Raw genomic sequence first — 72,089 nt, forward strand, 5'->3', positions numbered from 1 at the left:
GTATAAATGATTCAGAAACAAAGGTTTTATCTCTTGCAGGCAAATGTTTAGATTCCTTTTGGTGTACTCCAACATTATATGTCACCAATTATGTCAGATCACAAACAGGTGAGTGTTAAAGTGTATTGCAGTTACTTAATAAGGCTGGATGTATTATAAATCAATTGATTACCGGAAAAAGATGTCATCTTCTCGTGTTGCATTTACAGACCATGATATTAAATATTAGTTTTATGCTAAGATTAACGCAACATTGTTTCTGTCTTAACACAAAAAGTGTTATTAACCAATAGCCACTTATATTAGTGATAGATAAAACAAAGGTGTTAGACATTTGTCCACATGACATCAATCATAAACTGTTGCCACAGAGATATGTCTCGCCTTTTTTTGTAATTTGATAGTATACTGCAAATATTGAATCCAAAACATTCAAAGTCAATGCAACGAACCCTGGCTTATGGTGCAGGACCAAATACATGAAGCAACCCATTGGAAATGAGAAATGCTAATGCTTATAAAACTGCATACAAAATACTATTGACTTATCACAAGTGGTTCCCTTTACAATAACATAAACACAAACTTTAATTTGTAAACAATGTAAAAGTTTCAAAGTTAAAGAACCATGATGAGGCGGTGGGGCCATATAATCACCATGGAAAAGAGATGCTAATACAACTGCCTACCTAATATCATTGACTTAACATAAGCGGTTTCTCCTAAATTGATCTAATCATAAACTTGAGATATAAACTAAGCAAAACATTCAAATTCAATAGACCATGACTGAGGGGACGTAGCCAAATAATTTTTCATGGAAATAAGATGTACCAATGCTAATGCATCTACATACCAAATATCATTGCCCTACCACTAGTAGTTTCACTTAATCTGACTTAATCACAAGCTAATACATGTAAAGTAAGCAAACGTTTCAGAGATTATAGACCATGACTGAGGGAGCGGGATTAAATTTTCCATTGCTATGAGATATACCAATGCTGATACAACTGCATACCAAATATCATTGACCTACTACTACTGGTTTGCCATAAACTGAGCTAATCACTAACTTATACATTTTTAAAGCCCCCGCCGACACCGCCGTTGGAAACAGCATACATAAGTCGTGCTTCTTGACTCCGTCAAGGCGAGACAATAAAAACCTCAAACATGAGTAGTTGTACTTCAATTCAGATTCGGAAACGGGAGGCACCTGATCTTTTCAGTTTTTGCTAAAATTGGGAAAACGAATGTCATTTTCTGTAATAGGCACTCATATTTTTGCACAGAACAGATTATTTTTTTATATTGAACGCACTTCTGTCTTTGCAAAAGACAATAAAAAGACCATTGTCGAAAACGCTTCAACAGAATGCTGGACGTCTTCAGATAATATCGGAAAATGTATTCTAATTGTAAAACATGACTTTACATTGCGCTTTCATTTATTTATTGTAAATACTTACATCTCTGTAATTGTGTAACTAGTTTATGAGAATTTAATTTCATTCATTCATCCTCAATTTTTTTCAACTCTCTGATTCACAACATGTTTATACTGACTCAACTGAGACGTTTAGATTATTTACAGCAATTAAAGCGCAATCATATATTGTTATGTTTCTTTTATGCGTAGTGATTTTGTCTCATGAACTAATGCATCATATCCTTTATTTTGATTTACCTTTGCTATTTATAAATAAATTCACGAAGTCAGTTCGACAAGAAATGGAAATAAAGTATCCGCAAAAGAAGTTTGCTTACAGTAAATAATAAATTGTTAGTGGACTATTCTATTAAATGGAGAACTTTTCAATAAATGATTTCTTCGTAAAACAAAGAACTTTTAGTTGGTTTCACTGATGTTACTTATATACATAAGTTTCTGACATATTTGACGAATTCAGAATTAAACTATATATAGCATAGCTTTCAGTTCATTCAATATCATAAAGAAATGCATACTTCCTCTCGTTTGCAACTAGTAGCGAGTTACTTTTTCGTTCGATATGCAATGCACGTGGACTCGACAGGCCATCAATAGCCGTCAGAATAGTTCTATAACGTTTTCCATCGTTACTGATAAGGACAACGCTGTGCGATTTCACACAAGCCACATACAGGTTACCGTTACTGTCTATTGATATACCTTGTGGATATTTTAGATCTTGAATATCTTTTAACTTCCATTCTAAATTACCACGAATGTCGCAGCATGTTAGAGAGTTCTCGTCTTTATTTGTAAAATAAAGTCTGTCCCCATTCACTGCAATATACGAAAAAATTGGTAAACAATGACTAACAAGTGTCTTTTTGGAATCATTCTTTAATTGTATTTCTTGTATCCCTTTACCTTCTTCACAGAAAACAAGGGTATCGTTTCGTACTGCTATTCCATAAGGACAGGAGCTTACTCGAATAGATCTTTTCATCTTTCTACTGTTTAGGTCAATGATGTTTATCATGTTTATAGACATTTTACTGTAACCACTTGTCACAGCAATGATATTTTCTGCTTCAATATACGCAATATCACATGCGGATGTATCCATTGTGACTTCAAAAATGTACGTACCGTTGCTATTAAATGCAGTAACTTTTTTATGGTCCTGATAGCTAAACATCATCTTTCCATTTGGAATTATTGCACAACCTCTTATAATTCCACTAGCCATATTCATTTCTCTCTTGTTTCTGAGTTCTATAGTATCAATGCATTTGGATATTGCAATGGGTACGGTCATCTGAGCTTGTTGGCTTTTATTTCCTGTAATGACAACACTGCTGGGATTTGATTCAAAACCAACAGAACCAAGATATTTCCCAATATTCTGTATTTCTTTATCAGCCACTGAATAAAGGGTTTTTATCTCCATCTCCTCGCTTTTGAGAACAGACAGAATAAATTCTTCTTTGTCAGACACCTCTTTTCCAATGTGCTTCAATGCTAAAAATGCCTGAATGTCTGATGCATGTTGTTGTATGTTAGTAAAATTAACTTTTAAATCAGTAATCTGCCGTTCGTTCTTCTCAATTGTAGACAACAACTGGTTTATTTTTTTACTTTCATTTTCTTCAGTATTATATAGTTCCTCAATCAAATTGTCTTGTATTTCATCTAAATAGTCATTTAACATTTTACGGGTTTGCTTGATATCAAGTGCAATCTTATCTCTTTGTTCCTGAAGGCATTTTAAATTTTTTCTACGGTCATTTCGGAGTGTTTGTATGTTTTCCAACATTTCCGACAGCTGTGTTTGTATCTCAAGAAATGCATTTGATGATTTAATATTATGAACCATGTCGTCTATTGCTGTTAAATCTTTACACTCATTATGTGTCTCTATAACACATCTTCTACAGCATGGGCAATCATGTTTTTTACAGAAAGTTTGATATTGCTCTTTGTGTTTTTGGCATGTTTGTGTGATTTTTAGTACATTCAACGGTAGTTTCTGGTACTCAGTGACAGGGATAACGTTGTGGTTTCGAGATGATTTTACGGCACCATGATGTTCTTTACACTCGTCACAAAGTCCCTCGTCACATTCTGAACACCACACTACTGATGATTTTTGTATGTTCCGGAAGTCACAGACGCCACACACAGTCCAATTACTCGCCATACTACAAAATATGCATATCTTTAAATTTGCATATGCTTTAAATCTATGAGAACATGTGACCATGAGTGCACCAGGAACCAAGAAAACGTAAATAGGATATTCTTTTTCATTTGATTATCAATGCATTTCCAACTATTAACAAACACCCAACAGTAGAAAATATATTACAAGAATCGCTCACTAAATAACAAACTGTTTATAATATTCTAGCTCTGTTATGACTTTATATATGATAATGATATGTGGTATGATTGCCACTAAGACAACTACCAAAATAACGTGGATTTGAGTAATTATAAGTCACCTTACGGCATTCAACATTGCACAAAAAACCATACCGTATAGTCAGCTATAAAACGCACATTACAAAATGTAAAAGAAAAATTAAACATAAACCAAAGGCCTGACAATGAACGATAAACAAATATAACAAACAGCATCCAACTTCAACCACTGAATTACAGGCTCCTGATTTGTAACAGGTACATACATGTGGCTGAGTTAAACATGTTTGTGAGCGCTCAACCCTTCTCTAATGGGGACAATGGTGTAAAAGTACACTATAAAGAAAGACCGTAAACAAATCAGTTAAAAATGAGTTGAAGCACGAAAACTTACTAACGTAAAGACAAATGACATACAGAACCGATCATAGAGTACTCGTGGTTAATTCCAATAACAACTAATACTGTATCTTGGCATTGCACAAGGTCATGTTTTTTCTCTGACTGTTAATCTTATCTTTACACTAAATTCATTGGATGTTGGATGTGTACTGATCTATATTTTAGTCTTAGATGCGTGTACTGATCTATATTTTAGTCTCAGATGCGTGTACTGATCTATATTTTAGTCTTAGATGCATATTTTTTTATTAGTTGATATTGGCTTAGAATTAGCTGTCAGTAACTGCGTGTACTCTCAGATCTGTACTTAGTGTCTTTTTTGTTGTGGTTATGTATAAATACCATGCTCCGTCAGGTCTGTGTTTTTGTTAGATGGTTTTCTGCTTTATACCGATCTGATGAGTTTAGCCCTTTTCAACTGTTTTTATTTGATAGATTTATTAGGTTGTACTCTTTCACCACTTTCCAAAGATAGGAGGAGGGTTTGGCGCCAATAAACCCTTTGCCTTTCCCAAGTCAGGAGCCTTTAATTCAGTAGTTGTTGTTTGTTGTTGTTTATCATATTTGTTTTTCGTTCATTGTTTTGTACATACATCAGGTCGTTAGTTTTCTCGTTTGAATTGTTTCACATTTGTGTTTTCGGGGCCTTTTATACATGACTATGCGGTATGGGTTTTGCTCATTGTTGAAGGCCACCCGGTGACTTACAGTTGTTAACTTCTATGTCATTTTTGTCTTTGGTGGAGAGTTGTCTCACTGACAATCATAGTACATCTCCTTATTGTTATGATAAATGAATCATTTTCACAATTCTCACAAACTAAAGTATCATCAGTACACATTCAACGAATTTATTGAAGACGTCATAAACAGTTTGGGAAAAAAGTCCGTGTCCTATGCCAATGTAGAGGTACATAACAATGACAGGACCATAATTTTTCAGAAATGAAAAAAATGCATATTTAGTAATGTTGAAATTGATCAAAAACCATACTTAAAAGATCTTAGAACGGTGTTTAAATGCTAATCTTTAAGAATAAGTTTATTCAAATGATCTCTAATTTTGCATGGATCGTATTTAAATTAACGTGCTTTATAAACAATATTATCGTAAATAGTAGAGCGTGATATCATGATTTTTCTTCATAATTGCTTTTGCCTTTAAACTGTTTTGATTCGAGCGTCATTTATGAGTAACGTGAAGACGACACGCATGTCTGGCGTAAAATATTGTTCGTGTGGTACTCTAATGAGTTTTAACAACCACTGGGTCAATCCACTGCTGGTGGACGTTTAGTCCCCGTGGGTAAAACCAGTAGTCACCATTTCTATATTGACATAAAATATAATTGATCGGAATTGTTTTACAAATTTACTGCCAACAAAACTTTAAATTCCTTTTAAATATTAGGCATTTTTTAACCCAGGCGTATATTACCTATGCCGTATTTGGCCAAACGTTTGGAATTTTCGGTCGTCAATGCTCTTCAACTTCATACTTGATTTTGCCTTAAAACTTCAAGCGTCACTTAATTGTGTGTCTAAGAGGAAACGCGCACCTGGTGTACAAAATTAGTACCCTGCTTTCTTTAATGAGTTTTTATAAGAATTCTACTTAAAAACTTAAAAACCAAATCTTTGTATCTATGAAAGAACTTAGTAAACCCTTTAAGTGACCTATTATTACATGTCTAAAGCTGAACATATGGAACTTTGTGGGACATGTCAAACAAATATGTCTTAAAAATCTGTTTTAACCCTTTCATGAAATATTTGTTACTGGTACCTTAACATGCATAATTAAGTAGAATTATATAAAAAATATTAAAACAAAACTTTGGAAATTTCATGCGTCGGAAGTGCTTATCTGGATTTACCTTAATTTGGAACGATCAAAGCCGAATATTTGAAAACCGATGATGTATAAGAACCGAAACAGTTGGAGAGCTATATGACCAATAGGAAAACTAACAAAAATCCATAAATTCATTCCAGATCACAACGCACTGATTAGACAAGCAGTTCAGACCAGCAGGAACGGCCCAGTATATATAACAACGTTTGAAACTGAGTGGACTGCGGTCCACATGTTTATCTGGAATATTGCCAAAATCTTGCGCTATTATCTGTTGACAGGTAGCTAGGAACACTTAAGTTGAATGTTCTTGTCCTTCCATATTCATTATTCTCTCATATGTATTAAAATAAAATAGTTGCGATTAAATGAATTATTCTATGTTCACTTTTGAATATACAAATACACCGTATGTGTAACCGACGATGCGGCTATTAATGTTTGTCTTAAAAATACATATCAACCAAAGGCAATTATTGTAGGGACTTTCATAATGAAATATATATCTAATCATAGAAAATCAATAGATAGTGTATAAACTAGTAGTCATAACAACTTCTGTACACACACACACATGTTAACATGGTTAAGACTGATGTTGTGTATGTAAGGTTCACTACATGTCAAACAATCAATACAAAAGGGTTTTATTTTAGGAGTAACAAAATGACATTCAAAGTTTTACAGTTGAATGAATTAAACAGATTTTCTTGTAGGATATAATACCTTTATAATCGGCAATCAGTCGTCCATAGTCCTTCAAAAGATAACCGTCGTTATAAGAACAAAAGAAGGAATGTAAACACGGTCACATGATAACTACTTCCTGAACATGATAAGTTATAAAAGCGCGGGTATTTCAAAGAACTAGTTTAATATCAAAGCATATTTAAGATCATATAGTTGTTACATCAGAAAGATGCAAAATAAGACAACAAAAGATAATTATATTCCTCTAATTATATTTCTACCAAAGTTATAATCTTCCCGATTGGTTGATTATCTTTAAGTTATTTAATCAACGTATGGTTCGTTTCATCCAATGCCGAATGACGTAAGGGAGCTACAATTTGATTTTTATGAAGGGGGGGTGGGGGGGGGGGGGGGGGCTAGGATGAAATTTGAAAACAATAGGCAGGACAGGAGTTTTGAGTAAAAAAAAAGGCAGGTTGAGACACTTTGCTAAAAAATAAGGCAGGATGACAATTTATGTAAAAAAAAGTCAGGATAAACTAAAAAAAAAGAAGGCAGGACCAAATAGAGTGAAAAATAAAAATGCAGGACAGGGATTAAAAACAAAAGAAAATGCAGGACAACATTATCATCCTAGCACCCCCCCCCCCCCCCTACCCCCCCTCCCCCATCCCCCCCCATCCCCCCCCCCCCCCATAAAAATCAAATGGCAGCTCCCGAACAAACAAAGAACATATTAATTTTAAAAATCATTGAAAAAGAAAGGTAAGGACTTATCCAGGTATATGAAAGATATATTGAAATTTGCGATTCTTTCAAATACACTATACATTGTGAATAGTTGTTAAAGGTACAAATCTTGTATAAATCAAATAGGAAATGGAAAAGGGTATTAAAATTCATGGCTTATTGTGTATTGAGAATGCTGTATATAGTGTATGGTATGGTTGTATGGTTATTGGTGTAATAATGTACGGATTAAGTGTGAAGTTTACACAATTCAAGGGCTAAAATAGTTATCAAAGGTACAAGGCTTATAATTTAATACGCCAGACGCGCGTTTCTTCTACATAAGACTCATCAGTGACGCTCAGATCAAAATAATTATAAAGCCAAACAAGTACAAAATTGAAGAGCATTGAGGACCCAAAATTCCAAAAGGTTGTGCCAAATACGGCTAAGTTAATCTATGCCTGGGATAAGAAAATCCTTAGTATTTCGAAAAATTCATACTTTTGTAAACAGGAAATTTATAAAAATGACCATATAATTGTTATTCATGTCAACACCGAAGTGATGAAGAGGTACTAATTTAGTATATTCGGGAATCCTGATAGGACTGATTATCATGTACAAATAATGATACCACTTCAATGTCCCAAATGTTCTATTTCATAAAAATAACTGACAACTTTCTTATACAAGAGAGGCGAAAGACACCAAAGGGAAATTGAAAATCATAAGTCGAAAAAAAAATGACAACGCTATGGCAAAAAAAAAAGACCAAAAGACAAACTGCAGTATACAAAACGCATCATAGAAAACTTAAGACAGAGCAACAAGAACCCCTCCAAAAACCGTAGGGGTGATCGCAGGTGCTCATGAAAGGTAAGCAGATCCTACTCCACAAGTGGCATGCGTCGTGTTGATCATGTAAGTACAAACCCTGTGATAAGTCTTATTCGGTAGGTCACATTCAACCTTCTTCTCTTAACTGTCTTTTTCTTTATGATATACAAGTTTAATAAAAAAAGCAAGGTATGACAAGGATCTGATTCTATCCTTTTTTTCATTTGTCTCAAATAGATATAATATATGTTAATTTCATTGCAAACCAAGTAAGTATAATTTTAGACAAAAATCGAACTAAATTGTGCATGACGTCACTGTCATGCCGTGAAGAATACAAGAATTTCAATAGTTTATAAAAATGGCTGACCGCTTTCAACATTGTTAATGGAGGCAAGTATTTTATTTGTACCGTTCAACTATTTTTAAAGAATATCCCAAATGCAGGTTATGTTAACATGAAGGTACTTTATCGTTTCAGTTACCTACGCCATAATGCATGCAGTGTTCCTACAGCAAGTTAACATAATCTGTCTTTAGACAATCCTCATCAAATTTTATTCTCATCATTCCATGCAATTTGAACCAATACCGGGATTTATTATTGAGAAAACATTCCAATCATTAAAAACATTTATTTTAGATTTTGTTTTAAAAGATCACATGCTTGCTCTCAACCATTTTACACTAAATCCATTGGATTTTGGATGTGTACTGATTGATATTTTTGTTTTAGATCCATAATCTCTTTATTAGAAAAAAGTAAAATTATAACAAAATACCGAACTCCAAGGTAAATTCAAATCGAAAAGTCCCTTATCAAATGGCCAATCAAAAGCTCAAATACTTCAAACGAATGGAAAACAACTGTCATATTCTTGACTTGGTACAGGTATTTACCTTCTGTAGAAAATGGTGGATTAAACCTGGTTTTATAGCTAGCTAAACCTCTCACTTGAATGACAGTCGCATAAAATTTCAATTATATTGACAACAATGTGAACAAAACAAACAGACATAATAAGTAAAAAAAGTCAAAAATAGGGGAACAGCAGTCAACATTGTTTTATAATATAAATCACTATAAAAACAAACAAATATGACAACAAAGAAAAACAAAATGGCATAAAGACAAAGCACATAAGCAAATATAAAAGACAAGAATTCAAAAAATTACCACAGCATAACAAAACATTGGCGGGATGCATAAGTACCCAGCCACGCCAAATGGATATTACCAAAAATGGACTAAACAGTAAAGGTTAATAATTTACAAAGACAAATAAAAGAACACTATAACACGTAATAAAGATGATAAACAACGTCAGAACCTAGAATCTATACTTCAAGACCATCATGTATTATTTGTGAAGTTGATAGGGAATATTTATCAACAAGGTCTTGATATCTTCCGATGAACCTTTTTTTAGAAAATGGACGAGACGTTCTTTGATTTAACCCTGGTTCTTCAACTTTCTGCTGGGGCCTCGGTGGCCGAGTGGTTTAAGTAGTAACTACTGTAATCACTAGCCAGTCAACACTGAGGTTGTGAGTTCGAACCCCGCTCGTGCGAGTGCACTCGACTCCAATCTTAATTGACTAGGATTGACAGTTTTCCTATCGAAGGTCGGTGGTTTTCTCCGGGCACTCCGGCTTCCTCCACCAATAAAAACTGGCCGCCATGAAATAGCCCAAAAGCGGTGCTTAAAAGTGGCGTTAAAACACCAAAAATCAAATCAAATCAACTTTCTGCTCAGTCACTGGTGACATTTTATAAAGTCTGGTTAGCAACTGCAAACTCTTGAATACCGAATGAGTTGGGAAATGTATATCCCATATACAGGTGAAGTTGGTATATTGCTACTAAGGTGGGGAAAATTGATAATTTCAAAATTAAAATCGTCTCGTTTGTCATTGATTCTGGTACTAAGATGACCGCTTATGTCAAATTCGAGGTATAAGTCTAAAACTGAAGCGGAGGAAGCCGTGTCTGTTGTTTCTTTAATTTCTAGTTCTGGAAGATATATTCGTGGAACACAATAAGAAAAGTTTGGATTGGTAATGGAAAGAACATCATCAATATATCTGAATGTGAAATTTAACAATCTGGCTTCTTTGATCTTCTTGTTTTACACATCGGTACAACGGATACACAGGGTTTGTACCTTTATATATACATGATAGACAATCGTATAGTATAAGTTGGTAGCCACGAGGTTAAGATCAATGAGTTATAGAGTCAAGTTAGAAGTAGAGACTTTTCGGTTTAGGTTCGAATCCCTGTTTTCTCTTTGTTGTCCCTATTTTTTTTTTTTTTTTCGTTTTTCTAATTTTGAGTGTTTTTGTGAATATTTTTGTAATAATAGCGGGATTATTATTGGCTATTTCACGTATTTGAAAAAAAATCATTACATTCAATTTTTCCATTTTTGTTTTATAAATATAGTATGGAATGATTTTATCTGTTTTACTACATATATTTACAAATGTTTATTCGCAAACCGCTATACGAGTAAATCGTGATGTGCCTAGAATTATGGTTTTTGTCAGAAAATTCGGTAATATACTTATTATACTTAGGATATACTTAGAAATAAGTTCGAATATGTCTTATTTTGTCAATTACGGATAAAAGTTAGATGCATGATAATTCAAAGACAGACGTGTTATGCTATATTTGTATTTTAACTAATTCAAGGTGAACTTTGATTCATTAATGCATCGTTCAGCACGATAGCATGGTTATTTAAACTCACTTACAATACCTTCTGATTAAGAAAAGGCTTTAATTTTGAAAGGAAACCAACACAATAGTTTAAGTAAGAGATACAATGGATAAGCGTTGATTCATGAAAAACAATTAATTCCCTCTCTGGCCATGGGCTCATGGTTTATTTTTCAAGAATCAACGCTTATCCATTGTATCTGTAATACAGAATGTGTTTACTTACAGCAGGTATTATATAATAGGTAACAGAAAATATGGTTAATTTTTTTTCGATCAGTCTTATTACTTGTTTTCTAAATCTTGATTTTCATTTCAAAGTTTATAGAAACATGTTTTTTTTATATCAGATTTGAACATTTGTGCATTCGCCTTTTTTTATTATATAAGCAATTTCACATTTTAAAAAGTTATGCTGTCTTAACAGGGTCTATTGTGTTCGAAATATAAAATTGAAAATTCTACATGTGCTTCCCAATGAGTCAAACTGCGCTGTTGTAAGCGATGATAATTCAACAATGAAGAAAACCTCTTCCTTATAATTATAGCTATACAATATCCGAAATGACTGTTTTTTTATTTATTTTATAGTATCTGTCTTAAAAATTATTTTTCAACAGATCTTTTACCATGTCGGAAGACCAATTTGCATTTGGTAACAGCTTGACTTATCTGTCGGATTTACAGAAGTATATCCTACTTTTCCTTTCGTGTATATGTATTGCGAAAGGCTGTGTTTCAGAAAAAGAAAACAGTACATTTTGTGAATAATATGAATACGAAAATAAAGGGTCGACGTTCCTTTTTAGATTGTGAATGATAGAAAATCCTGTAATGAAATATATTTGAAAGCTGTCATACATTTTATCAGTAAAACGCAGTTTCACCTAACAACGGAATGGATATCAGTGTCTCTTAATAAGAATAATGATTTTTTTTTTCTGAAACCAAATTACTTTCCAGGAATTGTTTTTTGCGAAGAATATTCAGAAAGTCACTGAATACGTATCTAGAATCCTAAAAGTTTTCTTGTAAAAGTAGTTAATCCTTTAAATGTGATATTAATCATTGAATGACTCTGGGATCATACATTTCAGACTGTAAGAAGATTCAATAATTGAATAGAAAAGAGAAATTGTATTACAGCTGTCGTTACTGGAATTTGTAATGGTTACGAAGTATGCGATTAACATTAGTTGTCATCAAGTAGTAAATTAGAAGCCAAAGGGATATTCAAACTTCGAAACAAAAGTTGAAAACGAACAGACAATGTCATGGGAAAAAACAAAATCGACCAAAAGACAAACTACAGTATACAAAACACAGCATATAAGGACTAAGCAACACAAAATCCACCAAAAACCGAGGGATGATATCAGGTACTCCTGAAGGGGAAGCAGGTCCTGCCCCAAATCAGTTGCAAAGGGATTGACTCATCAGATCGGTACAAAGCACAAACACAACTAAGAAAAACACATAAGACACAAAGTACCGATCTTGGAGTTCTCGCAGACACTGAAAGCTAGTTAAAATCAAATAACAATTAAAAAAGATATCAATAGGTACACATTCAAAGGATTTAGTGTCAAGATGTCATAAACAGTAGAGAAAACATGACCTTGTGGAATGCCATAATGAAATTATCGACACGCTGTGTATCTTTCTGATTTAAAAAAAAAATATTACAAGTAAGTTCATAGTTTAAAGTTCACAACACTTCATTCAAAAATCATCATATAGAAATGCAAAATTTCTTTCATCAGCAACTTGTTATTTTTTTTCTTTTTCTTTCGTACTGCAATATTAATGCACGTGGACCACTAGGGCCATCACTAGTGGACAATATTGTCCTGTAACGTTTTCCATCAGTGTTAATAACGACAACGCTATGTGTATCCCTACTGGCAATATACACGTTTCTATTGCTGTCTACAGATATACCCTGTAGATATTGCAGATTTTATGTACTAGTATACTAAAATTCCAATTCAGGGTTATCTTGAATGTTGTCGTATGTCACAGAATGTTTGCTGTTATTTGTAAAATGAATGTTGTCATCATGTACTGCAATACACGAATAATATGGCACTTTGAAACTTACAATTAACGTTTGTAATTGATCTTTTAAATGCATTTCCTTTATCCATATACTAGTACCTAATTTACAGAGGACAAGGGCATCTCTTCTTTATGCAATTCCTGATGGGTTCGAACTCACTTTTATATATCTCTTAACTTCTCTACTGGTCGGGTTAATGATGTAAATTCAATATGCAGCATGGACACTGGCTACTGCAATGAAACTTTCTTCTTCAATATATACCATATCACATGCTGTTGTACACCGATTGATTTCAAAATCGTGCGTACCGCCGCTTTTTAATCTCTCCATTTTAAAGAATTGCACAACCCTTAATCAGTTCATCTTGTGAATTTATTTAGATGTTGTTGCTTAGCTTTCTATTTTCAACACATTTGGGATTTGTTAATAGCGTGTTTTGTGTCGATAATTATAACATCGCATGCTGTTGCAAAAGTAGCCACCTACCCAAACGTTTTAATCCCCTCCAGATTTTGGACCTCTTTTTTAACCTATATAAAAAGGTTTTTTGTTTTCACATTTTCATTTTCATTTTAACAAGAGAATGGGTACATTCTTTCTACTAAAACCTCTTTTCAATGTGCTACAATGCTTAAAATGCTTGATGTTCTGATGCACGTTGCCTTATTTTAGTGATATTAACTTGTAAATTGTTATACCTTGTTCATTTTCCTCAACCAGAGAAAATAACTGATTTATTTCATTGCAATCTCTTTCTTCAGTAACATACAGTTTTGTAAAAAATGTTCTTGCAGTTTGTCTAAATGGTGGTTGATTCTTTAACGAATTCGCTTGGTATCATGTGTAATCTTGTCTCTTTGTTCCTGATTGCACTTAAGTTTTTTTTAACGGTGAGTACGGACTCTTTGTACATTACCATCATTCCGACAATTTTTGTTTTTTTATTTCAAAAAATTCGTTGTTGATATTTTAAACAATGCCATATATTGCTGTTAAATCTTTACAGCCATGATGTGTCTCTATGAAACATCTTCCATAGCACGGACTGCTTCTTACATAATGTTTGCTACAGTCTCTTGTGTTCCTGACATGTTTGCTTGATTTCTAATACTTTTGAAGGTAGCTATGGTACTCTTTAGATGAATTTACGGCACCATGTTGTTTATTACACTCAGTACAAAATCCTTCGTCACAAATCTGAACATAACACCACTAACGTATTTTTTTTATTTTCCGGAAGTCAGAAACTGTCCATTTACTAATCATACTACAAAACATCAATGCTTTAAAATGTTAAATATTAAATATGCCTTAAAATATATGAGAAAGTGTGCATCGTATTCCATGAAAATGGGAATATGATATAATGATTTGTTTAGCCTTTCAATGGTCTTTTGTTTTTTTCTAATGATATGTGTGGGGTTTTTTTTGTTAATTCTAAAAAATTTAGTAGAGGCTGGTACGGTTGATGCAAATTTCAAATATTAAGCGATTTTTCATTTTTCATCTTGTTTAACTTGTTAAATGCGATGTTCGACCCACAAAGCGGCACATCTAAGACGTAGCAAGGTAAACAACGTAATGGTTTTTACTATTAATTTATGGTTGCAGGTCACCAATAGAACAACTTTAACCAACGGGAAATGTTATTGGTTTTATGATTTTTTTTCAAATCTTCGTTAAGGTAGAAAATATTACTGATTGAAGAGACACTTTGGATTTCTTTTCTTTTCAAATAGCTTTTCATGTACGCCGTTTTGCTTTTCCTTCATTAAATTATCAAATGTGGTTTGAATTTCATTGTCAGACATTATCCAAATACCTACAGACGTAAACAAAAACATTTCATAAACTAAAATTGATAAGAGTATTACTTAGGTATATGTTATCTCAAATACTTTAACTAGTTCTGGTAGTTATTATATTTTCGTTTTTCCTTCCACTTTTCAAAATTAAATCTTCAACATTATAACACAAAATTGTCTGTTTACGTTGTATTTAGTCATGTATTTATCATTTAATCAATTCATTTATTTATTTATTTTCTGGGACCTGTACCTGCCTTATAAAAGTATTACACAAAGCGTCAAGAGACGTAAGGTAAGTGTAAGTGGTTTTAGATCTTTAAAACGTTTAACATGAAAATTGTCTACTTATGATACAGGGTCTAGAAAAAAGGTGGACAAATTCATACTTAGTGGTAAATATATAATGTCGTGCTAATTTTTTTTTTTTTATTTTTTTTTGTGTGGCAATTTACATGTTTAGCATAGCTCCAATAGTTTCACAAAAAACATCCAACAACTGATAAACTTAAATTTAAGGGACAGTAACTCTATTCAGGATCTTTACATTTCCTAACAATTTTGAAGTAGATAAAAATTGCCAGGCTGATCATTTAACGTAGCTCCTATAGTAAAGATAGCAAAAAGCTACCCACAAAATCAAAAAAACAACATTTCAGTGGCAAACAGTCCCAAAAGACACGGTGCCTATGTTGGTTGATCATCCTAAACATCTTTATAGTAGACATCCTATATATTCAGTTGACAAACTTTCGCTTCAATCCATATATCATTTGAGTCATATACAATCCATCACCAACTGATTTTCTCTATAAGCTATGTAAAACAGTCAGACTTTATAAAAATATTCTTATAAAATTGAGAATGGAAATGGTCAAAAAGATACACTTTGTACTTATGAGGCCAGTTTTTCAAAAAAATGCTTTTATTGCCTAAACATGAATAACATCATATAGCTTATACATTGAAAAGATGACGGCTCAATTAAGGCAACCTAATCATTTTCGTTATTCGGGATGTTAATTGTACATATGTGCCGGCTCTTAATAACATTTTCTTACTTAAATGCCTAACTGTAAGATTAAAAAAAAACATTTTTCTAGAGGTTATTATAGTGACAACTGGGACGATTAACTAACTAACTGAACAATCTTCCGCAGGATTCGGTGGCCCAGTTTACAAGAAAAACTGGTGCACTTTTAGACACGTGGCTACTGTTGAAAAACAAACTTTTGTTGTTTCAGCTGTTCACGTTTTGACAAACTCTTGAACAATTTATCAAAGCAAATTGTAAAGCAAAATTAATGATTCTATAAATTAAGTAAGTCATTGTTGCTTTCCGTAAACATAACTTTTATCTAATAATAAGTAAAGCAAATTGTAGCGCAATACACTTGAGTAGAATCCTGTGGTGTTGAAAAGAATGAAAGAAAAATAAAGATTAAACACAGTTTAAACAACCCAAAAATACTAATATTTAATGTGTATGATTTTATCAACAAACAGGTTACTTTAAACCAATCCCAGCATGCTAAGAAAGAATTATATTAAAAGTCTACGGTTTCAATTACACATTCATTTACTTTTACATGGCACACATTTAGAAATAACAAGTTGTAACTAAACGTAAATGCCAATCAGCTATCAACCAAAAGACAAAGATGTAGACAACTAATGATCACCGTCATAAAGAGCAAGCATACCTATGTAACAGAAAAAAACTATCGCCTTGACATTATATTAATCCGATAATATTTTAGTACAATATTGTCGTGTTCTTTGTTTTAATATACATACTATCGGGAATGAAATTAGACGAGTAAGAATGGTGATGGGATGCATTTGGATATTTGATCATATTTATGCATTTTTGTGTATTTTTATTTCCAATTTGGCTTATTTTATAACTAGACATATGACGGTTACTAAACATCGATATACTGGCTTGATATTAGTGCATTTTTATCAATATTTGATTTTTATTAATTGATAACTAGTTGTAGCCCTAACAATTATCGCTTGGCGGTAAAAGAGGAATAATCATATTTTAGAATTATGGTAACCATTGGCGGATCGTCATGCTTTATCAGCACTAATTGGATTATCAATGTATTTAAGTACGGACATGCAGTTGTGGCAAGGACTATCTATGAAATGGGAAAAGTAATGTTTAATGCCAATGAGAATGTATTAATGAAAATCACCTAGTTAAGCTCTGTCTCTAATATTCATCTTTTAAGTTGGCATGCACTTTCCAGAGAAAAAACAAAAAATTCTCAATTGTGTTACACACAAGGGAACTTGCTGAATTATAGCTTAAATGTTTAAGGAAAATGTTGTGAAAACTTAGGAGTTTTCTTTAGTTTTTTTTCCATTTTTGTCTTCCCGTGCGACGGTTTTATTTTTTACAACCGATGTTTTTTCTATGTCTATCAATGAATATCAAGAGTAGCCCCCCGAACACCAATAATTTGACTACTTCAGTAGTCTCCCATTAGGAACAGTTTATGTGGTGGTTCAAAATTTTATAAGATTGATTTTCATCAGATAACAGTAAAACAACCGAAAATCAAGTTAATTTCATCCTTGTTCCAGAATGGCAAACCTGTTGATACTTATACATTGGCTGAAATATAAAACAATATTAAAAGTAGGTGATGAGGCTACTAGTTAGACCAATTGAATGCTAGACATGAGGAATAATTGAGTACAATTGCAAGTTTATAAAAGAATTCTATCATATAGCAAAAAAACTATTTTAGCGAATACATATATAATAGCAATCAAATAAGATACCAATCTGGACCCGAATATACTCTTTTTATATTTTTTGACAAGTTGACAGTATCGTCATCTTTTTTTAAAATCCATTTATCACAGTTATGGTTCATATCGGCCTTAACTTCATACCTGAGTCGTATTTCTTATCATTTTCAAGATTTTTTTATATTTGTATAATCTTGTTGTAAATGTTGAACAGTTTTGCTTGACTTCACTTGTATGTTTTGTATATGTATGCAGACGAATTTGGCACAGTTAATTCGTTCTATTTGTGGGAGAACATCCAACTCTTTAGATACACGATGCACTTGTAGTTATTTTGTAAGTGTGTCCGTTTGGTTGTGTGCGGTGTATGTATAAGCAGGAACGACATTTCTGAAGGAAGATATAATCAGAAATGAAATGAAAGTCATTCATATTCATTTGGAAATTGAACCCGCTATAAGTCAGTTCAATCAGAAGATTGTGTATTTTCTCAAAACTAGTCAGTTTATGTGAAAGTTATATCTTAATTAGAGAACGTTCAGTTTAGTCTCTAATATAATTTAACAGACATCTTGATATGTAATTATACAGAACAACTTATACAGACTTATATTTTTCTTTATATTTTTGACACACCAGAAACAACAAAATCAAGAATTTCCAATTCAATAATTATATTTAATGAATTGCTGACAATGGAGTGAATACGATTAATATTTACTAAAGTCTCAACTGCATGCCTAATTCCTTTCAATCTCGCTTACGGGAATGAATTTAAGAAAACACATTTACTCATCAAACAAAGAACTAGCAACATCGTGGCAAAGAAGCCAGAACAATTGTCATCAAAGCATTTAACAGTAAGCCACAGTACTAGTATGTGCAATACAAATGACATGAATAGCAAGGTCTGAACTTAAGTACTCTAAAAGTTCAAAAAGTAACTTCTCTAATACTGGTAACTTTCCAATTAATTTCTTACAAAAACTAAATAAATAAATAATAAGAGACAATGACAACAACAGAATGATAATCGCGGTCATGTGTGGTAAATATATTTCTCAACTTGTTCTTTTAAATTTTTGTGAGAAAAAATCTGTTAATTATTTAGTCTAAGAGCGGGTAAAATATTACCCAGGCAGGGAAACACGGTTATGGCTGGGCAATACTCCAAGATTAATGCAGTTTTATAGTGCAAATGCTGTTTATATACTTTTAATACAAAAAAAAAACATTCAATAATTTTCAGAGGATAAAAGTTTAATTTTTGCGCTATTTTCACATTTCTTGATCGGTGTGAGAAAAATATTTCTCCTTACTAGTGAAAAATCTGTTCTCGGCAAATTATTGGTCGAAATTTAATTATGACGTCAAATTTTCTCGACAGTTAAATTTTAATCATTTAAAAAGCTCGGCAAGCCTCGCGCTTTAAATATTAAAATTTACCTGTCTCGAGTGGAGAAATATCGTAACACACTTGTTGCAGTGGTGAAATCTATATTTATTCCTTTTTCAATGTTTCTCCAATTATTCTATATCGACAGGATAGAATTATGTTATGCTTATTTTTGGATATCTCGTTTTTGTGAACCAATCCAAAATTTGAAAATATTTTATTATTATAGGGTCTTTGGTGAATTGTAAAAGTTAATCGCTATACAATTGAATTGTTTAATAAACACCCTAAGGGAACATATTACCCACACTTGTAAAGATGAAAAACCTTTTTATTGTAACTTTAATAAATCTGTTGTATAATCTTAATGATTACTTATAATTAGTGTTGTACATGTAAATATGATGAAATTGTGTAAATACTTTTAGAAAAATAAAATAAACAAAAAACAATGAACAAAAATTGTTGAATAGTCATTTTCCTTACATATAATTAATTGTTTACACTTAATATTAGATATCTACATATAAAAAAAACCAACAAACTTGAACTAATGCTAACAGTTTGACCAATTTAGTCAAATGGCAATATAATTAAAGTTTAGCTAGAAGCTTAATGAGCATGAGTTGTCATGAAATATAAGTTCCTTCATAGTAGAAGTTCCAAATTGAAGAAATACTATGTAATATTAACGGAATAAAAGATTTAGTATATTTGTTCCAACAGGAACATATACCGTATATCGTGTTTTTTTCGCGTGTGTTTAATCTCCGCTTTCGGCTGTTAAAGAAACGAGACGCAAAAATTTGACCCCGCGTAAGTTTCACTGAAAATTCGTAGATTTATCGTTGTTTTAAGGTATCATACAGTATCATTATACTGTTAATTATCGAATCTTTTGTGTTGTTCGACAGATCACAAGATTGGGCATACTTAATTAAGATCTCTGTTTTCATAATAATAAAATTGGCTAAACATACATGTCACACCTTTTGACAACACAGCAATCATTGACATGTTAAAAAATTTTTTATTAGCTACGATCTATTGATTGTTGTCATAACTCGAATACTTTGCACTAAATGTAAAAATAAAATAACAACAATTCAAAATTACACGAATAATTGTATATCTGTAATAATCAAAACCTTCAATTTTCAGCATGCCCTATGTACATAACTTACGTTCCTTGAAATTTCCCTGTATTATGTGTATTTTCGTTTGTAATACTCATATTTATCTGTACTCCATTACCTGTTAGTTCATCAAGTTAATACGATACAGTTATTTTTTTCGCGAGTATTTTCCCATTCAGGGAATATTATACGCAGTGAAAATTTAACCTGCCCATTTAATCATCAAATCGCGAAAAAAAGCCGATATACGGTATTGTGGCATTGTTTATACCAAATTTCCTGAGGAACTTTTGTTAGGCGAAACAAATATACGTTGACATAGTTTCTTAGAGTTGATAGACCAATACCTCCATAAATGAATTATAATGTGTAAATCTTTTATATATTGCATTTGTTACCAATCAATGAAAGATTTTGGCCAGTATTTCATATCATTTAGTTTTGCCCTGGTTTTCTATAATACTTCGTTGTGGGCTGGGCAATTCTTATAAAACCCGGGTTTTTCGCAGGCCTGTTTTGTCTGGAACTCTATTTTGATTTCTTGTTTTGAATTAAACTATATACATGTACGTGTTTAAAATTATACGTAGGTTAGTATTTTAATCTACTAGTACGTATAGCTTTTGAACAGGTGCTATTTTGATTAAGCAAAGACATTATTTGATGAATATTTTACTATATTCATCGATTCCGGCTAGATCATAAAAATCTAAAACGACGTTTATGTATTGGTTCCTTCGCTTTAGGAAACTTCATAAAGAAATGCACAACTCCTTTCGTTTGCAACTAAAAGCTTCCTAGTGTTTTGTTCAAAATGCAATGCAAGTGGTTTCTTCAGGCCGTCACTTGCGGACAATAGTTTCCTACATTTTTGCCCGTCAGGACTAATAACGACAATACTGTTAGAATTCATACCAGCCACATACAAGTTCCCATTGCTGTCTACAGATATTCCCTGTGGACATTCCACATTTCTTGTCTCTTTAAACTCCCATTCTAGATTTCCACGACGATCGTAGCATGAAACAGAATGGTTTTCTTTATTTGTATAATAAAATCTTTCATTATGTACTGCAATATAAGATAACGGTGGCATATCGAGGCTTACAACAACCTTTTCAGATCCCTCATTTAGTTGCATTTCCGTTATCCCCCTTTCTGCCTCACAGTAGACAAGAACATCTTTTCTTAAAGCTATGCCATATAAATATGAACCAACTTTTATAGATCTAGTCAGCTGCTTACTATTCAGGTCTACGGTGAAAATGAACTGTTCCATAGTACCACTGGTAACGGCAATGGTATTTTCTGCCTCAATGAACGTCATGTCATATGTGGTTGTATTAAGCTTTATTTCAAAATCGTGCGTACCGTTGCTATCTAACGCGACTATTTTGTAATCATCATAAAAACAAAACATCATCTTTCCATTTGGAAGAATTAGGCAACCTCTAATTCGACCACCATGCAAATGTATTTGCTTTTTTTTTACTTAATACGATATCATCAATACATTTAGATATTTTAATAGGCGCTATCTTCTGAGCTTGTAGTTTCTTGATTCCGACAATGGCAACTTCACTAGGATTTGATTCAACACAGACAGATCCAAAACTACGAATCCCGTCGATATTTTGAACTTCTTTATTGAACACCATGCGAATGTTTCTTGTCTTCATATCTTTGCTTTTCAAAACAGACTGAATGGATTCTTTTGTAACTGAAACTTCTTTTTCAATGTACTTCACTACCAAAAATGCTTCTTTTTCTGATGCATGTTGCTTTATATAACTTAGATGATTTTGTAAGTAAGTCATCCCTGTTTTGTTCTTCTCTATCATGGACAATAACTGCTTAACATTATGACTTTCATATTCTTCAGTAACACATAGTTCATTCATCAGATCCTCTTGCAGTTTGTCTAAATGGTCGTTGATCATCGTACGGGTTTGCTCAATATCAAATGCAATATTTGTTCTCTGTTCTTGCAGACATCTCAAATTTTTCTGGCGGTCATTACAAATTATTTTAGTATTTTCCAATGTTTCTGCAAGCATTTGTTCTACTTCAAGAAAAGCATTCGATGACTTTATATTTTTAACAATGTCGCCTATTGCTGTTAAATCTTTACAAGAAAAGTGCGTCTCTGTGACACACTTTCTGCAGCAAGGAGAATCGTGCATTTTGCAAAACTTTTCATATTGTTCGTTGTGAATTGAACATGTTTGTGCTGATTCTAAAAGATTTAATGGTAGCTTTTGAAATTCTGTTATAGGAATAAAGTTATGTGTTTTTGTAAATTCTGAATTGCAATGTTGTTCTCTACACCTGCAACAAAGCCCCTTGTCACATTCTGGACACCACACAATTGATTGTTTGTTGGTGTTACGATAATCACAAACACCACACACAGTCCAATTACACGCCATACTGCAATATTCAAAGTGAAATGTTATTTATATTAATGATGTGTATGTAAAAAAAGGTACATTATGTATGTATTACGCAGTGGTATTTGTTATTTATATACACTAATAATTTGTTGGAAGTAATAACTTGAACAAAATTTATCTGATTTTCTATCATTCACAATTTGTTGAATATGTGGGTTCTTTCTTTACTGCTGCTCAATGTAATCAAAATGGAAGCAGCGGAGACTGTATTGATAGCGGCCTTTATCTAAATATATAGAGTAAATTGCCTTCTGACATACTTATTTAATACATCTCATTATTGTGATATTTTAGCGGATAGAGGTGTTTAATTACTGTGAAAGTACTTTAATTCGTGGGTATTAATTTTCGTGGTTTTAGTAAAAGTTACATGTTCGTGGGTTCTTAATTTCGTGGATTTTTGTTGTCTGAAGAATAAAAAACGAGTAAAGAATTTGAAGCCATTAAAACACGCAGATTCTTTATATTAATCATTATGTCGTTTTATAATGATTTGTGGAAATTGCAAAATAAGGTGTTCATTTTCACTTACTGGTTCGTCTTCATAACTGACAACATTCAACAAATTTGAATTGAAATAAATGCTTTCGGAAATAAACTATGCTTACAAGTTGTCTCGATTGAAGGAAATTGCAAAGTAAACATTTGAATTGTTGCACACGTGTTTTCAGAAGTGATGACACCAATAAACCCGATATCGAATGATCAACAGATTAAAGATCATCAAAGGTGTTAATTGTGTCATAAACATGTCACTTAAAGAAAACGGTTACATAAACAAATACTATAGAAATACGTTTAATTGTAGAATTAATTCTTATGAAAAACAAGCTCAATATGAAATTATTTTTGTCCGTCTGAGAACTATGAGGAGATAAAATCAACACTTCATTAAAGTCTATCATCACCGAAGAATGAAAAGTTGGAAAGTGGTACAGTTTAGTTTGTTTGTTAATTAGGTAAAATCCTGACTGCAGTTGTATATACAGCTAACAGTGCGTTTGCTGACAGCTATTCGATGTATTCTCTAGATTAAATGCCCGTATCCATTTAATCAAACCTTCATCGGGATCTTTCCACGTCTTGATTTGGATAGCAGTTGTTTTCTTTCGTTGGACACTTAAATTCGTGGATAAAGCCATCCACGAAAACCATGAAGATTAGTACTCCACGAATAAAAGTACTTTCACAGTACTTGTTTAATTAGTAATAAAGTATGTAAACATGTATACAATAAAAAAGATTATAGTTTAATTTCACTTCCTTTAACAAAACAATTAAATGCAGTTATGTAAGGGTGAATGATTTCTAAATGTATTGGTAATAGGCATTATTCGTTGGTTGAACAGATAATAATATGTAAAGTGAAACAGTATATTTGGAAGTAACGCGATTATGTTACGTGTATTTGTGATGACATGACCTTTATCATCGAAATCGTACAATGACTTTCTTTAAAAATCCCTAAAAACGTAAACTGGCGATGACATTCTGTTAAGATACTTCATCTTCGCTGAACAGATTAAAACACTAAAGGTTCCAAGGAATTTGCATTGTTGACTTGTTAACTGTCATACTGTTTACTATTGTTCCGTTAAGGTTATAAAAAAGGAATGGGAAATGGGCCGCCGAAATTGTGTTGAAAAAGCAGAAATTCCCTTAAAAACACACAGATAAAATGTTTGAACAGGTTTTTCTATTACCCAACCTGGTTTATTTCGTCAGGGTAAAGAAAACTGTAACAAATGATATTCTGCATAAAAAGTTCTGTTCTCTCATTTTAAGCCCATTGTTTTCCGGGATTGAAAAAAAATCGTTTATGAACAAGACAAAAACATATTGAACACACATCCTTGTTCCAGGGTGATATTAGGATGCCGGATAAAGGCAACAGTAGTATATCGATAGAGATAAAAACAAATCCGGGTTAGAAACTAAAACTGAGGGAAACGCATCAAATATAAGAGAACAACGACACAACAAAAACACAACATTAAAATGTAACACACACAGAAACGAACTATAATATAACAATGGCCATTTTCCTGACTTGGTACAGGACATTTTAAGAAAAAATGGTGGGTTGAACCTGGTTTTGTGGCATGCCAAACCTCCCGCTTTTATGGCAATGTCAAACACAACACCAAAACGACAACATCTTATGACAGGACCACAATACAAATAAATGGGAGAACATATAGGACAAAGAAACACACGAATAATAGCTAGCAGAAGGTACTAGGCTTAAAATTCAATACATTCTTTCAAGTACATTGCAGAAAATAAACATGTTAATTATATAACCACATACGTGATATATAGGAAATTCAATTTTGAATATAATGATTCTTTTTAAAATTTATAATGCATACTTATAGAGTACATGTAGTAATATTTTATATTTGAGAAGTAAATGGACTTTTCCGACATGTTCAATTATTTTATACCATTTGTCATGCACTCAATTGCTAGTCAGGGAGCAAATTTATTATTATTATGTAAGTATGTTGTGATGTGTAGATTTCATATATAACTACCACTCGGTCGATACCTCTGCTGGCGGGCTGTAAATCTCCTAGAGTGTCACCCGTCCAGTAGATGGTACTTCGGTACTGGCATGATAATACGGATATTGTTCTATTGAAAATTGATGAGTAAAAATATCGAATTCATTGTAGATTCAGGAATTTATGTCCCTATTGCATAGCTCAGATTCCTGTATGGGAGAGTTTTTAATTGTGGTTCGTTTTGGTTGTATCGACTATTCAACGTTTGTATTAAGTTTTGAACTCTCAATTATTTTGGCCTCGAATATCGCTGTACAGACATTTAATTTTCGAAATCCGCATCTATTGTAATACAATAAGTACCATTTATGTAAGACATGAATAAATTAGAATTGGATGTCGATCAGGACATTTGAAAAATATTTTCCTTTTCCATTTATTCCCATAGCAATTCACATTAAGTTATAAAAATTGAGAGTAACAAACTACCATGTGAGTGCTACTACAGCTCCAGCACACAGATTCATTCATGTTTGGATTATAATCAAATACTAGTGTAGGGTAACCTACATAATATACAGGTCTCCTCAGATGACTACGAATATGTTCCACTTATCGTAGCCTCATTCCCACACTATTTTCCTCGATTATTACATCACGCGATTTGACTTATCACCGAATGTGTACTCGCTGTTAGTAATACGTACGACGGTTACCACTAGTGGCACAGGAACGCCTATCCAAAGCACCTGATTTAATCCCTGGTATTTAGTTTAAACAATATCTATTCAGATAAATCATCACATAACGATATAATACAATTGAAATAAATATTTAGGATTCAGAAACAAGGCTTTTACAAATCGTCTCCTATTGCACAGTTAATACACTTATTGAACAATACTTAAAATTAAGTACTGGTATGCTCTGTAATAAATATATAAATATGAAAAAAGGTGAAAAATACAATAGAGAAAAAAAACATGAATTTTTGTAATATATACAGTGTAAAATTCTTGGATTTTATTGAATGATAAAGCAGTAACATCAAGGGTTAAACGTTTGCGTTTGGTAATGTATTTCTGCACCAAAATTAAATAAATGACTATTTTGCTCATCTGAGAGTAGTATTTATCCAAAAAGCAAAATGTTTGTGTCAACTTGGACAGGAAGAACTGAATCAGTAGCTAATATATATATAAGAAGATGTGGTATGAGTGCCAATGAGACAACTCTCCATCCAAATCACAATTTATAAAAGTAAACCATTATAGGTCAAAGTACGGTCTTCAACACGGAGCCTTGTCTCACACCGCACAGCAAGCTATAAAGGGCCCCAAAAATACTAGTGTAAAACCATTCAAACGGGAAAACCCACGGTTTAATTTATATAAAAAACGAGAAACGAGAAGCACTTATGAACCACATCAACAAACGACAACTACTGAACATCAGATTCCTGACTTAGGACAGGTGCAAACAATTGCAGCGGGTTTAAACGTTTTAATGGTACCAAACCTTCACCCTTATCTGAAACAATAGTGTAACATCACAACATAAAAAGACACAGTTCATGTCTTAAATCGGTGTATTTGGGACAAGATAACAGGAAGTGAGAATTTGTTTCTACATCACCACAACGACAATTTGAGGGAGTCTACTAAACAACGAAGGAATAGGTGAGAATTCAATGAACTTGAATCAATTCTTAAGCGAGCATGAAAAATTTGACCAAGATGATATCCTACATAGTAATACATTTGGACCTTACTGTTTTGGGTACGAATTTTTTTTTTTTTTTGAAGAATGGTAGAGATTCTCATTTTCTTATGTTTAAGTTAAGTGTGTTCTACAGTCTGGTTGTTGCTGGGATAAAATATTCAAAATATTAACGGATCCGTGTGCTGAGTTGTGTAATATTAGTTCTTTGTCTTGTATAATCTGAAACGGGCATTACGTCTCTTAAATACTCTGGAGTTTTATTCATCAAAATTTTGTGAAAAAAATTAATCTATGATTGATTCGTCTATCAGATAATTTTTCCATCGAGTTTCCAGAAATAAATTATAAATACTGGTAAGTTTAGTACCCTCGTGACGATACGCGCCGCATCAAGCTGGATATTTTTAAGTTTAGTAATCAAATTCTGATTCTGAGTTCCAAACGACTTCTGCATATTCGAGAATTGGGCGAACAAATGATATGTAAATTTTTTCAAGTGTAAACCTATCAAGAACATTTTTCATTTTCCTCATAATATTTATTATTTTGTAAGATTTAGAAATTATACTCAATATGGTCATTCCAGTATCCATTGTTGGGAAAAAAGACACCTAGATGTTTGTGTTTACTTACTATTTGTAGCTCTTGGTATTCATATTTAATGGGGGATGAAAGGGTCTATATATATATTTTTGAAATTATAATACTTTCAGTCATTTGGGCACTAAATTTCACAAGCCATTTCTTTGACCAATTATCAATTTTATTCAAATCATTATTTAAAATTGTAGCTGCTTCTGTTCGATTGTCAACCATAATATATAATGAAGTGTCATCTGCAAATAGTTTATTTGAGCTTGAATATCTTCAACAATATAAAAAAAAAAGGATAGAGCCCAGAATGGACCCTTGTGGGACGCCTACATTTACAGGTAGCCATTCAGGACTTGAACCGTTAATTACCATCCGCTGGACTCTATTTCTTAGATAATTTTCAAACAACTTTAATAAATAACCCGATATGCCCGTTTGTTAAAGTTTGAATAGCAGTCCCTTATGCCAGAGTCGATCAAGAGCTTTAGAGACCTACCATTTGATTTTTATTGGGGGGTCTAGGATGAAAAATTTTGTCCTGCCTATTTATTTTTTTCCCTCTATTCAGTCCTGCCTTTTTGTTTTTCACTCTATTCGGTCCTGCCTTTTTTTTTTTTTTAGTTTATCCTGACTTTTTTTTACATAAATTGTCATCCTGCCTTTTTATTTTTGCAAATAATCTCATCCTGCCTTTTTTTTTTACTCAAAACTCCTGTCAAGCCTATTTTTTTTCAATTTTCATTCTAGCCCCCCTCCCCATAAAAATCAAATGGTAGCTCCCTTACTTATGTCACAGAATACTACTCCTTATTTCTTTGCCGCTATCTAAAACTTTTCCAAAATCATTTGAAATATTAATTTATTGATTAACCGCAGAATCCCCCCGTGTATAGCCTGACTGATTTTTGGTTAAAATTTAATTACTCTGACTATAAATTATTGTAAACGTGTTTATATACACAGCATTTCATACACATTGATACTACACTCAACAAAGAGAAAGGTCTAAAGTTTTTCACGTCATTCGGTTTATCATTTTTATAAACTGGGGTAAAATTTGCTTGTTTTTATTGATCTGTAAAATTAGACGTTCTTCAGGATAATTTAAATAGCGTACATAATGGATCCCCAGTATTCGTTTGTATTTGTACTCTGTAGTGTTTTGTGGACAGCTGTTTGTCTTTTCGTCGTCTTTTCTTTTGGACACGGTGTTGTGTGTTTTTATTAGACGTGTTTTCATTACCCGTTGAACTTTTCTCCCTCTTTTTATATCGATGTAAATGATGTGACAATATACCCTTTAATGCGAAAAAAACCTTTTTTGTAATCCAATTTGAAAATAATATAGTTCAAAAATCAAGCATAATCTGTACGTGTGATTTCGTCAAACGCAGGTTTACTACAGTGACGTTTCTAGTGGATCTGAAGTTGTTTAATCAACATGATTTACCAGTAATCATTCAGCATTTACTTCGAAAGCTGAACGAAAAGCAGAAATCTTAAAGGGTCATTAGCTACGAGATATAAAAAAAATATTTGATATGTTTTGTTCAATCACTAATAAAAGTGAAATAATAATTCGCTATTAGCAGCCAGTTTGGCTTAATTTTGTCAAAATAAGCTAAGAAACATCGCTAATGAATTATTCACTTGCAAATGAATAATTTGACCTCATTGAGTCCGTATTCATGTGACCTTCCATTTAACCCCTAAGCTAGAGATGGGTTACGCATGTAGCTATTATGAGGAAAAGAATGTCAACATTGAAAGTGAAACAAGGATGATTCATTTGGTTATTATCTGATTCGATCCTCAAAAAAACATCCTTTTTGACCTACAATATGAAATCAAACTGACTTAGAAAAATCCAATTGCACGTGGTCGCGATCCATTTATATTTATTTTTATGTTTTATGTTTAAATCGGGTTATATGACCGTCGGCAGTCTTCGGAGGTCTTCTCGATGGTTAATTAGATGACTTCTAGACAAAAATAAACACGAAATGCTGATACATATTATCGAGTACATGTAAGGTTAATTGTAAAGTTTAGACTTTTCCTAATTTGGATATACGTTTTAGTATGTTTTGAATCAAATATGAGAATTTGAGTCAAATCGGTGAAAATGAATTTGACAGCTAATATCCCTTTAAGGTTTATTCTAATGTGGTTTATGAGTATAAACAAAAAATGATAACAAAATGTCATACTTTGTCAAAATGTAGTATATACATGTATTGTGATAAGTTAAAAAATAAATTAAAAGTGCTAGGTAACCGAGCTTGTTTTGAAAAAAGTGACACATATTTTATGGATTATTTAGAGAAAGCATGATGATGTGAATAGAAGAATGGCTAAATGATAGAACTTGGAAAAAAAATATGAGAAGATTGCTTTTATAAAATGTTTTCAGAAAATTAAAAGAAAAAAATGGGTTCAACGTAAGTTTTACCTGCTATAACATAAAATAGAAAAATTTCCTGTAGTTTCATTTAGAATTATACTATTTCTGAGGTATTTGTAAAACAAAACCTATTTATTATAACTTAAAATCACATATGTTCAATTAAATGAAAATTCCTGTTATTTAATTGCCATTCTGCATTGAAATTAGTGTGCCCTAATTAAAAATCTAGACCTATTGTGTTCTGCTATTTTACAATCAAGAATGCGGAAGACACCCATAACTCCTTAATATAATTACTAACTCATAACATGCATAATTTAAGACTCTACCTCTAAATAGCCCCAAAAATATTATTCAGTGAACCAGATTGCGATCTCAGGTACTTTGGAAGGGTAAGCAAATCTAGCACCCCATATATTGATCATGATAAAAACAAAGTATAGATGTTAAGTCTAATTCTGTGATGTCACAATCGGAACATATCCGTGGTTATCTGTGACATGAATATTCCATAACGGCTAACCAACTCTTGATGGCGTCCGTTAAACATTCGAACGTATAACTTTAACTTTATCACGTGGAACCCTATCAATGAAATAGTGATGTAAAATGCAAGCTCTGGAATATCATATAAACTAGGAGATATATGTTCCATATCAAGGCGCAGTTGAACTGTTTCTATAATCAGAAATAAATACATATATCAAAATAATATTTACCTTAGCAAAAACGATTTTATTTGCTCCCTAACTTCATGTGTGTATGAATTTCAAATCACACAATAGATTGAGGATGATAAACTGGTTGATTGTAAAAAGCTATGTAAACGCAGTAAAGTAATACAATGCAATGAATCAAACGGATTATTCATTTATATACCTAAAGAATCATTAACAATCACCCATTTCTTTTAAAAGCTATCCGTCGTCACAACAAAAAAGTTATAATATTATATTCATTATATTCATGTAACTTCTCAAGAACAATTAGATGGTCAAAATGGCGTGCGTATTTGAAAAGATCATTTACTGTCTACTCATGTATATTTGACATTGACAAGAAAAATGATCATAGTGATTGTGAAAATTAGACAACAAAAGATAATCAAATAATGATATATAATTAAGTAATAATTTGCAAATAAACGGGTTTGAAGTTTTGGTGTTTAATACAAAATTATTTAAATGAGTAGTAGTCGTGTCATTAAGCCCAAATTTTTATAATTTCCAAAACATATTTTTGCACAGATAATGATCAGACACAGGTAAAGAAAGCCAAGTTAAAAGACGATAAGATTGAAAAATCTATCTGAAATTAGAAAAAAAAATTGTAGTTAAGAAAGCCAGTCATTGCACAAAGGGAAGCTATTATCCATCATTGTCCATTTTCATCATCTTGGACGGCACACGATTTAAGTGGTATTTAATTGTTTACCTCGTATCGTCTTATACTTACTCGTTCATAAAAAAACTTGAAGTATTCAAATCTTTGGTAAATTAACTTCAATATTCCTCATATTTATTGCTAAAAAATGTTGTTTAAGTATTCTAAAACGACACATGCAGTGAATTTTTCTTTAAATATGTATTATAAAGTATGGAGGTGTATACTATATGACGAGCAACCATATTATAGTTCTCATTCAATCATTACAGACAAAAATCGTTCGGACATGCAATTTTGTGTAAGCTTATTCGTAACGAAGCGCTTATCAAAGAGAGATAACTCCATACAAATAACTTAGGAATCCTACTCATACTAAACATGTAAGACTTGTTACAAATTATATTTTTTAATTATAAGTAATAAATAGAAAGGCAAGAAAGAGCAACTTGGTAAAATTAATTGAAAAAAAACCTATATAATTAGGGATGGACATTTAGGAAGTCTATATTCAAAATTTCCAAAAAGAGGTTCGGAAATCAAGAGATCTCACATTTACATATCCTTCTGAACTAGAGGTGAACGAAACTAAAGGTACAGCTTCCTCTGCATCATTTCTAAACATTTACCTCGAATTTGACAACAGCGGTCATCTCAATGCCAGAATCTATGACAAACGAAACGAAATTATAAATTTTCCTCACTTTAGCAGCAATATTCCAGCTTCATCCGCGTATGGAGTATACATTTCTCCACTTAAACGATATTCAAAAGCTTGCAGCTGCTACTGAGACTTTGTAAAACGTCATCGGTGTCTGAGCAATAAAATTAATGAGCCATGGTTTATCAAAGAACATCTCGTCCTTTTTCTCAAAAAGGTTCATCGGAAAGTACCAAGACCTAAAATATAAATATTTAGTGTCTACCTTCACAGATAATACAAGAAGGTCTTGGGTTATAGATTCTATGTGCTGAAGCCGTGTTTCTTTTTATTTTATTTTAGTTTCAACGTAATTTGTCTTCGTGCTATATTGTTTCTTTGTTTCTTTTGGTCGTATGCATTTTGCCGTAACTCGGTATTTATTCATCGCGCCTTCGGGTTTTTTACTTTTTTAACTTTAGGCATTCCTGGTGCAGGTGGATTCCGGGCACAAAGAGTTTTTACAATGTTGTTTCTATTGTGTTTACCCTAGTATTCATATTTATTTAATTTCTACTTTAACGAGAAAGTGTAATTTTTATACGGTATGTACTATCAACGACAGAAATTATTTTTTGTGACATCATGGTCAAATTTACGTCACTGGTGAATCTTTTGTAGACAAAACGCGCGTCTGGCTTACACAATTTTAATCCTGGCATCTATGATAAGTTAATAACTATCTACTACACCTTTTTTGTTGTCGTCTTTGTTAGATAAATTTATATATTTGTTAAAACATCATAGTCAGTTGTGCAGTATGTTTACACAGTATTGGCTGCCGGATTCCAATTATTGTCATGTACCCTATTATGAATGCTTGTGTTGCTTATCCAATTTTGTCCAAATAATGAATCTGTAAACAACTGAGATACAAGTGGGAGGTTTAACTAGCTATAAAACCAGCTTTAACCCACCATTTTGTTTTCTGAAAATGCCTGTACCAAGTCAGGAATATGGCTGTTGACTTTTCACTTGTTCCGTTGATTTTTGTCAGGTTTTATGGCATTCCCCTTTTTAAATTTACTTTTGAGTTCGGTATTTTTGTTTGTACTGTTATGATTGATAACGACATTGAAATGAGAGGTATTTTCGATATATACGAAAAAAAACAAATAAGTGATATCATTTGGTGTTTTATATTAGACAAGAAAACAAACCAAATCGCAAGGAAGGGGATGGGAATGATAAACTTAAGTTACTTTTTAAAATCGAAACAGGTTAAAGTATATACAGTATTATAAATTCAGAAACATGTAAATGGAATGCAATAGGTAAATACTGATTTACTGCACTAGACGACAAATATGATATTTTACTACGTTCTTCTGAGGTATGGGGCGAATCTATCACATAAGAGGACTTTTAAGAAGAAAACATGTTTGGCAATTGTTAATTCAAGTTCAATGGTCGTACTTTGTATAATGCAAATTTTCCTCCACTGGAATAAAAACCAAATGGGATATGAACAATAAATCTGTTAAGCTTTCTTTCGAATTTTGAAACAAACAAACAAACCAAAAACAGATAGAAGGACCTGCAAAGCACTGTATAGCCGAATTAAAGCTTTATTAACGCCCGAACAAATATACCTTTTAAATACCGACACTGTTGTTCAAAGTAAATCTGGAAGACCTGTGAAAAATATAAATTCCTATCAATTTAGAAAAAAAACGGAGTTGCCGTTTAAGACAAAAATTGAGCTTAAAATATATTCATTACTTTTATTAAAATAATACTTCACATAGATAGATTAAGTGGGATTTACATTTTGGAAATGAACTACCATGGGGAGATATTGGGTAGAAATTATATCAGAATTTCGCAAACAGTAGGCAAAACAAAAAATGGAAATAACTACATAATATTATTAACGCAGAAGAAAGATTACAAAAAGGAATCGTTCAACCGAAAAGTGTAATGAAAATATAAAATGTAGATAATCACCACTAATTGCAATACGCATATAAAGAAAAAATTATTTACCTTAATAGTGTCTGAATATGATTAAGATGAAGAACAACAATCAAGTTCTGCTTTTTATGTGTGTTGTCAATGGTGATTAAGAATTGACAAGTCTTTACCAACTGCTATTCTTATTACCACACATACTTACCAAGGTTATTGTATTTACTTGGCTTCTATGAACCAATTGTGTTAATAGTGTTTCCTTTCCTTTCATTACAAAGATGTCAATTATAACTATAACGAATGTATGCCATAAATCACTATTAAACATACGTTTTATTAAACATACTTGCAGTAACATTTCTCAGACTAGAATATATAATTTCAAGAGTGGCATTAATTTGTCTACAGAGTATTCTATACTATTTTGTTGAGACGACAAGGAAATTACCGAACCGAATAATACCTACACAATGGCTTGCATCAGTGGACCCATGTGTCGTAAAAACTCCTGATAGTTAAAAACCACGATCTATCATGAGGACTGACGAGGAAGACACTCGTTTTACCATTGATCCAGCTTCAAGTGCCCTACCTGATGGCATGTGTAGTCATCCACTCTACAAGATGATGATCCCAGAGTTACCTAGCTGTAGACCCCATCATTACCAATAACCAATAACAATTTTAGGAACCTACAAATATTTTCATGTTGGTATGCCCGGAGGAAGGACCTGGTAAAATAATCCACGAATCACTGCCGGTCTACATGGAACTCACCTCTTAAAGCTGAAACGAGCTCTACATATTAGATTTTTTTTTAAAATCATTTTATTAAGATGGTTTAGTCCAAAATGATTGGTATATTGCTACAAGAATGTGTTTGTACCTTCTGGAAATTAAAACTAGTATGTTTTTAAATGGTGATGTTCATTCATTGTAAGTCTGTGTACGAGGTTATCGGGACTACATTGTGTTTTCGACATACCTTTAAAATCTAAAATATTGATTACAAGTACCCCAGTCAGCTCTACATTAAACACATAAATTACAAGCATGGTAAGTACATATATTTAAAACCGTTGGTGAGCTTATAAATATATAATTATTTCTTCAAATTTAGAAGAAAATATATATCAATTAAAGGCAATAAGTGTTTTGAGGAACTACAATTGTCAATGAGGAATGCCATTCCAAAATCAAATATATGATTATAAATAATAAATGGTTATTGTATCAACCGTTTTCAGTATAAACACTACAATCAATGTAAAAGGTTTTCTATAATAAGTAAAAAAAAAAGGCAGCCAAATATTTCAATAGAATGAATTAAAAGAATTTGTAAGATATTATAGTTATTACCTAAATGATCGTCAACCAGACGTCAATAGTAATTATTTCAAAAAGTAACCATCATCACAAGAACTTGATAAAGGATGGAAGTCAACAAAGTCACATGATAACTACTTCCAGAACAGGATAAAGTTATTATAGCTATTACCACAGGGAGAATTCATGTATAAGACAATATAAGACAATAATATGAATACAAAATAAAGATGCCTAGGGTTTTCCCTAGAGATAAACTATCTAAAACTATTACATTTGATATAACATTGAAGTTTTCAAAATGCATTTGTGTGCAGAAATAAATGAAACATGTATATATAGCAGGGGTGGATATACAGAAAGTCATTTGCTTGTGAGGGGCACACAGTTAGAACAAACGTATTCCAGGGTTCACTTTCTCTGTGGTTTATAGGACTCCTCCCACAGAGGTCGTCCGATCGGGAGAGAACCATGTACAAAATACGCATACACAGCCACGTCTGGTCAATATTTTGACAATTAGTTCGATGCTTTTTAAGGAAATGCTCTTTGCTAATATACCCTTTCACCACTTTTTCAGAGGACCGTTGCTTGTCGATTGCAGTCCGAAATGTGTGCGCCTATCCAACATATCAATATTGTCCTGTGCCACTCCAAACTTCCCACCATTGATCCGTGTTACTCTTAATTAGCATGAGTTTCTTTTTTTAATAGATAAATTAGATTAACTTGTAATCTTTAAACTGAATAATACTTACCACTGATGTCTAGCAAACAACAATTAATCCATTAATCAAGGGCTCTGCAAAGTACAACAACTAATCAACACGTCTTACATGTTTGAGAACTTCTTTTAATGAGACAAAGGGTACAAAAGGAATACCAGTTATCAAAAATGATCTGTCGAATAAAACAAACAATACAATCATTGCAAAAACCGAAAAGCGACAAAAAGAAAATAAACAGTCCACACTACACAAAAAACTATAGACTGACCAACATGAAACCAAACAAAATCCGTGCGGATACCAGGTTATTATAAAAGGTTAGCAGATCCTGATCCACATGTTGCACCCGTCGTGCTGCAAATACAATTACAGATACGGTGATAGGTCTCATTCGGTGATGGATTATATATACATGATCAAATAAATATATATATAAATAAAAAAAATATAACATAATTGTTGTATAGGTAAATATTTAAATTTTAATTTTTCTTAATATCTTTGACAGAAAAAAATAATCCACCTTACAAGAGAGAAAAGAAAGATACCAAATGGGATATTCAAACTCATTAGTCAAAAACAAACTGACAACGCACTGGCAAAAAAACGAAAAAAGACGAAAAGACAAACAACAGTTCACAAAACACGCCATAGAAAATTAAGACTGAGCAATACAAACCTCACCAAAAACATGGATATTCTCAGGTGATCCGGAAGGGAAAGCAGATACTACTCCACATGTGACAACCGTAGTGTTGCTCATGCAAGTATAAACCTGATGATAAGTCTAATTCGGTAGGTGACATTCGAGGAAAAGAGGACGGGATGTATTACAAAAGTATGCTGTGTATGTACTTATAACCCTTTCTTGTCGAACCGGACAAGAGTCTGTTAAACATTTCATCAAAATATCCAGACTGGTAAAATGTAAATGAAAGGATATGGGGCCAATGTGTAAAGTGACTTTTAGTTTGATATCAATAAGCGTCACCGATTCGATGGGAAAATGTATTCATATTATTAAGTATAAATATTTTGAATGTTTCAGTTTATGATAAATATTTTTTTTCATTAATAATTGATTTTTTTTTAACAATTTCTAGTCAATAAACTAAATGTAGTTGTCTTACCTATGGAATTATTAAACCCTGTGTTTTATTCGGAGTTTATATTGTATATTAATTAATGCATAAAATATCTTTTACAATTCAAGTGTATAAAGCTGTTTCAATTAATTTTCGTTTAAGAAAACGTGAAATCATGTTTGTTACTTGCCGACTTGTTCCTTTATTCATATGTGTCTACCTCATATCTTGAATTACATTTAGAAATTGACAATGGGGATCAATTGAGAACACAACTTTACGAAAATAAAGGATGATTTCAGCTTCCAAACTGTGAACGTTCCATTTCTATGTAGCAACACTCAAGCATCGACTGTATATGGAGTATATATCTCACAGTTGATAAGATATTCGAGAGCTTTTCTGTAAGTACAAAACCGGTGACAAGTCTTATTCAATAGGTCACATTCGAGAAAATTAGTGCAACTAAAATATCGAATTCCCAGGTTGACTCAAAAAGGGAAAGTCCATAAAAACTGATATAATCAATTGATATAAATCAACGAAACGAGTGAAAAACAACTATCATATTTTTGACTTGGAACAGGCATTTTCTAACGAAAATGGTTGGTTGAACCTGGTTTTATAGCTAGCTAAACCTCCCACTTGTTAGACAGTTGTTAATAGTTCCGTTATGTTGACAAAATAGGACGAGATCCCTCGTCATCTGTGAAACAGATAATCCATAACGGTCAACCAACTCATAATTACGTCCGTAAAAAAATCGAAGGGATGACTTCAACTTCATGACTTTGAACTCTTGGTTAAATAGCTTCCTTATGAGCAGAAACCCTCTATCAAGGAAATCATGATAGGAAATGCAAACTCTGGAATATATTATCAACTGGGATAATTATACTCCATAGTTAACTGTGTATACACGTATAAACATGATAAGGGCGGTTATGAGGTACTTTTGTTACAATGTACGATAATGATGATATTGCCCCCTAAAAATCATCAATCTGAATTTATCATACAGCGTTCATACTATTAATTAGCATAATACCGACTTTTTATTATTAAACCAGATGAAAAACTCGACAATATAGAGGTGACAAAATGTAGTTGTGTACGATCGTATGTTGCCATATTGGTTTTTCTTTTGCTTTAGCACTGTTGTCCTCTACTATACGTATACTAAACATTTTTATTGTATGGGTCTGGATAGGGGTCACCATTTCTGCATTATCTAATTTTTTTATGCCATTTTTCTCTGTTTTTGCCTCTTACATTCTAGTTTTTATATTTCAGCACCTCATTTTTTTCCTTTCTTATTATTAATTTCTCTTTTCTTTATTTTTTTCCTTTGTCTTTTTTTTTTTTTTTGCCATTATTCTCTATTCTATAAACCCATTCAGATCGTCTTGTATTCATTAATTTATATATTATATGGAAATTATTCTTATACGTTTATAAATTCTAATATAACAATATTGTTCCTTTGTTGTCACCTTGCCTCGTCATGCTCGTTTGGACCTTTTTTTAAAGACAAGTTTACATCTTACCACATTAACTTGAGATTATAATTTTTGTAATAATAATCAGATGACGCATATTTTAGTGCTAAAGGGACAACTCAATTATGTGCAGGAAATAATACTTAATGGCTTCACTGTACCCTATCAGTAAACTGATAAACGGAAGAGCAAACGATACAGTAACAGGGGAGGTAAATGAAATCGCTGATGCAAAATGTTATTTGTTGCGACGTAAAAATCTGACATATTGGGAAAAGATGTATTTGTCCACTGATTTTATTCATAAAGGTGAAAAACGAGGACATATACCACTTATTTTTTAATTGACATATGGCTTAAGTTATGTAAGAGGAGTATTTGTATTAATTTTTACGAACAAATCACCAAAGATTTTTTTTGAATTAATAAAAATTACAGCAAAAAATTATGTATTTTTTTTCTAAAATCATGACATTTAATAAAAATGAACTATTAATTGGTTGTTAACCTTCTGCGTCATTTGGTCTCTGGTGGAGAGTGTCTCATTGTCAATCATTCCACACCTTCTTATTTTAATATTTTCAAACAATATTTACACAAATTCAGAGCATACTTATATACAGAAGATCTTCCAAATGTTTTTACAAAAATCCGCTTCTGTTTGTCATTTGGGAAAAAGTAATGCATGTTTGTCCAAAAAAAGAAATTTTTACTAAATGTCTCAATATTCGACCTCATTTATCTCTAAGAGTAGAACATGAAGGTATATTTTTATTACATATCTTTATTAACTAACGAGGTGAAAAATATCTTGTATGGAAAACTTTGTCGAAAAATCACCGTTGGATTAAAACTGTATCGTATGCCCTTAAACTACATTAACACATGACTAAGGGCGTTTAAATCTTCGTTTCCTGTATTTTCAGGATTTTGAATATGGACGGCTGAGGGGTAGTAAACCTGGTCACTTGTGTTATAAATATTCCCCAAGTGTTAAATATTTGTACAAACTATGTTTTTGTCATTTGTCCAAAATCATTATTTGAATTAGTAAAACAGAGATTTGTTTTAACTGCTTTTATTCTTTGTGTTATTTTTTTTGTTTCAATTAGTTGCAAATTTCATATATTATACATGTAATACAAGAATGAAAAGCAATCAATTAATGAAATCCCTTTTGCATGAAACAGAGAAATGCCTTGATCATGTGGATTTTTTTTACTTCATTTTACTATTTACATAAATTCTTGACCGTTCATAAAAATCTGAATATGTGTGTATATTTAGAAAAAAATATATAACAAGTAGGTTCAGTGTTCAGAGTTCAAAGTTCACAGTACTTGTTTCAGGAAACATCATATAGTAATGCGAACTGTCTTTCATTTGCAACTAATAACTTGTTACTTGTTGGATTGAAATGCAATGCACGTGGAATACTAATGCCATTACGAGAGGACAATATTGTCCTGCAACGCTTTCCATCAGGGCTAATAACGACAACGTTGTTTGTATCCATACCAGCCACGTACACGTTCCCATTACCGTCTACAGATATACCCTGTGGATATCGCAGATGTATTGTATCCTTAAATGTCCATTTGAGATTTCCATGGATATCGTAGCATGTTACAGAATGGTTGCTTTTATTTGTGTAAAACATATTGTCACCATGCACTGCAACATAAGAGAACAATGGCATATTAATGCTAGCGAGTGTCTTTTCGGATTCACAATTCAATTGAATTTCCATTATCCCTTTGCCTTCTTTACAGTAGACAAGGGCATTTTTATTCAGTGTTATGCCAGATGGATATGCACTAGTTTTAATAGATCTCTTTATCGTTCTGCTGTTGAGGTCAATAATGTGAATAACCTTTGCAGGACAAACACTGGTAACGGCAATGGTATTTTCATTTTCAATATACGCAATGTCACATGGTGTTGTATCAAGAGCGATTTTAAACTCGAGCGTACCATTGCTATTACATGCGATTATATTTTTATTTTCATAATCACAAAACATCATCTTCCCATTTTGCAGAATTGTGCAACCTCTTTATGCCTCAGCAGATTGCAAATTAATTTGCATTTTTGTCCTTAGTTTGATATCATCAATGCATTTGGGTGTTGAAATAGGTACCATTATCTGAGCTTGTTGGCGTTTGTTTTCACTAATAACAACTTTGCACGAATTTGACTCAACAACAACGGATCCAAAACTAGCAGTTCTGCAAATATTTTGAACTTCTTTATTAACAACCAAAGAAAGGGTTTTTATCTTCATGTCCTCGCTTTTAAGGACAGACTGAATACATTCTTCTTTATCAGAAACCTCTTTTTCAATGTGTTTTAATGCTAAAAATGTTTGTAGTTCTGATGCATGTTGTTTGATGCTATTTTGGTTAATTTGTAGGTCCGAAATCCCCCTTTCGATCTCCTCAATATCAGACAACAACTGCTTAATTTTCGTGGTTTCATTTTCTTCATTGGCATATACTTCTTTCATTATATCTTCTTGAACTTTGTCTAAATGGTCGTTGATCACAATCCTGGTCTGGTAAATATCACGTGTAATCTTTACTCTCTGATCATGAAGACATTTTAAGTTTTCTATGCGGTGATCACGAATTATTTGTACATTTTCCAACATTTGGACCAGCATTTGTTCTACCTCCAGAAATACGTTCGATGACTTTATATGTTTAACAATATCATCGATTGCCCTCAGATCTTTACAATCATTATGTGTCTCGATAACACATCTTCTACAACACGGGCAATCATGTTTCTTACAGAATGTTTGATATTGTTCTTTGTGTTTTTGACATGTTTGTGTTATTTCTAATATTTTTTTCGGAAGCTTCTGGTACTCTGTGGCAGAGATAACGCTGTGGTTTCTAGATGATTTTACTGCACTATGTTGTTCACAACACTCGTCACAAAGTCCTTCGTCACATTCTGAACACCACACTATTGATGTTTTGTTGATGTTTCGGAAATCGCATACACCACAAACAGTCCAATTACTCGCCATACTACAAAAAAGTAAGTTTTGAATTTACATATGTGTCACACTGCAGCTGTGCAAACTTTACAGAAAAATGTGAATATGAGATTTTTTTTTTTCATTTGGACAAAATTACAAATGATTATTCCCGGCTTAGTTTACTTCTTTGATTTCGATTAGCTAATGTCACGTCGTAAAAAACCTAAGACCCGGGTGATACTAACCCATATACCCGGGTGTTGATACACATTACTCCGGGGAACTTTACGCGCGTTATCCTAAGTTCAGTAGTTGGTCCAAGTGAAAAATTTAATTCTGTCGATTATCCATGATGTTTTTTTTTTCATTAAATATGTAATCAACTGATGATTTTATCATTGTATGCCAATCACTGGCATTCATTTTAGTAAATGCATCACTTGGCTACCACGTCGTCAATGAATGGGACTACTGACCTAGTTAAGCAAATGACCCACGTTGACGTCCCACCGTCTATGACGTAACGCTCGCTACTTTGAGGGCTTAATTTGATTTATTCTAGTTTTTCGGTCTCCGGATTAAAAACATCTTATATTTAATAGCTGTAGGGTTCTACCAAAGTCCTATATCCCTTCAAAATATGTGAAATTTTCAAATATCTATAAACCTTTTTGAATTCACGTTACACTGTTGTGTCCGAATTTCCTTTGAATAAATCGCCCGATTCAGACTGAGACCGGGGATTAATTTTTTTCCAAATGCATATCTGTCGTTAATTCCGTAATAATCCCTGTAATTAGAGATTTATTTGTACGAGTAATTTTCCTTGACGGCGACACTCATTGACAATTAAGAGCTAGCGGAAAGAGAAAAAGACATGGTTCACTTTTTGCTAAATATTGCCTTGTCTATAAACGTTATCATAATATATAAAAAGGCCATAATTTGGTTTTTAAATGGATTTACTGCAAGAGCCTTAATGCTAGGTAAAACACGTTTTTCATAAGAGTACAGTGTAGGCTACACAGTCAGCACATTTGAGATATACGTGTATTGTCAAAAGATAATGAGTTTATCTTTTTTCTAACTTTAAAGCTTATGGGAAACCTTGGCCGCAACCTACGATCTAAAATGTTCCATAACCAAAAGATGTCAATGATTATAATAAATCCGTAGACAAAATGATAATCTGTAACAGGGGTTGCGGCCAAAGAAAATTATGCAATAAACAGTTATAATTATGGTAAAACAATGACCAAAACTGAATTTCCACCACAAATAATGAAAAATTCAACAGTCATTACTTCCTTATTAATAAGCTCTGATTCTTTGTCCAGTTTAACTGCACTTTTTATCTTTTTTCGTCTATAAGCTCTTCATTTGTTTAATAAGTTTTGAATATTCAAATATTTTGGATTCTAGCATCACTGAAGAGACATTTATTGTCGAAATGAGGCATCTGGTGAAGATAAATTGGTACCATTAATCTTATTGCTACCACTTTGTCGATACGTCGGCTAAGGGTCTGTTAGTCTTCAAGGGTATCACCAGCTCAGCAGCCAGTACTTCGATACTTACATGGCAATACAGATATTGTGTTATTAAGATTTCTTGTAACAAAATTTTGGATTTTGATTTTAATTAACGGATATATCTCTCTCATGCAAATCTCTGATTCCTTGCACTTTTTGTCCTTTTTTGGTTAATAAGCTCTTCAATTGTTTAATAAGATTTGGAATTTGCAAATATTTAGGCATCACTGAAGTTATTTTGTATTAGTAGTATAACTATAACGGCTATTTATATATCAAATTTGCAGTAATGTGACTGGATTAACAATTAACGATTTTTTCTTAATAAGAACCAGTTTAACATATTTTCTGTAATGTTAAGAAGGCACATTTTCTGTCTGAAGTCAATCATTTCCTTTACTTTAGAAGCCCAAACTTTCTATTGCTTTAAATGTGATGAGATATTAAAAAAAAATTTAAATTAAACTATGCCAATACAGACATATTGGTTTTTGAACATCTAACACTAAGTTTTGATGATGAGTGTTTTGTAGTATTTATAACAATTATTATATTATAACATCTGTCATTTTCTCCCTACCTAATTTACCCCTAACACTTATTTATATATGGACTGGATATTTTTATTGAATCGTACGCTCTACCTATTTATCTGTTAAAATTTATCCTGCGAGCAATTTGTCAGAACGTGATTTTTATTACGTAACAATTATTGTTAATGAAGACTGGGATAGCAACTCTAGATCTGAAGATAAAAATTCTATACGAAAATGTCAAATAAATCTTCAGAGTCTGGATATGGTTACATACTAGAGAATAATACGCCAAATAAAAGAAGAATTGAGAAAAATGACATAAAGAATCAAAGAATTCAGAAATTAAGCCCCACCCACTCCGGACTACTAATACTAGATAAGTCATAATTTAACTTTGTTGGAAGTTCATAATCTGAACGCCTTTAACATATAAATATATTCTGTATATATGAAAACGAGTAAATTTGCATTTATTTTTACACAAACGTTCACAGTAGTTCAATTGACCCTCAAACTGGACACTGAACTAATTCATGTTATTTTTATCAATACAACATGAACTGGTTCGATTTTCCAGTTCTTTTTTCACAAAATCTTAGTAATTCAGTAATTTTCTCTAATATTAGAGTATCACATTCAGAAATTTGCGAAACTTTACAGATAATGAATTTCATTCTTTTCATGCACGTCTCGCAAGGTAAAAATCTTGTTTGCTTTAACAGAAAATAGCATTTTTCAGTCTGAATAAGCTGTAACCATTCCAACTTAATACTAAGAAAGTAGTGAGGTAATGAAGTCAAAATATGATCGATCTGCCTATTTTAGTACATAAAAGTCAATTTGATCATTTTAAGGCCGGGTTCGTCTACCTCACAAAATCTTGTTAGGCACTTTAGGGTAAAATTAGTTGAGTAAGTTGCCCTTTCATATCAATGAGTAACTCATATGTATAAAAATTAATTAGTAAATAATGTTCAAGTGGTTATATATCAGTCTTTCAACAGGCAATTTGTGTTTTGTTGAATTAAAATTGTCAATAAGGGTAACCCATTGATTCTTTCTGGAATGAAATATATAATCATAGATAATTAATAAATATTTTATCAACTGGTTATAGTACAGTTTAGCCTTGACAACTTTGAACCTTGGGGGGGGAGGGGGCACTTCAATCATTCTTTGGTAGGGATCGAGCAGCTGACACATCAAGTGCCCCACCCTTTTCATATATTTGGTTTATCAAAAATATATACATCTACCCTGTCATATATCAATTAACAAAAACAGTACTATAGATATATTTGGATATTTTTCATCTTCTGGGTCATTAGTATAGCGATTTTTTTTCGGTCCGGCTCATCATCACGTTCATATTTAGTAGCAACACAGTCACAATAATCACACCATGCTTTTCACATAAATTCGTCACATTCGTCACATCTTAAACACTTTCCTCTATTTACCCCTTTTATGTCTTTCATTATGAAGCAAATTCAATTTCAATAGACAATTCTTATAAAATATGTTTGGTCAGATAGTAACACCTTAGAGAGTAACACTTTCAGTTTTATATAAATGAAAAACTGATAAAAAGTTACATTGCCGTTCCGTCTTAAAAAACGCTGACACTATGGAATTTCTTTTAATGATTGTTATCATGTTTCATGTATACAAACCTTTGAATGTTAATTAGGTGCAAATGTCAAAATAATCGGAATTATAGCATCTATAACTAGCATTAGTGGAAATACCACATTGGTTTGACAAATAGCTGATGCATTTACGACTGTTCTTTAACCGCATCAAAAAAAATACTGACATCTGATTAGTTTCAAATACTTATGATATAATTAAGCAAGTGATAATATCAACCTAATGATATATTTAATCTGAATTTCTCACCCTTTTCATATATCAAGGAGCATGTAATAGTGTCCTATTCCAGCGGCTCATCCCTACCACTCATTACATAGCAAGTGGCCCCCGAGCTCTGAACCTGAGCTCTGAACACATACAATATTAAATGTTTATGTAATGTAGGCAGCATTGCGTTCCGTATAAAACATACAATGCAGACTGGTTTTCTATAGAAGTAGGGTAAGGACAGTCACATGCAATAGTAGAATGAATTAAATTGATAATTTGTTGATTATCATACCTGAAGAATCATGAAATAGTCGTCAAATTGTTTCAAAAGGAATCAGTCGCCACAATAAGGAAGGTAAACACGGTCACATGATAACTATTTCCTGGGCACAATAAAGTTATAATGGCGCGGGTATTTCAAACAACAGTTCATTGTGATAACAAAATCAAATAACAATTTCATTGATCAGAAGACAAAAGACGACACTTATGTAAGTGTATGTATACAAAGTAACATAAATTGAAGATGAACGGCCTGAATGTATTCAAGAGTATATAAAATTATTGATAAATAGTGTTACATTTCAATTTTCGAAATATGTTTTGTATACAGGTATTTATGAGATATATATAAATTGCATGCATGGTACCAGTAATTTCATAAAATATTCTAGTTCAGTTTATACACTATAAGGGAATAAAATGACTTTTAACGAATTGTCAAATAAGCAGCAAATAGTCACTTTTTGCAATAAATATTAAATTTTGAGATTTTACAATACCACACAACTTTAAACAATGAAGTTAAACATATAAAGTTTTTTGGAAGTTTAACTTAGATTTTCGCTAACAAAATGCGTAGTAGAAAGTATAATAACAAAAATACTCCAAGGAAAATTAAAAACGAAAAGTCTCTTATCAAATGACAATATCAAACCAAAAGCTCAAACACATCAAACGAATAGAAATCAACTGTCATATTTCTGACTTGGTACAGGCATTTCCTTATGTAGAAAATAGTGGATTGAACAGGTTTTATAGCTAGCTAAACATCTCACTTGTATGACAGTCGCAAAGAATTGCATAGAAGGTTTGCGTTCTCATTTGAAACGATATGCTGAAAACGTGATTTTATTCTGATACTAATGTATCATTTCGCATGTTCTATGATCGCTTTGATTAATTAGTTTGTCTCTACAGCGTCTCAGTTCCTCACCCAACATAAAAACAAAAGAGAAAACAATTTAAACGAATCAAAAGAAGGGTTTTCAAAAATTAGTTTACACTGCATCAATAATAGATATGATGGACATAAGTTTTGCTTTCTCAACATGCAGTCGGCAGTCTATATTTATTCGTCTTAACTATATAAAATTCGTAAACCGTTATATTGACCTTTTTTCTCGCCTACGATTGGTGCTGTCGGTGTAAACGTGTAAAACATTTATGACAAAAACCGAACTCCAAGGCAAACTTGTAAAAATTGTTTAACATAAATACCGAACTCCAAGGCAAATTCAAAAAGGAAAGTCCGTAAAATCTGACAAACTCAAACGCTATCAATCAACGGAACAAGTAAATAAACCTGCAATATTCCTGACTTGGTACAGACAATTTCCGTATAAAATGGTGGATTAAACCTGGTTTTATAGCTAGAGCTATGACAGTTGTTTATAGTTCCGTTATATTGACAAGATTGGGTGAAAAACCCAAACAGACATAATAGGTTAATCTAAAGTAAAAATTGTTTAACATAAATACCGAACTCCAAGGCAAATTCAAAAAGGAAAGTCCGTAAAATCTGACAAACTCAAACGCTATCAATCAACGGACCAAGTAAATAAACCTGCAGTATTCCTGACTTGGTACAGGCAATTTCCGTATAAAATGGTGAGTTAAACCTGGTTTTATAGCTAGCTATGACAGTTGTTTATAGTTCCGTTATATTGACAAGATTGGGTGAAAAACCCAAACAGACATAATAGGTTAATCTAAAATAATTGCCAATTTGTGTAAACATACGTCAGAGACATACAACACAACCAACTAACAAATTCAAACAAACATTTCTCAATCATTTTCAAATAAATCCAACAAAGACGCCAACAAAAAATGATTAAGTCGTTGATAGTACATACTGTATATAGTATACACTTTCTTGATAAAGTAAAAATCAAGTAAATAAAAATACAAAAGTAAACAAAATAGAAACAACACTCTTAAAACCCTGTGTGTTCGAATCGCACCTCAGGGCCCACCTGCACCGGGAATGCAATGTTGACTTCCAAAATCTGAGTCAGTTTGCCAGTAAAATACGTTAATATCTCCTAAAACTGAATGTTTTCTTCGAATGCTATATCTTGATAATGAAGAAGTTTCTATTCAAGTTTCGCTACTTAACATGGATGTTAAACAAAGTCTAAAATTAAAGCTAAGCTGCAAGCATAGATTAAACTGCTATAAACTAAATCCCTTTATCAGTAAAATTAACAAAAAGAGAACCAAGTTATTTTCAAATTTTCCTGAAGATACTATGTCCAAATTTCGTAAATTCCATATTGGTTTGACAAATTTTTCTATCCTTAAAAATACGTAAATCGCTATGGCATGGTATTGGTTGCAAAAATTTGATATTTTGCATTTAAATGCAATATTCCTTATTTAATTGGTATATTTCTTCATTTAAATGCAATATTTTTTATTTGAATGGTATATTTTTTCATTTAAATGCAATATTTTTTATTCAGATGATATAATTTTTCATTCAAATGGTATAATTTTTCATTCAAATGGTATAATTTTTCATTCAAATGGTATAATTTTCGTTCAAAGGCAATATTTTTTATTCAATTGGTATAAAATGTCATTTGAATACAATATTTTTTATTCAATGGGTATAGTAGTTTTTTATTTATATGCAATAATTGCATTATGGGAAATTCTTTGACGTCATAAGGTCAAATTTGCAACTACGTTTGTGATTGGTCGGAAATTGTTTGGATTTCTCCCCTTTCTTTCTAAACATGGGTGACCAAGAATTAAAAAAACGCGTCAGAATATCGCCCCTCTAACTAAATCTAACGTTCGTGCGAGTCCTGCACTGGCTGTTGAAATCTTGTAGTCATAACAAGTATTTCTATTGCAAAATTTCGATGGTCAAAACGTTCGGTCCACTTTTCAAAAACCGTTTCATTGTATGAGGGTCGTAATGGGGGTACATTCATGACAAATAACGGTAAAAATTCTTGCCAAATGACGTTAACGGTAATTTTTGGTGCATGACGATAATATGTACACTTTTTTTAGACGATAAAAAAATTGACTGATTTTGAAGCCTCATGCTAATTTTTTTCCATAACGGTAACGATAATTATTGGAGACCTCTGACGAATCACGATAAGGATATTTTGACGAATCACGGTAAAATTTTAACCAATTTGACGCTAACGGTAGCCGAAAATGACCGTTTGATGCCTGACGGTAAAGGGCATTCATACCCTCTTGTATATGGATTTGTATGCAAGTATATCGGTTTTTTTGAAATAGATTAGACACCGTTAGTTTTCCCGTTTGAATGGTTTTACACTACTTATTTTTTGGGGGCCCTTTATAGCTTGTTGTTCGCTTTGAGCCAAGGCTCCGTGTTGAAAACCGTACGTTGACCTTTAATGGTTTACATTTACAAATTATGACTTGGATGGAGAGTTGTCTCATCGGCACTCATACCACATCTTCTTATATCTATATACAACGTAAACCAGACGTTTCTCAGACTGTTTTCTTTTTTTGATAAATCCTTTGCCGCGCGTTGTGTGCTGATTGATAACCCAGTCTGGGAGAACAAGATTTATTTCAGTACCAGTTGTAATTAGGTTTGAGCAAACTTCCAGTAATTGCAAATACTCTTATGTCGGTGCTTTGTGTCTATTGTCTTAATATTAGTTTTTTTGTGTGTCTCGTACCGCTCTTTTGAGTTAATTTGCTGATTTGTGCAGGCTGTTATTTTATTAAACTGTTACACCACTGTCCCAGCTTTGGGATGGGTTGCTCACAAACATATTGTTGTACTGTTACACCGCTGTCCCATATTAGGGGGAGGATTGGGATCCCGCTAACATGTTTAACCCCGCCATATTCTGTATGTATGTGCTTGTCCCAAGTCAGGAGCCTGTAATTCAGTGGTTGCCGTTTGTTGCTTTGTTATACATATTTGTGTTTCGTTCATTTTTTTGTACATTAATTCAGCCGTTAGTTTTCTCGATTGAATTGTTTTACATTTTTTATTTCGGGGCCTTTTATAGCTGCCTATGCGGTGTAGGCTTTGCTTATTGTCGAAGGCCGTACGGTGACTTATAGCTGTTGATTTCTGTGTCAGTTGATCTCTTGTGGAGAGTTGTCTCATTTGCAATCATACCACATCTTCGTTTTTATACCCACCCTGCCATATTCTTTATTTGCCTGTCCCAGGGATGGAGCCTGTAGTTTAGTGGTTGTCGTTGGTTCCTGTCTCGACTCATATTTTATATTTTGTGAATAGTTTTGTTATGTATAATTAGGCTGTTAGTTTTTTCGTTTGAATTGTTCACACTTTTCATGTCGGGCCTTTTATCGACGATTTTACAGTATCAGGTTTTTGTCATTATTAAAGGCCTTACGATTGTCTACAAAAAGCATTTGTCTACATGACGGCAAAAAGCTCTACAGAACTCCGGTGGATAGCTGCCTTATTAGCAATCATATTCCATCTCTTCATTTTTATATTATATACGTGACTTCTAAACTCGTGTTTTCCTGAACAAGCATGAAATAATTTTCACTGGGCGTTAAAACTAGCAACAAAAATCAATCAATTTAAACTTGTGTTAAATAAGAGGAAAACCATTTGATATTTATTTATTTGTTAGGGTGGGGGACAGAAGGATTTCATATATGAATATGGTTGCCTTGTAAGAGCTGAAAAATATGCATGATTAGCGACAGATTGAAATGAATAATAATGCCCTCTCTTCCCTTCCCCATCCTTCATCTATAAATTTAAACTGACCACCACGGAATAGCCCAATAGTGTTGAAAGTAGCGTTAAACACCAATCAATCAAAATCCCTTCCCTAGAATATCAAATAATCGCCTCTTAACTGTTATTGTCCGTGTAGATCTTATATTTATCCAGCTTATCGTCCTACAGGGATGTCCTACTAAGGCTGTCATACCATAAAAACGTTTATAAAACAGCTCACATTCTAATATATCTGCATTCATAAATTTATTAATTTCATTTAGACTAAACGACGCCATGTTTGTTATGTGCCTCTGCCGTCAACCTATCAAAAAAGAAGAGGTGGAAGAGTGCCAGAAGATATTCCCAATGCAAAAAACAGAAATGGACTTCTTCTGGCTCACTTCCAAAGAACAAAAAAAAAAAAAAAACGCGCCCCATTGATATGTTTTAAAAACGCCTTGCCCCTACCCTTTTTTCCAAAAAAATGGCATTATTAAATATATAAACATATATATAATCATCAAAATTAAAATGCTATTGTATTTTTATAAGACCTACTTTATTACATGACCTGGGACTAATGACATCTATCTATAAGTCCTAGCATACATTAATTATTATAATATGAATATGTTTCTTGTTTTAATAACCACATATGATGCTATGCATGAGTCACCATTTATCAGGACATGAATTGGGTTTACATAGAGAGGATAAGGGACGACATCAGAAAATCAATGAAGGATAAAAAACTTAATTCAAATAGTTTGAGGGGGGGGGGGTCAGAATTGCTGCAAGTTTTGTTTAATTAACATCGATTTTATATATATCCTTATTGGTCAATCAATTTTTTCCAAATTAAGTTAAGAGGGGGGGGGGGGGGGGGGGGGGGAGTAGGGGGTCAGTGAAAAAAACTATATGAATTAAGTTTTTTTTTATCCTACATTGAACTTTTGATGTCGTCCCTAAAGTGCAAAAAAATAGATAAGGGGCATGACCAAACCTATAGATAACATAATAAAGAAATGATGAAATATACAGAATACGTTGATTGACTTTTGGTTGCCTTATGTCCAGTGGCAAATATGTCACGCATGTTTAGGACAAATATAATAGAGATCAATGGATGACAATAGAGTGAAATGGTAAAAACTAAAAGATATAGAATTATAGAAACGATCTTTGATCTGAAACCCCTATCCTCACACACACACCATAACCATAACTGCCAATACTCGCATATATACATCTCTATACAAATATCTAAATTTCTAAATTTGAACCTACTCCCCCTAACCCCCTCTAGATACCGAGGTTTTGGATCCGCCCCTGTTAAATGTGTCTAATTATATACATTTTGTACGGGTCTAAATAATAGCTAAACGTACAATCATATAATTTGTTGGATACCTAATTATATTAAATAATGTGTCACAAAATAAACTTGTATACCCCCCTTCCCAATGCAGTATTGAAAAGTAAATCATTTAAAAGTCCTGAAGATAAAATATGTTTTGAAATATGCCCTGCATACTTATTTATGCAAAGACATATAGTAATTATTGAACTACTGTGGGGCTTGAAAAAAAATCTATTTAAGGGAATCGGAGACGAAAACAGTAAAAAAAGCTCAGCAACGAATCCTAAATGTAAAATGATTTGCAGCATAAGACATGAGAGCACATATTATAGATAGTATTAAATATGAAGTTCACGCCTCATATAGTGAAGTCCTATGTCATAGGACTATTGTTGTAACACGGGTTAGTAACTGGTTCCAATTTATCCTGAATTGTCTTTATTAAAGAATTAGTTCCGGAGTATAACAGCTTATGTCTCTACTTGTGGGTTTCTGGTTCTGCTGTCGTAATTAGTTGATTTTTTTTCTACATGTAGTAAAAAAGAGGGGGCTTAGTCCAAATAATAGTAACGTCCTGGATGCTTTTTATTCTTTTTTCATGTGTGCCTTCCTGCAACGTCTCTGAGGATCAAGAAAAGTAAAAAATGATATAGCACTAAAGAACGTCATGATTACATGTATCTGGACTTAGAAGGGGGAGGGGGGCTAGCTATGTATTTTTTTTTATTTCAATGTGTAGACTGTAGGAGAGTTTCTTCAGAAAAGGTTTTCATTGGAGGTGTTTTTGCCATGCACGCAGGCATCTGTTTCTATCCATGAACAAGTTGCCAGTGTCAAAATAATTATTATTACTTGTCACTCGCATTTTTTGCTCGTCCTGGCCATTATTGGCATTAACAGCCAGTGCATGAACTCGCACGAACGCCAAATTTAGTTAGAGGGGCGATATTCTGACGCGCTTTTTTAATTCTTGGTCACTCAAGTTTAGAAAGAAAGGGGAGAAATCCAAACAATTTCCGACCAATCACAAACGTTGTTGCAAATTTGACCTTATGACGTCAAAGAATTTCCCATAATGCAATTATTGCATATAAATAAAAAACTACTATACCCATTGAATAAAAAATATTGCATTCAAATGACATTTTATACCAATTGAATAAAAAATATTGCATTTGAACGAAAATTATACCATTTGAATGAAAAATTATACCATTTGAATGAAAAATTATACCATTTGAATGAAAAATTATACAATCTGAATAAAAAATATTGCATTTAAATGAAAAAATATACCATTCAAATAAAAAAATATTGCATTTAAATGAAGAAATATACCAATTAAATAAGAAATATTGCATTTAAATGAAAATTATCAAATTTTTGCAACCAATACCATGCCATAAATCGCAAGCTGAACTTTAATGGTGACGACGACGACGTAATGTGTAGCATTGCTGTCTCGCTTTTGAGACTTTTTTCGCAGGAGGGACAAAAATTCAATCTTTTACCTTTTCAACAAAGACTCAAATTCAACTTTTTGCGGTTTTATTTTTTCGTTTGAAATATCATAAAAGTAAACATGGTAAAAATATCGGTTGAACTTATAATAGAATTCACGGTAGCAATTTTTTTGCACCAGATGTACATTTCGACAACTAATGTCTCTACAGTGAAATTCAAGTTCTAAAAAATAACACCAGTACAAAATTTGAAGAGCTGATCGAACTGAAAAGGACCAAAACTAAAACCAAAACCGGGCAAGGAATCAAACCTTTGTACGAAGGAGATACAGGATCTTCTTTGGAACAGCTGTTTTCCATGCAAGGATTTTTAATGAATATTAGACAATCCTAGAAATACTATGATCATTTGTTTGACGACCATCGCTAATGTTGACTTTACACGACTTACTACTAATTTTGAAGCATTAACCTTCTCCACCATTGATGAACACTGTCCAATAAGTATCACATTATAATGTTAACGCTGTAGAACATAAAGTTCAACATATGATCTTCGCTCAGGACCAGCTGGAGCTAAGTCAATCTTAATTATGCAGTATTGTAATAGAACATACTTAATGTGGCATTAAAGCAATTTAATGTAAGGAGCACCAAGCATCAGAAATAAAGAAGTACCAAAAATAATCAAGCATTTACGTGGCCACATCAAAGATGATCTAAACAAGAAGATTAAACATTGCTTTTAATCTTTTATGATAAAAACACTAATGTTGGAATGATTTTAACAACTTAGATAGATTGTTATTTATAGATATAATATGTGTTTTGTGACTTAACATTTTCATCGTAATTCACAGATGGTAATGCTTCGTTTTTTTATGTGTACACTTTATGAATACTAACACTTAAACTTTGATGAAGAGCATCAATTTACAACATTATTTTTTAGTTACAACATTAACAGTTAAAGTTTTACATGGAAGTTAAAGTTTTACATTTATCGTGGTTTCAAAATTGTCCATTGTAAACTGGATACGTGCTTTGCTATCTGCGAACTAATAATAATCAGTCATTCATTGGGCAGAAATAAATACAAATGGAATTATTTCACAAATGTGAACACACGCACAGATAATGGACGATGCATGTACGGTGAAAGTTGCACTCACGTTGAATTATGAAAAATGTATCCCCTTGTTACAAAAATCTAGAAAATAAATATATCAAAACACGTATAATTTAAAAAGGTAAAAAATACTTTATTACCTTGATTAGGTACTTATTTAACAGTTAAATCGATTTTCTTCACATTTTACATATAATTTTATGAAATGCTACATTGTATCTTTGGAGATTGCGTATTACTTTCTTCTTCCTCAATTTACTTTGAAATTAATATGAAATATATTTACAGTGCATTCATGGCCAATAATAAATAAAAGGAAATGGAATGTAAATGAGACAAAACCCACCGACCGGAATAAAAAAACACATCCAATGTATGGGCATCCTGAGGATCACCGTGATATTGACGTATACCAACATCTTTTTATATGAAATAATGAGATTTTGTATGATTGTCAATGAGACAACCATCAACCATATATCTATTTATTTATTTTAATTACGTTTTTCTAAGATACCCCCATTTTGTCGTTCCATGCTATACCGATGTTCAGTGTCGGAATTGTCTAAAAAGATAAGGGCGGATAGTATTATAAGAAATGCTTGAAATTTTGTTTATGAATGGATACATGGAGATTGACACAGAATCGAGAGAAAAATTAATTCATGGTGAATTCAAGCTCTAAGGAAATCCGATAAAGCGTAAACTGTGTTAAATTTTGATTTCGTTGTTTCGAATTCTGACAAAAGTCTGCATTTGAATCATAAAACAAAGATTGGTATGTTTGTCGAGGTCAAACCACTGAATTCGTTGTACTCATACAGAATAAAAACCGAATGTTTATTGTGGAGAAAATCATTGATGATTTCAACGACTTAACAAACTAAGTGGAAAAAATGGACGATATATTGCTGACATATGGTAAATGCAATTGTCAACTATTGAAGACTTTATGTTGTACCCTAAACTTCTGTTCTCCTTTTCCTGTATTAAAGAGTAGTTGTGTCCTTGATGTGTACTCAATATGCCTTCAGCCTGGTGAGCACTATGAACAAACATGTTTAACCCACCATATCATGTAAATGTATGTGCCTGTCCCAAGTCAGGTTATTCAGTGGTTGTTGTTTGTTACTGATTGTTATATTTGTATTTGTAATTGCAATGTTATAACTCAGATCGTTGTGTTTCTCGTTTGAATGGTTTCACATTATATCATTTTGTGTCCTTTTACAGACGACTAAACGGTATATACGAGATAACTTTATTGGTGAAAGCCAAATTGTAACATTTATTTGCTTATATCCAAGTGATTTGAACTCTGGTGGATAATTATTCAATTGGCAATCATACCACACCTCCTTATATTTATCTTAATCCGGTATCTAGGGTAAAAAATAAGTTTCAAACAAAACTGAATAAAAAATGTCATTTGATAGATGCTATTGAAAAGGAAAAGGCATGTTGAAGCCACTTATTCGCCTTTTCTTATCAAAACTCACAAACCCTACTACATCTTTAAGTTATCAGGTATGTCTTTTGCTTTCATAATTCTTTATAACATGCAGTGTAAACACAATGTGTTTATTAATTTTTTTCTATTAAACCATTAAACATGTATTTTTTTTTTTTTTTTTTTAATTTCAGTAAAGAATTTTAAACGGAATTATTACATTAGTTTCGTTTACGATATTTTAACTCTTTAACTCAAATTTAAGCAATTCAAAATACGTATAGTATACAGCACGAATTATGAAAATTCAGGTTACTCTTCAGTTCGAAGGTACAAGTAGAAAATTTATCTACATCTAGATTCAAGCGGAGGAGTTTTATGATTTTACAGTATAACATTTTTGATCCACCAGAACACACTTAAAACATGTTTTCCAAAACGATGTTTAACATACCATTTGATAACAAACTGATAAATACAAATATATTCATTCAAATAATTATTTTTATGTGATGATTGTTGGTTGCTTAATTTCCAATGGCAAATATTGTATGCATGTTCATGAGATCAAACTAACAATAAATACAATAGGTAGGTCAAGTAATAGAGGTAGTCCTGTGAGTGTATATGGATAGGGACAGACATTTTGCCTTGCAACAGGCCACCTACGGACCCCTCAAAGAGTTGTTGAAATGGTTCTTAACGTGCAAGGATCGTGGCACTCTCTCATCACGAGGTATCGGATTTAACGTCCCCATTCTGACCGGACGTGACTGCGTACATATCGCACAGCCAAACGGACGCCCCACTTTGCCAGGGGTTTTACTGCCGGTCTGAAGAACACCTAAGTGACCATATTTCTATTCCACAGCCAGCTTTGGGTTCCCTTATTTATAGCAGTAAATCATTTGTTGTAGCCAAAATGTCATCAAAGATGTAGTCATTTTTTTTAAACCACGATCAACGGGAGACAAATCAAATCTTTACTGGGAATTTGTTTGCTCTTTTATCTTTTTCTCGAGTATACATATCTACAAAAGTATTGTCAGTTTAAGAGTCTAATGAAAAATGGTATTATCAAATACAGAATATTAATAACCTTTTGATAGTGTTCGATTATTAGACCAAAAAGCTGCAAAGAGGTAGGATCAACTTTCCCTGACTTTACCAAAATTAACGTGTCCTGGTTACTTGTGTCTACTTTGAGTTGTAACAGCATAATGGCGTATTTCTAATAATTTGACCAAAAAATAAATGTCTACATATTGCTCAAAACTGTATTTTTCACAAATTTTGATTTTTTCCAAAAATGAATAAGATGGACATTCTTAAACAAAACTATTAGTCTTTCGGACCTGAAACTACCTGTTGTTGTTTCCAGCTAAATTGATTCCTTTTGTTTATGGTGTCTTTCGATGTAAAGTTGTACAAAAACATTCATATCTTTAAATTGCAAAGTGTAAACAACAGCAAATTAGACAATGCATAACGCTAAAACATTTTTATTTTATTAATATCTATAAAACTTTTGAAAAATCTTTAGACTCGTCGAAATTCAAATCTGGAATGTTTTAAAAACTTTTTTATTTGTATCGTGTGAGTGAAACCAATACAAGAGAAATAAGCCCTACCTCTTTTTAAAATTGGGGTATATCTATAGTTGTTATTTCAAAACCAGAACATGTTTATCTTACATAGTATACAATTAGGTTAAATTTACATCGCATTTACACATAATAGTCCTAGGTATGTAAGTGATATACGCCGCTGAACTTAAGGAAACCATGAATCAACCCAACTTCCAAAAGGGGTAATTTGTAGGACGTCTTGAAGTAATGTTGTTAAGTAATAATAACTACATATGAAAAATTCTTTGGTATCAAAAAAAAATCTACGATATTTTAGTTTATTTGTATTTTGTTATGCTAGCTTTATCGTTAAAAAACATTTTGGGCATTTATCAAGATTGTGTTTCGTGTACGCTTTTCGTGTCAATGTTCAACTTACAAGTGCAGCGACCAATATTAGTGTTTTACATACCAGCTGATTTAGTACTTTCATTGGAAAATGTACAGCTACTGCATGTGACTATTCTTTGATAGGTGTTATTCGTTGTAATTGTTTAATATATAAATATTTGATCATTTTAACTTCGGAATGTTTTTATCACCTTTGATGTCGATTTTATTGATTAAGTGTTTTTCTAGTTGTATTTGTGTGTAATTTTCTTCCCCTTTTATTATTTTGTTGTACGAGGGACTGAGACTCAAAAAACAAGTTCAATCCTTCTAATGTTTAAGTGCATGTTCAAGGTCAGGATTTTTGTTTTTATCTATATTTTATTGTTTTGTCTAATTGAGCAATTTGGTTTTGAAAGATCTTAAGTAGTATCTTTTGAACTAATATAAGTCATAACTTTGTCATTCTTGTGTAATTTGACTTTGAAATACACAGTAAACTACAGTCAAAGAAAACACATGTCTATTGATGAATCCCTCATGTTGTCTTTAATATTTCGATTTTATATTTCATTTCATGTATTCATCGTTAGGAGACAACAGAAATATAATTTTATTGGGATGTAAAAGCGTTAATCGTGCGTATATATTTAGTATGAAGCGCATTCGAGCTTCACGCAAAATGTGCTTCGGTTAACGCTTTTTACACCCCAATAAAATTACAAAAAGAAGCATTCAATTCTTAAGTATAATTAAGGAAAACGAATATAAAAAGAAATGAAAATTATTTACTGGATAATTTTTTTTTTATTAAAGGCACTCTTCTATAATAGAAATTCTCCATGATCACTGTGTAGCATCACCACCGGATATAGGTACCCCGATGCAAAGAAATAAGGATAGCAAAAAGTACCTATTGTAATCCCAATATCTATAGTAAACCACTATTCGCCGTACAATTTATCCTTTTTATTTGCATGAATTTCTTTGTGTAAACATTAGTTTATTTCGAAATACAGTGTTGTTCAAGCTTAAATATGATATACCATTGTTCTACGAAATCGTCAAATGAATAGTTTAAGGATGAATGTGACTTTAACAAGTTTGAACTCGTCACAAGCTCCGTTGAACTGGTACCACCCTATCCGATTCTGACGATTTGAAAAGAGATAAATCCCATTAAGGATCTTAATCAGCCCTAAATAGTAGCTACATTATTAGGAATCAATATCACACAACTTTACATGACAGCAAAACATAGAATGCAATGAAAATAAGAAGAATTTGACCTTACTTGACTTCACATTTGGTTTTTTTCCATCGCTTCGGGGAACCTATATCCGGTGGTGATGCTACACAGTGATGCTTGATTGTAAGTTTGACAATTGTGGTAAGGAGCACAATTGAATGCACCATTAATTCATGCAATACAACGACGGATCGATCAATCTGATTGAAATACAGATTCCGTGTTCACACTTCGCACACAGTGATCTGAGAACCACACGGTTTACTTTCTTTTTTAAAGACCTTCAAGGATCCTCTGGTTTTGTCGTAGTGATACACATCTTCGAAAATTTGGAGGCAGAAATTTCATATGCTGATGCAAAAAATTACCGGAACAGAAAGTAGAACTCATTGTATGCAAAGCCTGTGCACATCAATATATTTTGTAAGAGGCTATTTCTCACTGACACAAGCACAAGATTTTTTCATTTGCAAGAGCTCCTCCGTTTTACAGCACATGGCTATCAGTGTCTGTTGCTCATTTATTAAAGATTATTTTAGCAAGCAAATTGGTCGATATTGAAAAATAAAGTCAGTGTAATGTTAACCAAATGCACTCTATAAGTTTAAATGTTTAGCAATACGACTAAAAACAAAGTATTTTAACTTTTTCAATAAACGATCTATAATTTTATTTTTCAAAAAGTGTAAAATTTCCCAACGGCAGCCTGTGCTGTGTTGTAATACAACCCCATCTTCAAAATTATCTGGATATACGATTTCCATAATTATACAAAAAATAAATCCTTTGTATGGCTTTTTCTTAATGTTTTAACAGCACAAATATATTTATTCTTCTTATTAGCTTGGTTTTTTTGCGGGCACAGACAAGCCTCTAAGGAATACAAAACCTTCTTTACTAATTGACTGTATCTGTTACGGATGTTGACACAGCTTACAACATGTTCTTAGTAAAGCATGAAACTGTTATATTTATCTATTTACTGGTCAATGTTTTATTCATCAACTTAATTTTCAATTTTCAGTTCAATAAATATTTAAAAAGAATAAAAAAGAAAATACCATGTCCAAAGTGAAAAGCAACGAAAATATATAGTCCACCTATTAATACGCAGACAAGTTAAGATTGAGCAACGTAAACCTATGAAAAGAGGGGTGAACTGACAGGTGCTCTGGAAGGTTAAGCAGTTCCTCTCCAACAGTGGCACCCGTCGCATCACTTATATGCTATTAGTTGCATTCGGTGATGTCACTATCGAGGAAAGGATGGGATACGTAGTTAAACACATCCGAGGTCATCTGTAACACATATTCTATTCCATAACTATACTACAGGTCGCAGATCCTTTAGATAAAAGTAACATTCTTGTAACTTGCGTTAAATGGCTGTTCTGTAGATTTTATCATTATATTAATGTTTCTAAAATGTTTTGTATCTTTTGCTTCTATTTTTTCTTTGTCACGAGCTCACCTGATGACCGTTATACATGTTATACGCATGTACTAGGATCACGCCGACGTGCGCACTTTTACATTTATCAAGCAGCTATATAAGCCATTTTCTAAAGTAAGACTGTCATCAGAAAATCTTTAATTTTGTTTTGATTTAAATTTATCAATGCTAACTTCGAAATCCCAAACTTAAAGAAAAGCCGTGCCTTAAGGGCATAAACTGTGCCCTATATCTTTAGTCGCCAGCTCATCTGATGAAGGTTATACCAGAATCATGCACCGTGCGCACTAGTTGGGTTTTTTTATTATTATTATTTGATTTATAAATATGGTCTTCAGGAAACTTGTCATGATTTCAGGGCTTAGTCGGGTTCTATTTCAATTGGTAGAAAGAGTTATGTTTTAAAACCAAATGTTGACATCCAGATTTTTTTCGTAATTCAATAGGTTGCAGTTATATTGACGTATATACCTAACATTTACCTTTTAATAGGACAGGAAAATAACACAAAATCACAAAGCTATTTTATGATTTTTATGAAGTTTGGGTTTGTATTTAATTATCTCATCAATTCATTTTAAAAGTAATTTTTATTAGTTGTGAAAAATTGTCAAGTTCCTTCCAATTCACGGCAAACAGAAAGAACTATACTTGGAAAGCGATGCATTTTACAACTTTTATTTGCACACGTACACATAAAAATAGATACTCAATGTAGTCACTCTTCTGCCAATAAACCCTTTAAATTACCGCCTTCCGTTTAAGGTCTTAAGAACGTTTTAACAAATGCTACTTTGGTATAAGAAGTATTCTGACTTCTATTCTATAATGTTGTTGGACGACTTGTTGTTGCCGCATTGAACATCTAGATATCGACCGATTCCAGCACTATTGCATTCTGGTCAATATTATCGTTGTCCGCAGCAGCTTTCCTTAAACTTGAAACATTTAAAGTGTTAAAAAAACATTCAATCCGGTTGCCAGCATGTCAACGCCCACCATTACAAGAATAACAGTATTGAGATAGAAGAGATGATTTTTTTCATTTCCTATTGTTAATTATCCATTTTTAGATGGTGACGTTCCCTTGTCACCATCTTATGGTGTTTACATATCTCAACTTGTTCGATTTGCTCGTGTATGTAACAACGTATTTGATTTTAACGAAAGAAATCTCTGTATTACTGACAAATTATTACACCAGGGTTTTCGATATCACAAACTAGTCAAAACATTTACTAAATTTTATCATCGGTTCATGGACATCATTCGTAAATATAAATCAACATGCAGACATCTTATACGTTCAGGTATTTCACATCCAATCTTTTATGGTAATATTCTTTACAAAGTACAAAAATGTCGGCATTCACCTCAAAAGCTAACCAAACCTTTCAACAGATTTATTCAGAAGGGATATAGTTACGATACTGTTGTCAGGTCACTAAAAATGGCATATTTTGGTATTAATATTGATTCACTCATAGGGTCTTTGCATCGGAAATAAACACATTTATTCTAAAACCAGTTGTTGGCATGATACGGGTTATGTTCTCGTATATTTTATGATGATATGATACTAAACCCCTAACGGGAGGGATTGTGCTTGATTTTCATATGATGAAGACATAATCTTTCAATCAGATTAATTGAGGTCTGGATCTGGCATGTCAGTAACTGATAGTAGTCCTTTGTTAATCCTTGTATCATTATCATTTTGCTTAGTTTCTTTTAATTGTTACCTATTCTGACATCGGACTCGGACTTCTCTTAAACTGAGTTTAATACTGTACGTATTGCTGTGTGTTTTTTTTTTTACATTGGCTAGAGGTATAGGAGGAGGGTTGAGATCTCACAAAACATGTTTAACCCCGCCGCATTTTTGCGCCTGTCCCAAGTCAGGAGACTCTGGCCTTTGTTAGTCTTGTATGATTTTTGATTTTAGTTCATTTATATGTTTTGGTGTTAAGTATGACGTCCATTTTGACTGAACTAGTACACATTTTTGTTTAGGGGCCAGCTGAAGCCCGACTCCGGGTGCGGGATTTTCTTGCTGTGTTAAAGACCCATTGGTGGCCTTCGGCTGTTTTCTGCTCTTTGGTCGGGTTGTTGTCTCATTGACATATTCCCAATTTCCATTCTAAATTTTATCAGTAAATTACGTCTAAGCAAAGACTTAATGGTCTAGCGAGAAAGAAAAGTATAGTTCACTCAATAAAAATCATTCTTTTCCCTCCCATAGGTGAGGATTAAATTTGGATTGAAATGTTATTTGTCTGCTGCAAGTAGAATTAAGACATTCTAATTAAAGGTCATAGTTGGTGATAAAATATCCGTAATAAATCTATGACTTACATATATTTTTAAAAATGCAATGCTTGCTTTCTTACAACATTTGCCATGGAATCCAAATATATCAACCTTTTAAGCGACTTTTGAAAATGTAAATTACTTTATTTGAAGTTAGTCGATGTCATGGAAACTATTGATGTTGATGAAAACTTATCATAAAAAACAGTTGTGTAAGACGTTTTAAACATATCTTTTATGAACATTATTTCCTTGTAGAGATATCATGCGATGTCATATATGTGCAAAGTCTATCAGAGAACCGTTTATATCTTGCAGCTGACCTAAAGACATCTTTGCGTGCTTTATGTTTTAACCGATTTAAATCATTAAGAGAAAAGAGTATGGAAACGTGAAATGTGTCAAAGAGACAACAACCCAACCAAAGCACAGAAAACACTCCAAGGCCACCAATATGTCTTCAACGCAGCGAGAAAATCCCGTACACGGAGGCGGGCGTCAGCTGGCTCCTAAACAATGATATATATATTAATTCAGCAAAATGGAAGCCAAAGTAAACACAGAAACTACAAATGAACCAAAATCAAAAAAAAAAACAACCAGACTTACAAATGCTAGAGGTTTCTGACTTGGGACAAACGCAAAGATGAGGCGGGGTAAAACATGTTTTGTAAGATCTCAATCCTCCCCTATACCTCTAGCTAATGTGGAATAAACAAACACAGCAATACGCACAGTAAAATTCCGTTTAAAAGAAGTCCGAGTCCGGTATTAGAATATGTAACAGAAAAAACTAGTAATGACAATGATCAACATAAATTAACAAAGGACTGCTAGCAGTTACTGACATGCCAGCCCCAGACCTCAATTAAAGTGGTCGTAAGGTTGTGTCTTCATCATATGAAAATCAACCACAGTATCTCTCATTAGGGTTTAGTATCATGCTATCTTAATTATACGAGAAGAACATAAAGTAACCCGTATCATGCCAACAACTGGTTTTGGAATAAATGTGTTTATTTCCGATGCAAAGACCCTATGAGTGAATCAATATTAATTCCAAAAAGAAAATGCCATCTTTAAGGACTTGACAACAAATATCGTAACTATATATCCCTTGTGAATATGTCTGTTTAACGGTTTGGTTAGCTTTTGAGGTGAACGACGACATGTGTGTGCATTGTATAGAATATTACCATAAAAGATGGGATGTGAAATACGTGAACGTATATGATGTCTGCACGTTGATTTATATTTATGAGTGATGTCCGTGTACCGATGATAAAATTTCGTAAAAGTTTTGACAAGTCTGTGATATCGATAACCCTGGTGTAATAATATTTCAGTATTACAGACATTTCTTTCGTTAAAATCAAATATGTTGTTACATACACGAGCGAATCGAACGAGTTGAGATATATAAACACCATACGATGGTGTCAAGGGAACGTTATCATCTAAAAACGGATAATTAACAATAGGAAATGAACAAATCATCTCTTTTATCCTTTTATCGTAAATTTTCCCGTTAGAGATATAGATATCAAGATCCAGGAAAGGGTAGTGTTCATTGTTAGAATGATAGCTTTGAAGTGTTCCTTTAAACTTTGTAGCCCTCTCGTTTTCTCCTAGGCTATCCGTTAAAAAATTGCCCAGTAACCCAATTTTCTTTTACATAGCAAATTTACTTCTAGTATAAAAGAGAGGCGAAAGATACCAAAGGGACATTCAAACTCATAAGTCGAAAATAAACCGACAACGCCACAACAACAGTACACAAAACACAATATAGAAAACTAAAGACTGAGCAACACGAACCACACCAAAAAAACTGGGGTGATCTCAAGTGCTCCGGAAGGGAGCATATAACATATTAGTAACCTTGTTTTTTTAACAGTCTTTTCTTCCCATACATTTCGATAAAAAAAAATCAAGCATCTTTTTCCAAGCAAATATTCTATTTGATAAAATGCATGTATTTCAGAAACAAACAAAAAGACTTGACAATTTAACGATGAGTTTATTGATAAAATGTATTTTTATGAAAATGGTGTTATCTTTAATTTCAGCAGCAAATACCCTCAGCGAAATCTTTTAGTTAGGGCTTTAAGTACGGGTCTTTGCGACGGATGTCGTTTGAGAAAACATGATATGCCCCCCTGCCGGAGAACCTAGTAAAAGTACTGATTTGATAGGAGTCTGTACCACAAAAAAGCTAAGAAAAGTGTTCAGTTTGTACAAGTCTTTCCTCTTCCTTGTTTTGGTTAAATGTCACGTGGTTGTCATGGACTGAAATTTTCCAGTCTGATCGATTTCATGATTGAGATATGCCATGCGCATGACAAATAAATTTGCAAATAAACGAGACAAAGTATTTGCCTATAAGAGGAGGTTCCAAATTGGTAACAACCTGTACAATCTAAACTATATATAAAAATAAGAAGATGTGGTATGATTGCCAATGAGACAACTCTCTACCAGAGACCAAATGACATAGAAGTTAACATCTATAGGTCATCGTACGGTCTTCAACAATGCGCAAACACCATACCGCATAGCCAGCTATAACAGTAAAAAATGTAAAATAATTCAAACGAGAAAAATAACGGCCTGATTTATGTACAAAATAATGAACGAAACAAATATGATATACAGCAACAAACGATGTATATCTATTTCAGTTTGAGCCAAGCGTTTTCCTGAAAAAAAGGTAAAAGTATTATAAAGCTAAAGTATATTTTATCTTTTTGGGACATCACGATATTTTAATGTGCTTGTGGCGCTTTCCGAAGAAAGGTATTCACAATTGATACTATTGTTGAAGAAGGCTTTTTGGAGCTTGACGTATTGTGTAAACACCTATCTATTGGTGAAGGTTGAATGTTGACCTCTATATGACTTTTAGTTACTCATGTCGTTGGGTTACCATCTCATTGACACAAATCTCCTTTTGTTCGTATGTTTAAAACAAATAATTTCCTCCAAATAACAAACTTATTATTACTAACCAATAAGCATTCAATAATTGCTTATTCAAGAAAGGCTGAAAATAAATAAAATTTTTAGATTATCATGTTCGATCTATTTTGTAACAAGTTTATTTCACATTTTCGGACATTCCCTTTCAGTTTCAATAAAATATCTCATCTATGTGAATTGACGGATCCTTTTCATTCAATTTATTTATCCTCTAAGAAAACATTTCAATTTCCTATATGTTTCACAATGGCATGACAATGTGGTGTACGATAATCTGAAAAATATCTATACTTAATTTTCTTTTAATTACATTTCTTTTTATTCTTAGAAATTTAATAACGTTTGAAATATCTAAGATCAATGTTTTAAAATACTTTAAAAGATTAGAAAATACATGCTTCATTTAACCATTGTTCTAATTTTCTCCATTGCACAGCTCTAACAGATAACGGGAAAAAGCTTTTTACAACCCATATCTAATAAGCAGTGTCAATATTTTACAATTCTGCAGGTAAAGGAGTAGGTCCCGTAAGGGTCGATTTTGGCCCCAAATTTCAGGTTCATCTGATGAAAGATTTTGGACACTTTTTAAACACTTAAGTGTCTACTTTAGTAGATTCATTTAATTTATGTGAAAGATTTGAACTGATTTAGTCATTAAGAACGCTCATATTGAAGCCTAAATATTAAAAATCCATCAAATATGCCAAAATATGTCACTTTTTAGATGTTTTTTGTCAAAAATGAAAGTGGCCGCATCCGTGTTCATCCTCAACCTTTATATATGTTATGTATTATCATTAAATACAACTTACATTTAAATATTAAGAATGAACACAAATGCGGCCACATCCATTTAAAACGAAAACCGTCTAAAAATTAACTCAAATGCTAAAATTGTGAAGATTTCAGTAATTTTGCATGACTTAATGATGCTAGTACCCGATATATGTGCATTGTAGTTTCAAAAACAGCCCATATTTATGTAACAGAAGTATTCTTCTTTCCAATAAATAGCTTAAAGTTTACATTTTAACAATTTTGTAAAACTGTTTTATTTTGGGGCCAAAAAGGTGTCTTACTGAACCTACTCCTTTCCTATAAACAATATTGGAAGATCAAAAATTTGTGGAAATTTATCAGAATTCTAAATACAGAAGATGGTGAATTATCTCTCGTGTTTGTTTTTAAAATTTGTCTCTCACAAAATCTATGAGGGGGGTCTCATTGGGGGGTTCTGATCCAGGATCCCGCTTACTGTTTTGTCAGATTCCCGTATCCCGCTTACACTATGTACGTAAGCAATTATCATTTTTTTTTGTAATTTCCCGTGTCCCTCTAGACTTCATTTCCCGTTTTCACGGCACAATAATTTGACTTTCACGTGTCACGCTTACAAAAAATCGGCAATCCCGGGTCACGCTTAGACCCCAATGAGACCCACTATGAGAATTATGTTATGATATGAAAAATGCTGTCTATATACCATTAATCTGGTTTTAAAAGGAATACAGTGTCTGGAAGATAATCTAATAAATCCTATTTAATCCTGGTTTGCTGAACCATGAATATAAGCTTGTAATTACATAATTGAGGTTGGGAATTGAAATATAGAAGAAATGTCAGATGAGCAAACTTAGCATTCTCTTTATAATATAAATATCAGGTATAAATAAGTCTGAATCATTTTCCAAGACCAAGGAGCCTGTTTTTATTAGACGACACTTCCTCACTTAGTCGAGTTCTCCCACTGGATGCTAACATGTCTGATAACGATTGAAGTGCACCGTTAATTGATAATCTCTGACGTTTGATCACTGAGGTAAAAGCATCTTCAAGACGTTTGATTTTATTGTCCTCATCATCTGTTACAGTTAATCCATTTCTTTTACCAAGTCCTATCAATTTTGTATGCGACGGAAGTACACTTGTTTGACCTTGACGTCGTTTGTTTTGTTGAAATCTGAGCATGCGTGCAAGAGCTCGTAAGTCACTCCTGACTGAAAGGCCCCGTCGTTTTTGTAGAGATATATCGCCTCTATATTCGTTTCCTGTCTCCGTACTATCCGATTGAAGATCGTCGTTCTCAGATGGGAGGAACATCGCTTTGCAAACAACAAAGGCAGATGCAAACACTAATACTATTTGGAATCCGTTCAGTTTCATGTCTTTTCTATAAGGTGGAAATGAAAACCTAAAAAATAGAAAAATAACTTGAGTGTCCAAAACGAATTAAATCAGAGATTTCCTGCAACAGTAGACTACGGGAGTACACCAAATTACATTGTAGTTTACTTATACCATTACAATGTGTGTAATAACACCTCGTCCATGTTCCCTTTTTCAAGAAGTAGATCAGTTTCTTAGTAGTGTCATTTCCGGAGCGTTTGACTTCATCTCTAGATTTCTGTGTGGTTTTTATCGTTCAATTTTCTCAATTTTCAGTTTCTGTGTGCTGTATCGTTCAATTTTCAGTTTTCTGTGTGCTGTATCGTTCAATTTTTAGTTTTCTGTGTTTTGTATTGTTCAATTTTCAGTTTTCAGGGTGGTGTATCGTTCAATTTTTAGTTTTCTGTGTAGTGTATCGTTCAATTTGCAGTTTTCTGTGTGGTGTGCATCGTTCAATTTTTAGTTTTCTGTGTAGTGTTTGTGTACTGCTGTTTGTCCGTTATTCCCGCTTCTTTTGTTCTTGGCTTTGTCATTATTTCGATTAAAGATTTTGATTGGCCCATTGTAATTCCTTCCCTTTATCTTTACATTCTACAATTGATAAATCATACCATCGGTATTATTAATTCTGACTAAAACTTATTTATATACTGAATGTATATTTTAATCTTATCTTTATAAAATGTTATTTTTGGAAAGCTTCTTCCTTTTTTCTTCATGTCTTTCAGTCACGTTCACCACTTATGTTTCGGACAAATACGTTACCAATCCTCGCTATATCAGAAGAAAACAAAGTGCCATCGCATATATACGTTGTAGAAACCTCACTTAAGTTATCAAATTTCACATAGAAAAAATATAACACCTTTAAAAACTACTACCACCCTCACATTTACCAAAAAAAAGACTTCTTCGATCACAATAAAACTATTGTAAACATGATATTATCTAAATCATTAGAGGATAACATTTTGTCACTCTTGAAATTTCTATTTTATAATGTTTACGTAATTGAATACATTTATTTAAAACAATTATAGGGTTTGAAATTTTACACTTCAAAAACAATCTTGGCACATTACGGTTTGGAATGTCTGTCGTTTAAGGGAAGGATACCCAAAATGTAATTAAGCTTGTCTCACTGTACTTGCATGACCATTTAAAAATAGAAAAGAAAATTTTGATCTCCGTCATAAAAGGCAACAGCCAGATATAAAGATTTATAGAGAGAGACAGCAATCGTCTTCTTCATATTTTTATAAATCACGTTAAATTCGTTTAAATTAAGAATTTAAGATACCAATCACTCTTTTCTGAGGCACGTTCATGAATATGTTCGTTTTGTTTGTTTTTTCATAGTAATAGTTCCCTTGTCCTTTTTTTCTTTTATTGATATATCACCTTATGACATTTACAATGTATCACCGGATTATTACTTGTTGTGAGTAACATGAAGGGTTTTTCTTGGATTTATGTTACTCAATGAAGTATTTTAAGGACTATTTTTTTTATTTCAAAGGGGGGGGGGGGGGGGCAATATTACCATTGTTTCGTCTATCTTTCATAGATTTTGATTTCTCCTTGGTATCTTTTTTAAAACACAGAATCCTCCTCCTCAAACGTTGTACAACTTGTTAATCTTTTCTGGCAATAAAGATAAACGTGATGTATATCAGAAACCGTACATTGTACACGTGTCGCCATAAAACACGTGTAGGTGTTTCCTACTAAGTAGTACGAATAGTCTAAATAAAAATGGTGCTTTGTATTCTATAAACCTATTCAAAAAATTACTGAACATTCATAATCATTTACAACTCAGTTTATCTATTGATAATAAAAAACAACTTTTACTATTATGCATATACGTCCATAAATCACAGTTTCCTTTATATAACTTGATATATCAAACGATAACTGATGTTGTCTGATTTGCGTGCAAAACAGATTTCTTAAAGACTTAGCGTAAAAATTTAAGCAAATGTGTGTATCAATAATGAAAACGAATAAAAGAAGAAACGTCAGCAACATAAAGTTATCAAACATATTTAACTCTTAATTGTCTCGAGTTTAAAATGTGTTAAATAAATTGATCAGAAAATAAAAGACCTGCCATCAACGTTGAGTCCTAAAAATAATAAAATCAGTAATATATCATGACATAGGTTAACCATTGACTAGGTTCCCGACTTGGGCCAGGAAAATGAAGATGTGACGGGGTTAAACAAGTTTTTACAGGTCTAAACCCTCGTTACTGTTTGACAGATTTTCATTCAGTTCTATTCATTTGGAATCCATTACGGACGGTCTTTTTAAACGCGGTGTCAATCTTGATTAATGTATTTATATTTCAGTTCCGACATTATCTTTACTAATTACAATATTTAATTTACATTAAAGTATCATTTTCTATATTTGATTCGTCATCAGATTGTAAGCAAATGCAATTATATAATTATCATCGGATATTGGATAATAACAGATGTTGTATTTTTTAAAGACCTTTCTTAAATTGTAGAATAATGTGAAAAATATAACAAATATGCATTCTTCAATAGTTTAAGAATATTGAATATTTTATAAGTTTTAATTTCATATCCATCAGTAAAATATGAAAATAATCCAAAAATGAGGTGTTATTCCTTTTATAGAATATTGCTAATTGCTACCCATCAATTGATCAAAATTAAGTATGAAAACACGCGCTGCCGACCGCGTTTTCAATAATTCTATTTCCGGTGTATCGATGTTGACGAAAAAGGTGTCCAGTTTTATAGACGATTAACAAGATTGCAACACCACTGAGTGGAATAATTATGTTTTACGTTATAAAGGCAATCTATATCAAATTAAGACCTGCTGAAATGAATAAATTTCAAGTTTTTCTCTTCAAATATAAATGTTTAACCCCGCCACATTCTTTATGTGCCTGTCCTAAGTCAGGAGCCTGTATTTCAGTGGTTGTCGTTGGTTCATGTCTGTCATATTTGTTTTTCGTAAATTGTTTTGTTGTAAATTAGGCCGTTAGTTTTCTCGATTGAATTGTTTCATATTTTTCATGTCGGGCCTTTTATAGCCGACTATACGGTATGGAATTTTCTGATTGAAGAAGGCCGTACGGTTGCTCATAATTGCTTACATCCACTTCATTTGAACTTTGGTGGATAGTTGTTTCATTTTCAATCATACCACATCTCCTTAATTTTATGTTTATACACATATTGGCTGCATTTTATTTAGTCAATTGCTTATATTTTAATGAAATAGTGTCTCCTGCTAACAAGAACCAAGCAACTTCTTGGCTGTCAATTCTGGTTTTAAACCCTCGACATTTGATATACATTAAAGCTATAAGCGACGATTTATAAACTGCACATCTTCGTTGTATTATAATGAGACAATAATTGATTTATTGATTGATTGGTGTTTAACGCCACTTTCAGCACTATTGCGCTATTTCATGGCGGTCAGTTTTTATTATTGGAGGAAATCTGATTCCCAGGAGAGAACCACCGACCTTCGGTTAGAAAACTGACAATCCTAGTCAATTAAGATTGGAGTCGAACGCACCTGCCACATGCGGGATTCGAGCTCACAACCTCGGTGTTGACAGCTAGTGATACAGTAGTTCGACTACTTAGACCACTCCGCCACCAAGGCCCCATGAGACAATAAAGACTTACATATAAAAAAGAAGAAAAAATCAAGCAACTACTAGTCAATATAGTAAAGGTAATATAATTCAGGCGGTATGTTTTGACAAAAAAGCGTTGCAGCTCTCATGATAGTGAAGGCTCCATGGGACTTTATCTTTACAAACCTTCCTTTGTTTAATTTTTGAGATAATTTTGACCTTGACCGCTCCTGATGATGGTCAATCTAAAAAAGCGCTTCGAACACACTAAATTAAGAAAGTGGTAATTTTATTTTAGCAGACGTCACATCGGTAAGAAAATAATTTCAATCGCTTGGTTCATTAAAGCTTTGCTGTAAGATTGTTTTTCATTTATTTTTAAAATTACCATAAAACACAATGGTTGTTTAAAGACATTAGAGGTCCTATATAACCGACTA

At 32.6% G+C, this 72,089-nt stretch overlaps 1 protein-coding gene across 3 annotated transcripts; it reads right to left on the reverse strand.

Annotated features, from left to right (window-relative positions):
- Window positions 1-1,660: 1,660 nt before the first annotated feature.
- LOC127723305 (E3 ubiquitin-protein ligase TRIM71-like) lies at window positions 1,661-45,856 on the reverse strand. Of its 3 annotated transcripts, none has more exons than XM_052229858.1 (2): window positions 45,790-45,856; window positions 1,661-3,633 (listed from the first exon to the last, which is right to left on the reverse strand). In XM_052229858.1, exon 2 carries the CDS (start codon window positions 3,630-3,632, stop codon window positions 1,944-1,946), a length of 1,689 nt encoding a protein of 562 aa, XP_052085818.1. In that variant the 5' UTR covers window position 3,633; window positions 45,790-45,856; the 3' UTR covers window positions 1,661-1,943. The 3 variants fall into 3 exon arrangements, with proteins under 3 accessions (XP_052085818.1, XP_052085817.1, XP_052085816.1); XM_052229857.1 differs by lacking the exon at window positions 45,790-45,856 and adding an exon at window positions 30,668-30,738; XM_052229856.1 differs by lacking the exon at window positions 45,790-45,856 and adding an exon at window positions 6,840-6,933.
- Window positions 45,857-72,089: the final 26,233 nt, after the last annotated feature.

This window comes from Mytilus californianus, unplaced genomic scaffold, assembly GCF_021869535.1.
Source record: "Mytilus californianus isolate M0D057914Y unplaced genomic scaffold, xbMytCali1.0.p SCAF_13, whole genome shotgun sequence".
NCBI classification, from domain to species: domain Eukaryota; kingdom Metazoa; phylum Mollusca; class Bivalvia; order Mytilida; family Mytilidae; genus Mytilus; species Mytilus californianus.

Coding starts and splice junctions, on each gene's coding strand:
- LOC127723305 (XM_052229858.1), bottom strand. CDS start 3,632: ATGGCGAGTAATTGGACTGTGTGTGGCGTCTGTGACTTCCGGAACATA.